The following is a 72,089-nucleotide window of genomic DNA, read 5'->3' as shown; positions in this document are numbered from 1 at the left end:
GGTGAGACGCTCTTAAAGGACCGCTAGTACAACCAATAGGCCTTAATCAAATCCAATCAATCACCCAACCTTACCCAGCCGAGTTCAGATCTTTAAAGGTTATCTTATGTGAAGACTTCTGAAAAAGTCATTCAAAATATCCACATGACGATATATACATAAAAATGTAAAATTGGATGATGCATCTTCATATTTTTCTCCCCCCTCTCTCTCTCTCTCTCTCCTTTATTACACAATGATTTTCGTCTCTCAAAACAAAGAATGTCTTCGAACATTCATTCGGGATTTTATTGTATCTTTGATGACCTTCGTGTAGATAGCCATGAAACCATTACTTTAATTATACTTGAGGACAATAAACTCTTTAAAAGAGAGAATTTGTGCAAATTCCAATTAAGCATCGCTGGAAAAGGTCAAACCCAAGTCCAATAAAATTTCACACGACACGGAAGACGTCCAATACGAACGACTCTCATAATTGTGGGGGTCAGATGCTTTTATCTTCTCTTTATCTTTTATACTATCTAGATATACCCGTCAGATACTCCTCCACCGACCAACGCCCAGGACCACAAACGAGTTTCCTAAGTGAGGTGTGGGTTTAGAAGGGCTCCCGGGAGAGGAGGAGGAGGAGGAGGACCAATACACAGTAACGAAGGCAGTGCCAAGGTATCTTTGAATACCTTCCACCACGAACTGGCTGAGTGCGAGAGACAGCAGGCCGGCGAGAGTTACAACCTTGAACTCCTTTCACAACCTCCATTCCGCTACTCCTCCCCGACTCCCTTCCCCACCCTCGTAGAAATATTGAGGTAGCCAAGGGAAGCTCTTCGCTCGTACCTGTGCTTAATACGATGATCACCGTAGAGAAGGAAAGGGAGGGAGGCAGGGAGAGGGAGACTCTACCATAACTCCTGCCTCGTATCTCACGATTGGTGGCGGTCGGTAACTTCAACCCCCGACCTTCGCGTCTTTGTTTATGTGTGTTGACTTGGTCCTCTCACCCAGAGATGGGTCTCTGGGGCCGAATGAAGAAGTGTCAGCTCTCGCCAGTGGACAGGTTCAAAAACAAAAAAAGGTACGTTTTCTGTGTGACTAAGTTGCCCAGCGCATGGTAGGTCGACTCTGCATCTGAGACAGTTTTGAAACGGGATACGATCAAAGGCAAACCATACGTCTAAGTCCTTTCGAGGCTCCTAGTGGTAGTGGGAGAGAGAGAGATATCAGAAACAGAGATATCAGTGAGGCAGGCGAAGGAGAGAAATGCCAGTAAGCTTTATAATGTAGCTGTGCGGAAGCGCAAACAGGTTCACTAGTGGGACTCGAAGCGAATTGCTTGTCAGGTCGATTCCCACACGTATCTCCAGTGTTGCCTCTTAGCTACTGCTGTTGATACATCAATTCGTATGTTAAAAGACCCATGTTTGCCCGCGCGTATGCATCTATTACTATCCAAGCGGACACCAGAAACTCACGGATCAGTGTGGTAAAAGTTAGCAGGAATCCAGAGAGGTCACAGAGAATAACCTGCAAATTGTCACTGTGACTGAGGCGCAAATACCGTAAGTCGTGGACTTGAAGCGAACTATTATGATTGGCGAAATGGAAACACTGAATCTATTCTGCCTGTATTCAGTAGCAACTCTGGTGCACTATAGATGGACAGACAACGAAGTATAGGAAGATGGAGAGAAGATGAAGAGGACACAGAAGGATTAAATGGTTTTCGAAGGCACATGGTTGGTCTATGGATCATCCTTAACCACGCCTCCTGACCACGCCTTCTCTCTGACCCTACCATCGGATCACACATACAAACACACACACACACACACAACGCCAGCCAACACGCCACAGGCCGCATTCCGACCACCACGCCTTCTGTTTACATTTTCTTACCACGCCTCCCGAACATACTCCATAGCCACATCTGGCCACACCTTGTAGCTATACCCACAGCCTACACCCTCTAAATACACCATGGACCACACCCTCTAACTACAGCCTCCGGTCATATTCCACCAACCACACCATCTATATTTCTTACCACATTTCCAGACGACGTTCCTTGACCGAATGAGCGAACCACACTTTCTAGCCATAACCGTCCGACCATAGCCCATGACTACACACTTTCGAACCACATCTTCCAGCCATACCCTCCTAACCATAGCCCCCTGACCTCTCACGCCATAGCCATACCTTCTAACCATAACCCTTGGCCACACCCTCCGACCATACCTCCTGACCACACCCTCGGATCACGCCCCACAGATACATCATCCTCCCTCCTCTTTCTTCCCTCCTCCTCCCACTCTCACTCCTCATCCTCCTCTACCTTCCTCGCCTCCCCTCGCCCCTGCCCATCTGTAGGCCACCTCACTCCCAGGGGTCTGTTTAATCCTTATCTCATCCTTATATAAATCACCTCAACAGGTTCACTAGTGGTTCATTAAACTCCCTCGGATTTGATTTACCGACCGTCGTCCAGATGAATCCTCCGCCGCACAGCATCTCCCCTGAAGCCTTCATCTCCTGCCTCTGCCCCTCTCTCTCTCCTCCTCCTCCTCCTCCTCGTCCGCCTTTCGTTTTCCGTCGCAAAAATTGAGCCCACCAAAAAAGGCCGATTCTACCTTTTTTCCTTCATTTTCAGTGGAGTATTTTCCCCCCTCGACTCTATTACCTTGGTACCCATATTATCGGGGGGGTTAAACCATTATTTTAGGGCTGTAATTCATATGGTAATACTATAGTTATGGCTTCATTACCCACAAGGGTTGGTTGGGTAATTACATCTGAGGACCACCTGCGTCAGATGATTATATGGAGGGTGGGGGAGAGGACCATAGGTGCAAGCCCCGTCCCGGGAGACTGTAGGGAGGGGGACATATCCCACACTGGGGCCAGGGGACGACGACAGTAGGCAGGTGGGGACCTGTACCCCAAACTAGGATAAGGAACGGTAGGAAAGGCGGGCGAGGGGGAAGATGTCTGTCACAAGTCTAGGCCAGGAAATGGTAAGGAAGAGGAACTTGTATCCCAAGTTGGGCCAGTGGATGGTAGGAACATGACCCAGACTGGAAAAAAAAAAAGAGGGAGACGGTAAGGATAGGGGTCTTCTATCCTAGACTGTGGAAAGGGACGGGAGGGAAAGGCACCAACTACGTCCCAGATAGAGCCATGTGATTAGAGAATGGGATTACTTTCCAGCCCAGTCCAGAGGGGAAGGTAAGTTAAATGGGGACGTGTCGCTTGGCAGACCCAGGAAATGGTTAAAAAAAAAGAAAAAAAAAAAAAAAGGAACGCACGTCCCATCCTGGACTAGATGTTGGGTTAGGGGATCACCAGCGCACATGTTTGTCTTCTCTCTCTCTCTCTCTCTCTCTCTCTCTCTCTCTCTCTCTCTCTCTCTCTCTCTCTGATTAATCATTTAACCACATATTACTCATCCTCTCTTGATTAGCACGAGCATGGTTTTATCTCTGACTGTTGAGGTCAGGGTGCATCAACTATGGTCACATTTAATGGCCTTCTTTCATGCTGGTGCGTTTTCTAAAAGTGCTCAATCAATTAAGGGGTAATTATGATAATAGCACTATATACATAAGGTATTCCCAGGGGTTCTGCATATAGCGTTCCTCCCGTCATTCCACGAATGGGTGTCTTTGTCGTCCTTGTTAACCCGCTTACGGGGCCAATCCCACCCATCCTCATAAGGTGAACCCATCTCATTGTTCCACTTACTGTGCCTTGATGATCAGTTCACTTAAGGCGCCCATCCCATCAGAAAACGTACGGCGATCCTCCAGGTCATCCACTCCAGAGTTCCTTTTTCCCACTGAGGCCAAGTCTGAACTTTCTTTTCCCTTCACCGTAATGTGAACTCCACATCCGCTCAGGGGCAAAGGGGTTCGCCCTCTCGGAATCTGGGATATCAATTACATGATATGAGCTCACTTGACCACCTTCCGGTTGGTGGTTTTGTCTTCCATCGACATTTAATTAAACATGATTACATCCTAGTTTGAGGAATCAGTGTTGCCGGGTAGTAGGGGGTTCTCTTATGATGTGACGAGAACAACCAGTGGCTCTGGTTATATTCATAGGGCGTGGTGAACGCATCCTGGGGACGTGGTGGATATATCCTGGGGACGTGGTGAACACATCCTGGGGACGTGGTGAACACATCTTGGGGACGTGGTGGATACATCCTGGGGACGCGGTGGACACATCCTAGGGACGTGGCGGACACATCCTGGGGACGTGGTGGACACATCCCGGGGACGTGTTGGGCACATGGTTTATGCAACACTGTCCACCAGAGATGATGAAGAGGACATGATTCAGGCAATGCTATGAGGCGATGAAGCGTTCAAAGCCACTCATCCCTTTGGTACAGTTACTACCACTGAATGGATCGGGAGCAGCTACCTCTACTTCAAATGCATCACTATTCCATGCACTTAAAACACCTCCCCTTCTGCCTCGATCACTCTACGTTTAAGTAGACCATCGACCCATCTACCTGAACTACAACAGATCTAATTAAATCTTTCTATGTCGCCCTATATCTGGCTAGACCACCTTTCTGTCTACTCAGACCACCCTACATCTACGTAGATAACGCACTCATCTACTTCTACTGCCCCATGTATACCAAGTCCATCTCGCCCTGCACTTAGATCACCTCCAGCTGCCTGGACCATCTTCGAATCCATTTACAACACCTTTCCACGTGCCTGTAGAACCATTCTATCTTCTTAAGACCATCGTATCAATCTAGACCTCTTCCCCATCTACCTTGATCTCCTTTCTGTTCTTAGACCATCACCCCACACTCGTTGATCACCTCCCCTCTCAACTAGACCACCTAATCATCTGTCTACAGTGCCCTCCTAACTAACTAACCCTAACTATCTAGACCATCTCCCCATGTACTAAGAACCACCACCTGCATCTTAATCAGATCCTCTTTTATCTAGGCCATATTCCCGTCTGGTTGCAGCACCTCCCTATTCATCTAACCCATTCCCCTCCCTCCTTTTCAGCCTACTCTAACTTCCTGTTCACCTGGATCCCCCACCTCCTATCTATGTAGAACATTTCCCCATTAACATGGACCACCTTATCGTTCCACCACGCCTGCTTAGACTATTGCCGAACTAACTGGGTTCTTCCCTACCCGCTCGAACCACCTACATATATACCTAAACCACTTTCCTTATTCACCTAGACCCCTTTTCCCATCTATACCAAGTGCCAGTCCATCTCTGTGACCCCATTCTTTCCGTGAACCCGAACTACCCTCAAAAAAAAGTTTCCACTTGTCTACCCCGCCAAGTGGACCAATCTTGTGCAAGGACCCCAACTTCATTAATGAAGATTACCTCAACATCCATCTCAGTTTGATCCTCGCCTGCCCAGACCACATTCTAAGCCACTTACATCACCTGTCTACCTACGCTGTTTCAGAAGGCTTTTCTCTCATTTCCATGACCCCATCCTCATTTTCTAGGACGCACTGTCCACCTGCAAAGAACCCATCGTGATCTAGGATTCCTTAACTACATTTTAAGAGCGACTTGCCATCATTCTGCGCTCTATCATTGAACTGGATCCCTTCCACATTAACAAAGGACCCCCAAACTCGTCTTCCAGAGCAACTCCCCATCTTTCCTTCTTTCTGGACTTTCTACTGTCTTCCTGGACGTATTTCCAGTCTTCCTAGACCAGGTACTCATTGTCTACGACGTCCTCTCTCTCTCTCCGTGCCAGATGCCATCCTCGTTGTCCATGAACCCTTTTCTCTCCTATGATCCTATCATCTAATCTTCCAGGACGCTCCCTCTGTCATCCAGCCTCCCTTCCCGTCCATCATGACCTCCTCCTTATCTCCTTACCTCCCTTTTTACCATGTTCGTTGGCCCTCCTGTTTCTCTCTCCCCAGCCAGCGCCCCGGCGTCTCCCCCCAAACCCCCTTCTCCAAGGAGCGTCTACAAGGACCCAGTGTTACTGAGTATCCATTACAGCGCACCAGCGGGTTTTATCGAGAGTCCATCTTTTGTCTCCGGAGAAGTAATGGTCGTTCCAGAATGGCTGAAGGAGCATGTTAGGGCGGGCACGCGTCGTTGGTATGTATATTGGTATGCATAATGCCATGTATATTGGCCGGACTCCCAGCGCTCAAACCCGCGGATAACATATTGCCCCCCGACGATATTTCAGCCGCGCCAGAAGAGGGCAATAAAGTCGACTACCCTCTGGAGAGACCGACGCAGCGGGAATAGAAAATCTGATGGCGGGGGGTATTGGCTGTATTACTCCTGCAGCTACGAGCTGGGCACGCACTTTACTCTCTCTCTCTCTCTCTCTCTCTCTCTCTCTCTCTCTCTCTCTCTCTCTCTCTCTCTCTCTCTCTCGTGGTCTATCACAAGGCCACAACTTGGTGGCTGGTTGTCCTCCTCCTCATCCTCCTCCTCCTCCTCCTCCCCTCCTCTTCCTCGAATGACTGTGGAAGAAGGGAGAAGGAGGAGGGAGAGGGAGATGTGGCAGAGAGAGAGAGAGAGAGAGAGAGAGAGAGAGAGAGAGAGAGAGAGAGAGAGAGAGAGAGAGAGAGAGAGAGAGTGATTGAAACCAACTCATTAACGTTTCATTGAGACAAGATGGAGAGGGGTCGACATGACACTGAGAAGCCGTGTGGCATTTTTGTAGAAACCACTGAGCCTAGTGAGTCTCCCTCTGGTGTAAATGGCGGGTTGGGTCTCCGCTGGGAGGACGCTCATTGGCCGACGGTTATCGGCGGTCGTGCGGCGATTGGCTGCGGGCGCACAACTTGTCGACTTGGACCCACTGCGGGTAAAATATCGACATGATTTTGGCGGGTAATTTGGGTGTGGTGTGGCGCCGCCCGCAGTGCGTTGGACACATAATGAAAGAGGGACCCACCAGACTCCCGCTCGCTCGGCAACACACACACACACACACACACACACACACACACACACACACACACAAATACTCACAAACAAAAATGGCTCCTCTTAGCGACACACACACACACACACACACATACAAACACACACACACAAACAAAAATGGCTCCTCTTAGCGACACACACACACACACACACACGCATACAAACACACACACACAAACAAAAATGGCTCCTCTTAGCGACACACACACATACACACACACACACACACACACACACACACACACACACACACACGTCGTTGACCCCCCCTCCCCACAACTCCCATTTATGTCTCTCCAATAAACTGTCGCTTCTTGACGCTCGTCGTGTCTCCTTGTCGTTCTAAATCACGACGATACTTACGAAGCCTAACTTATTCCCGACCATTGTTTACCTATGAATTATTTTCTTTTTTCGTTTTCCATTTCAGCCAGAAAGCGGCAAAAACGGATCTCATTTTCTTCCAGTGCGTTACCTCACCTTCAACTCTCCTCTGATAGGGATCACTTTACTTTCATCCTTGCCCTAAGGTAAATTACCTTACCCTCATCACTACCCTACAGTATGTCACCTTATCCCTCAGCCCTATCCAGCAATCTCATCATACCGTTCCCTGGCTGCAGCTGCATTATGAATATCCCAGTACGAGGGTACATCACATCCATCCCCGTGATCACCATGTATAATTCCCTTTATTTCCCAGGAGGAATAACCTTCCACCTTTGTGTTCAGATGAATCAATAATAACCGAATCTCATATTTCATGGTTTGTCAAAATCAAACTATAATTTCTTTAATGATAAGTTCGTGTATATATATATATATATATATATATATATATATATATATATATATATATATATATATATATATATAGCTTCGTCTCTTCGATGTATATCAACTATTATATTTCTCTCTTGTGTCTCCCCTGATGATGTGATTATTACACGAAAGTGCACTTGGGAACTTTTCGTGTTTCATTTTCCCCGTGGACTCATAGGAATATATATATATATATATATATATATATATATATATATATATATATATATATATATATATATATATATATATATATCAAAGAGTACAGTTTATCTTGGAGTGCAACAGGGGAAAAATCAGATGTTTTTAATTTTCAGATTTTTCATTTTCTATTCTTCTTCGTCGTGGGGATTTTCTAATCAGTTCTCTTCAAATCTACTTACTGCTCTCGCTCCTTATCGGTTACATCCCATAAGTTGTATAATTCTTCAGAATATTTTGTACTCTTGTGATCGTTTTGGATAGCTCCTCCTCCTCTTCTGAAATTTACCAATCACAGAGGCTGGTGCCAAAGTATGGTCTCATTAGCTCCGCCCCTTTCACTGCTGTCGACCAATTAAACAGGCAGGTCTTTTCACTGATCGAGTTTTCAGGAACCGTTCTTTGCTGATCTCGTGCGGGTAAACAAAGGAGGTCGTCGTGGTCCCAGAGGAAAGCAAAAAAGGATAATGAAAAGAAGAGGAAAAGTACAAAAGACACTATCACAAATAGGATGACAAAACCTCCGACCATCTTCTATGAATTTTAATGAATTTCATCTCGAACAGAAAACCTTTTGTCATCTTTCGTTTTCGTTCATGTGATTCATTTCATTTCTGTGTGTGTGACAGCAACAATGATTTGTAAATTCTAAAAATCTCGAGACTTTATGTTTTGTGTTTCTCAACTATCACTTTCGTGGAGGATTCTTGCGGGTCTCCTCTTCCACCGACCCTCTTTCCACTTTTCTGCCGCGTCTTGGGCAAAAATCCCGCCCGTCGGCACTCGCAAGTCGGTATACTCTCTCTCTCTCTCTCTCTCTCTCTCTCTCTCTCTCTCTCTCTCTCTCTCTCTCCCCTTGCCCCCCTTTCTCCCCCTCTATTACCCCGTGGCAGGTCGGTCACAAGGGTCTGCCACCGTGACACCACCCGGGGGGTCAAATTAGGAGCCTATTCAAATCGTCATTTCTGCGTCCCCCTTCCTCCATGTCCACGGCGCCCTTCCACTGGGTACATTCGACGACCGTTCTCCCGCGGGCGAGAGTGTGCGAGAGTGGAAATCCGGTACTGGCCGACCTCTCTGTATGACTAAGGAAGGGCGAAACACCACGAACGAGTGTCTAATTGTCCCCCCCTCTCTCTCTCCCTACCTCGTATGTTCACAGTCAAATTGCATACATGATACAAAATATAATTCTTTTACGGACAGGGGCTCAGTTCGAGGGAAGGGAACTACTAGCGGATTCTGTCGCGTGTGGTGGTCGCAGGAACGAGGCTAGAGGGTTATAGGACAGACAACAGACAGACAGACAGACAGACAGACAGACAGACAGACAGACCTGTACTGCCAGGCGTAATGATGAGAAAGATGTCTTGTCATTCAAACGAACGTGTGAGACTCTGAGTTTTAAGTATGTCTTTTGCTCTCCTCAAGGACGTGCCATCCCAAGCCCTCCTGGTCTCAAGTATCTGTTCAATGTGCGTCGTTCCTCTGTGGCTCTTAATGAACAGAAATAATGATAGATTTACATCAACTCCCATATATATACATATGATTGTAGCTTAAAGACGAATTAACGTAATTCTTAATGTCTCTTTCTGCTAAAACAGAAGCGTTTTTTCTGTGTATTCTACCGCTATTCATCCATGATTTCAAGTCCTTCAGGACATGGAAGGGATTAAGTCCTTGCAGAAGAAACGAAGGAGTTCTAATGACCGTAACCAAGAGTTCATTCATCCTCGTGTGGTAGGTCGACATCCCAAGTAAAAAGAAAGAAATCACGATATCGCCACCGATCTCGTGTAATTAACTTCACGATGACTACGAGAGGCGCCATACAACCATCTCCCTCCGTCCTTCCCTCCCTCCCTCCCACCTCCGTCTCCCTCCCTCCCCTCCTCTTCCGTCTCCCTCCGCCTCTGTTATTAAGCCGGCGGAGCGGAAAGACAACAATAAACAAGGGGACAAACAAGTATAAATCAATAAAAGCGTCTCGTCTTTCCCGGTCACCCGTTGCGCTTCCTACTCCCCTCCGCCCCCACTATCCACCCTTCCTCTTTTTTCCTTTTTCTCTAGCCTTCTAGCATCACCAGACGTCGCGATTTACGAAACCATCGCTTCTGCAGGTAGAACTCCACATATCCTCAATCATCTGCTTCTTCCCACACTCAAAATGAAACGCTGGCTAATACAGCAGCCTTACTATTGCCAACAACGACAAAAAAGATTCTCTTTGGTATATGATTTTCTTTTTTTCTGTATCGTATATGACGAGGGCGACTGCCGCGCCTCTGGCAACGCTTGGCACTCGAGTCAGTGTGGCCAGATCAACTGGTGGTGGTAGTGACCCCCCCCCCCCCCTCCGGCCGGGGGCCCCTCGGTCAGGACGCGCACGATAAACCCGGTACAAGAGGCTGCTAATGTCCAATAATTGGCTGGGATGGGTCGGGATGAGGGTGGCACAATTGGCCCTACCCCCCGCGGGACACGAGGGGAGACAACCGGAATGACGAGATATATATCCGGCCGCCAAGGGGTGCGTTCGACAATGGGTGTTATCAGTGTTGCCAGTTAATAATCTCTTGTAAGTGGAGAGGGGTGAGGGTGAAGACCCCGACCCCCCCCCCCCCTCTACAATCTACACCCCCCCATCCCCATGGGGAGCCGCGAGAGTCAAGAATCACCCCCCCCCCCTCTCCCCTCCTCCTCCCCTTCGTTCCTTATCCTTTTACCCTCTTGTTATGATTAATAACAAGGGGGGGCGCCCGGCCGTTCTGCTAATCCGACTCGTATTCGATTACAAGATTAATGGCAATATAAATATACCAGACGGACGGTCTCCATTTTGCTTCCCTACACGGAACGTATTAGTTCATTAAAACTGTTTAGTCCACACGGTTTGTGGTGATGAGGTGGGTACGGTGACGGAAGGAGAGGAGGTTGGTGGAGGTGGGGAATTTGGTGGAGCTGGGGAGGTTGGTGGTGCTTGGGGAGGTTGGTGGAGCTGGGGAGGTTGGTGGTGCTGGGGAGGTTGGTGGAGCTGGGGAGGTTGGTGGAGCTGGGGAGGTTGGTGGTGCTGGGGAGGTTGGTGGTGCTGGGAGGTTGGTGGAGCTGGGGAGGTGGGTGTAGCTGGGGAAAGTTGGTGTTGCTGGGGAGGTTGGTGGAGCTAGAGAGGTTGGTGGTGCTGGGGAGGTTGGTGGTGCTGGGGAGGTTAGTGGAGCTGGGGAGGTTGGTGGAGCTGGGGGGTTGGTGGTGCTTGGGGAGGTTGGTAGGGCTGGGGAGGTTGGTGGCGCTGGGGAGGTTGGTGGCGCTGGGGAGGTTGGTGGAGCTGGGGAGGTTGGTAGTACTGGGAGGTTGGTGGTGCTTGGGGAGGTTGGTGGAGCTGGGGAGGTGAGTGGTACCGGGGAGGTGGGTGTAGCTGGGGAAGGTTGGTGGTGCTGGGGAGGTTGGTGGTGCTGGGGAGGTTGGTGGAGCTGGGGAGGTGAGTGGTGCTGGGGAGGTGGGTGGAGCTGGGGAAAGTTGGTGGTGCTGGGGAGGTTGTGGAATTGGTAAAAGATGATGTTTTCAAGTATTCAGTCGTTGAGTTTGATGATGGTGAGGGAGAGCTGTTTGCACCAGCTTGCTGGTGGTGGTGAGGGAGATGATGTTGGTGTTAGGGATGCTGATGGTGTAGGCGGTGACTGTGGCTCTGATGTTGCCGGTGTCGAGCGAAATATCTAAGTTCCTCGAATTGTGTGACTTGCCGTAACGCGTCAGATATATTTCGTGGTTACGTGCGAAGTATCTGTCACTGAGAAACAAATGAACACTACCATCTTTTCGTTGCATGTTTAATGAAGATGTTCAACTGTTGTATCACTGGATACTGACGAGAGTGTCATTAGTAGGGTGAAATATACCTATATCTTTATGATCTTTGTCCATTAATTATATTTGTGTTATTCTGTACGTCCTATTTCTGTTGCTTTGTGGATGTAGTTGCAAACACACCTCGCGTTAAATATACGTTCTTGAAAGTTTCAGTCACCTCATAGACACATGGAAACAATAGAGAGACGATGGAGATTAATTTACAATAAATGTAACACATTTATGATAAAGCATAACAGCATGGTATGGCTGGAGTCACCCACACCACAACCTTAATTCTGTGTTGTGGATTTGGTTTTGCATTATTGCCCCCCATCACCCCACTTCTTCCCTCTCTCTACCTTTCTTTATCATCTCTGTCTTCACGTCTCTATTTCCTGTGCTTCTACCTCCTCATCCTTTCCCTTATTCTCTTTCAGCGCTTCCTCCTCATCTTCTTTTCCTCTCCCTCCCCTTGCTACATCCTCCTCCTATCCAATTCTATCCCCCTCACTCTCGCTCCTCCATCTCTCAAACTGACCTCACTGCCACGTATAATCACATATCATTGTATTAGCTTTAAAAACGACGTCACTTTCAACAGAATAGTGGGAGTTCTTCCTCCTGTTTGAGCATTAAAAATCATCAAGTTTCAGGAATCTATGAAACAGGCAGGACCAAAACCTTAAAAAGATCAAGTTACCCTTAAGAAAGCTTTCTCTTGTGATGTTGCCTCTAAAGAAAATGGTATCACCCAATGTTTGGTCTGGCTAACTCAAGCTTTCTGTGCCACGCTCTCTACTCGAATATTCGACATCATACGTGCTGATTTGTTGAGTGGGGGAGTACTATGACAAGTAACTATCACAAGAAAGGAAAATAGACCACAAGAAACTTTTCAGTATGTCGCCATCTTTCAGAGATTACTGACTTGAAAATGAAGACCTGCTTTTGCATAAATACAATAGGATTTCCATGTGAATTCTGCTTGAAATAATAATCGATCATTATTCAAATCTGCAGACATTACGGTGCCTCGTTGTTGTAAATCTCTTAGAGAGAGAGAGAGAGAGAGAGAGAGAGAGAGAGAGAGAGAGAGAGAGAGAGAGAGAGAGAGAGAGAGAGAGAGAGAAACAAATGTCAGCAAAGTCTCTTATCAAATGATGTCTGGCAGAAGAGATGAATGAATTCCTTTTAACAAATCAGCTCAGAAATTCTTCATAAAGAAAATGAAAAGCGTCATAGTCCCACCGTCTTCCCTGTTCCTCTCAGTCTCCCTATTATCACTGCTTTCGTGTAATCGTTGCTGAAGGACGACCATTTCACAGTGATTACATAATGATCCAACTTCAAAAAGAAAATGTTGATGTTATAAACAATAATACACTGTATGCATGCCACATTCATTCTTTATTCATGATTTCGAAGGAGAAAATGTCAACTGATAATGAATATATAACTAAAATCTACAAAATGTAGGACAAGCTAAAGAGACTACAGAATATAGTCGACCTACGCCTTTTACTTCTCACAAATTTAAAATCACACTAATTTACAGCATGGTGTTACTACAGGTGCACATGACAACAACTAACATGATAAAGAAGTCTATGGACTGACAGCGAATCGAACCCACATACTCCAGTTAGAAGGATCATTCATACCCGTCTAGCATTTAGAGTGTGCTAGTTTTACTTCGTTCGTCTGATGACAGTAACATAGCACTGTTAAATGATGTTTTCGTAGATTACATACGTCACCTTATAAGCGTCCGTCACGCAGTTAACAATGAAGATAGACAAAGACCTTTTTTTTTACTGGCCAGAAATGAATTGAAATTTATAATCCTGCCTCAGACATGAAGACGTTAAAACCAAACAGAAGAACGTGTTGAAAAATGCATTCGCTTCGTAAGTGGAATTTACAAGCTGAAGAGCAAGGATGCTTTCCAATGCTGTCTGACATCGTCATTATTATCAAATCATCATCGCAGGCGATTCCCCAAGGGGAATTACAGAGACACTGAAGCACTGCCAAGACTCCCTTGTGTGGAGTATTGCACTCACATCTGGGGTGGTTCTAGCTCTGCATCCTTACTTGACAGAGTCGAGTCGAAAGCGGTCCGACTGGTAAACTCTCCCGAGCTAAGTACAAACTGAAACTTGACCTGCTTGCCCTTTGCCGCAATGCAGGTTCGCTTTCCTTTTTCCTTTTCGCTCCCGAGAACTGGCTGCTCGTGTGTCCCCCACCACTAGCGAGACCACGGAATACTCAACAAGCTGCCACGTTACATGATTGCTATGCGGTTGCTAGCAACTCAAGGGTGAGCCGCTTTGATAACTGTTTCTTTCCTTACAACTCAAAGCTTTGGAACTCTCTACCCTCTCGTGTCTTTCCCAACAACTATTACCTGGCACATTTTAAAAGACCGGTTTTTTTTCACTTCCTCCAAAATTCGTAAATACTTTCCCTTGTCTCTTCTTTTTTCCGTATCATCAACCTCTCTATATTTCAATTAAGGCCCGGCCCTGATGTGGCCTTTTGTCTGTGACTGGAACCTCCAACGTCAAAAAACAAAGTGATCACCACTACTTCTTCCTCAGCAAAGTCTATCGTAATTCAACGAGAGGGCGAGAAACCCAGAGAATACGTGGTATCACTTCGGAGTGTTTCAGTATGCTACATCATTGCGCGGGGCGAGTCAGGAGGAGGTGGCGCGCCTAGGGTGGCGTTGGATCATGTAGATGGAGCTGGGGTCATTGCGACACTGGCCCAGCCACTCCGGTCCGGGAGTCAGTCGCCGAAGCCACGGGAACATTTCCAGGAGCTCCTTCCGGAACTTCTGTATCCTGGCGGTGTAAATGACGGGATTGATGGCCGGCTGGACGTAGGTCCACCACAGTAGCCAGGGATATACCTCATACTGAGCCTCTCCGGCGCAAGTCAGGGACTGGACCAGCTGCGTCAGGTGAAGCGGCGTGCGACACACTACGAACGTGAAGAAGAGGGTCATGATCGTCGTGAGGGTTTGGTTCTTGTAGCGAAGGTTGACGGTGACGAGGGGCCGACTCGGGAGGGTGGTGGAAGGCTTGGGTAGCTCCGTCTCCCGCGCCACCTCGACTAGCTCCGTGTACGACGACCCTCCCTCGCAGGCGCCGCAGTGAACCTTGGCCAAGTTACTCCGGACCTTCCCCAGAATGTTGGTGAAGCAGGAGAACATGATGACCAACGGCAGTAAATACGCCATTAGGAACCTGACGGAGGCGTACACTTTCTCCCCTAGGGGCGTGGGCGTCGTTGGCTGCCACTGGCAGTGCGTGAGGCCCGGGGGCAGCGGCAGGTCGCTATAACCACCCACGCCCAGAAAAGGCAGGGCGGCCACGCACGCACTCACCACCCACGACACCACGATGACCCAGTAGGCGAGGACGACGGTGAGACGATCCTGCCGGCGGACGATGATGATGTATCGGTCCACGCAGATGACGGTGAGGATAGCCACGCCTTCTGTTTGTACCACGTTCATCAAGAAGGCGTGGGCATGACAGAGGGGCGCCGGGAGAAGCCAGCCACGCCCTATGAGGGACACCAGGTCGAGGGGCAGGAGAAGCACCGTAGCCAGGGTATCACAGAGGGCCACCGTTGCCAGCAGGATGTTGATGGCAGAGCGCATGGCTGGCGAACAACACACCAGCGCCACTACCACCCCGTTGCCCACGCCTCCGACCAAGGCCATCACCACGCCCACGCCGCCGAGGATCACTTGCTCACCCACGTCTACAGCGTCCTCCCAGCTCTGCTCGCTCGTGACGTTCACCTCCCGAGTCTCCATGGGCACCCAGGCTGACGAGAATATCCCACACTAAACCACTCTGCACTACACCCCCGAGCTCCTCTCCACATCTGACACAGTGGCACTTCACAGGGTCTTCTGGTGCTCCTCTGACAACGGGGGACCGAACCCATCTTCCGCCGTCCACACTACATTAACTACTGGAAGGCACACATAGTGAGGACTGACCCTCATTCAAACTCCTTTACCACATGCCTCCTTACAGTTATCGGCGCGTCTTAAGCTACATTCTCATGTAGTTCAATAGACGAAGTGATGCTGTACAGATCACTTCTAGCCGATCGGGTTCAATTACCGGTAATTCCTCGACTATAGCCAAGTGTAGGAGGTCCTTTCACAGAGTCTATCTTCTCGTCAGTAGCAATGGTCGTATACTGGGTCTTCAACGGCGCCCCTTGACCCTCGTCTCTGACTTAGTTGGGTCTCCTAATTTATAAGTCCGCCTGGAAGAAGAAATTGATACAGAAAATATCAGTAATGAGGTTAAATCCCTTCCGTGTTATAAAAAGAGGGCATCTTAAACGCTACAAGAGCACTGATTAGGTGTTCTAGATGTACATTATCTGAGGAGTCTACTGTAATTTTCTGTTTGGAATATGTACTTATCTCTGCTCGTAACACAGTTCCCTATCCACATCCAGGCCCTTCCAACCTTTCCATGGTTTACCCCGGACGCATTACATGTCCTGGTTCAGTCCATTTACAGCACGTCGACCCCTTATAGATGACTGTGGTACGAGCAGAGATAAGTACATATTCCAAACAGAAAATTACATTAAACTTTCTATGTACCTAATGAGGCGCAGATAATGTCAGTCGAGGATTTGAAGAGAAATGTATACATCAAGTCTGTTCTTAAACGTATCTATGGTACTACTGCTTTCAACTAATTCAATGGGTAAATAATTTTCCTGTAACTGAAAGTCTTCCCCTATTTTTTCCCCTCGCACTATGTAACCGAGCGAAAGTTATCAGGAAGTTCGAGCTTCAACAAAATCGATGACGTTGCGCTGTCGGGTCAAAACCGAAGAATAAGGAGCACAGTCAAGCGAAATGAGCAAGGCCAATACGGCTCTGAATAGATGAACGACTACATGCGTGAATGAATGAAAGAATGAGAGGAAACTCTCTCTCTCTCTCTCTCTCTCTCTCTCTCTCTCTCTCTCTCTCTCTCTCTCTCTCTCTCTCTCTCTCTCTCTCTATCTCTATCTATCTATCTATCTATCTATCTATCTCTGTACAGGGTGACTAGAGGAGAGGAAGAAGAGGTTCGGACAGGGGAAGGGAACAGCTTCGAATGGAAGGGAAGAGTGAACTGTGCACACACACGTCTGGTGTGTATGTTTTCTCGATGCACGTGGGTGATTATTTGGTAAGAGTGTCCTTGGTGTCTCTAATTATATAATACCTCCCCCCCTCGGCAGACTTGGTGTGTGTGTGTGTGTGTGTGTGTGTGTGTGTGTGTGTGTGTGTGTGTGTGTGTGTGTGTGTGTGTGTGTGTGTGTGCTGTATCTTTGGTTTGATGAGTCATTAAACGAAGAAGACATTCTACAGCAATCATTGGAAGGCCCTAAGAACATTTTTTTTTGGGGGGGATGTCCCCTCCTCCTGACTATATCTCAAAAATGTTCATTACCCTCCCGTGTGCATCTCACATGCAATAAAACAAATTCACCAAGAAAATTAGTAGAACATGAAGTAAATATCTTTTTTTCTCTATCGCCAGATGTCTTATTTCTACGACCTGCGACGCCTTGCCGCTTCTTCCTTCAGACGTTCATGACATGAAAAAAAAATGATTAAATACATGTGAAAATATAGATACTATACCTGATGATGATACTAGTGTTGATAATATCAGCTACTGGTCGGCACGAAGATAGACTAGGGGGACAAGGGGGGACGATTACAGATACTCATCCTAACACCCCCAGACCAACCCCCCCCCCCCCACACACACACACACACCACACACAGACACAACAACAACACACACACACACACACACACACACACACACACACAACACACACACACACACACACACACACACACACACACACACACACAACACACACAGACACACACACACAACACACACAGACACACACACACACACAGACACACACACACACAACAACACACACAGACACACACATAAACAACACACACAGACATACACACACATCACAACACACACAGACACATACACAACATACACACATACACAGCACAACACACACACACACACACACACACACACACACACACACACACACACACACACAACACAACACACACACACACACACACACACACACACACAAAGGGTTACCTTGGTAACCGTGACTCACCCGCTGAGCCGCGAGGTAACAGGTGGTGGTTCCCTTCACGAAGCTCTCGCGCAAAGATATAAATACGCCTCCTTCACTGACTTTCAAAATACGCAACGGACTCCCCCAGATGGAGAGAGAGGGGGGGTTTGTCTGTGATGAGTGTGTGGTGCGGTGAGGGCGAGCGCGGTGAACGGCAGAGTGAGTGAGGAGGGAGTGTTCGTGAGTGCGGTCGTGTCTGTGCGTGTGTCTATCAGTGTGGGGTGAGGATGCGTGTGTGTGGCGTGGACGGTAATGGAGTAGGAGGAGGTGGCGGCTCTGAGGCAGCAGCCACCAGCGTTACCTGGCAGGTGGTTACCACGGTGACACGACGACAACGAAGACCTTGCGCATGCGTCGAGGGCATCCTCTCTCTCTCTCTCTCTCTCTCTCTCTCTCTCTCTCTCTCTCTCTCTCTCTCTCTCTCTCTCTGCCGAAACTGGTCACGACAAACCATACATTCCTCTCAACGCCGATGATGACTAGCAAATTAACTGAACGTACGAACCTTTTTTTTCTTTTTTATTATTCATTTCTCTTTTCTATCAGAATTTCTTACATTTTCATTTTCCAGTTTTTAATTTTCCTCTGTAACTCCAGCGCCTCAACGTATTCAAGGATACAGAGTCCAATCACGGTTGATATTTTCCCACCCAAACCACCTTCACCACGTCATGTGCACTACGGTCTAATCACTATCGTGTTTCCGAAGGCCGGAGAAAAAATGCTGTAAGGATGAAGTTCGACCCCGGGTAAACGTAAGGCAGTAAGGATGGGTCACTGTGAAAGTAGGTGTTAACAATGGGTCAGTGTGAAGGTAGGGATCGATATGATTATCAATCTAGCAGGAAACAAGCTGTGTGTGTGTGTGTGTGTGTGTGTGTGTGTGTGTGTGTGTGTGTGTGTGTGTGTGAAGGAACTGGAAATCGACCTTGCCCTCAGCCTACTGCCGGAGTCCCACAGGATGAGAATGATAAATGAGACCATCTGTTGGCCAGCAAACATTGTTCAGGATGCTGTTCACATCACATTTAAAAGGCCAAAATCAAAACAGGCTTCTCAAGTTTGATCATCGCCCCTAAGGAAGTACAAAGAACTGCTAGAGAAGGTCTACAGGAGAGCAACAAAGATGGTACAAGAATTAAGATTACTGAGTTACAGGGTAAGGGTTAGAAATTTTAGATCTGCCGACCTTGGAAGAGACAAGCGTGAAGGGTGACCACCAGTGAACAGTTCTTCGACTGATGGGCGGATGGTACAACAGGTAAACGTAAACATGAAGGAAGGAACTTGTTAAACAGAATAAGTAAGGAAGTATTTCCGTTGCATAAGAGTGGTGGATGAATGGAACAGAATGACTGAAGACATCATTAACGCACACACGAGTGTAGAACTTCCTCTCCCGTATAGTACAAATAGGTAATTACACACGTACCTACTCACTTGCTACGCCAGTTGGATACATAACTGTACTATGAAGCAAAACCTCAGGTGGAAAGTGTCGAAGCTACTGAGTCTATATCTTCTGAAGTGCCAGTAAATGCAGTCTCTTCCGTTCATATCAACCACTAAGATCCATTAGTCCTCAAAACATGGAAAAAAGAAAATTGATAAGGGTTGATTAAATCCACTAGAATCTTCTCTTATCTTTTTTTTATTTTAAGAAAATGGTCGCATTAACAACTTATATAAAACATCTACACCATACTGTCCTATCCTACCGTGGAAGCATGTTCACCTAGGTACAGGGTTTGTTCTTATGCAGTACGTCAAATAAGTGTTTTAGAGCTGTGGACGGTCATTTGATAGAGAATGACTTAATATGTTGCCTCCTTCATTCGCAGGCCCTTGAAAATCAATTACTTAAATAAACTACCAATTTGATGGTTTCCCTTACCATGCAAGAGAACAGAACTCGAGAATAACAAACAGCGAACGATGGAAACCAATAAAAGTCCTCCAAAGTATAATTCCTCGACATACGTGTCTCCAAAAATCATGTATCCTCAAAATACTTTTAAATGGTGATACGAAACTCTGCACACAAGGGAAGGCAGTTAGGCCACCTTAGCAGTCATTAACTTTATCAAGTGGTAGAAAAATGGGGGGGGGGGGAAAGATACATATTACGATGATTTTGAGAGAGGTTATCAGGGGGAAGGGGAGGGGAAAGTACAATACATTCTTCTCGATCACTTGAAGATGGATCACAAAAGAGAAAACTTATGAGACTTGAAAACTGCAACAGGATCACGGCACCTCTACGATAGCCGTGTGGTGCTGGCTAGTGAGGAGGACCGGGACTTCTAAGTTGGAAGACGCCCTCAGAGCAGGTCAGTGACTATGTCTAGTGTGGCTTTACACCCACACGACGTTCTCTCCTGAGGACAATCCTTATCTGGAAGGCATCCAGTCGTCTTTAAAAACCTCTCAGGTGATTCTACAAAGGGATAATCGTCGGGCAATCTCCTGGTGCTGGGAATATCACGTCTCACCAGACGCTGAGGTAGGAAAACAGAAAGTCATGTGAATGCAAAGTGGTGTGTGGGAGGCACAAACGACTAGCCAAACTCACATTGTATGAGATCTTTTTGTTTTCTTTAACGTTACAGGTTCGGGTCACGGACTTAAGTCCCACATCAAGGCCGGGCCTTAACTGAAATATAGAGATGTTTAGGAAGGGGAAAAAGAAGAGACGAGGGAAAGTACCTTACAAATTCTGCAGGAGGTGAAAAACCTCCTGTCTATTAAAATGCGTCAGGTCATAGTTACTGGGAAAGACTTGAGAGAAGGGGTGGAGAGTTCCAAGGCTTCGAGGCGTAGGGAAAGAAACAGTTATCAAAACGGTGTTTGGTGCACACCATCCTAGCTGGTGTCGAATGAGCAAAGAGAAATACGGACTCACGAATAATGAAGAATACAGACGAGCTAAGTTTTCTGAATATTATGAGACTCATGAGCAATCACCCCAAAACCTGCCCGAGACCACCTCAGTGTGAGAACACCTCAGCTGCAGAACACTGATGTGCCGTCTTTAAAAGCTGAGTGAGAGTGAGTGAGTGAGACAGAGTTAAGCTTTCTAAACAATCGCGCACGAATCTAGATTATCTCAGATGTGTACATAATACGCCTCAGGTCTTGGCTAAGCCGCGGGCATCAAAGGAAATTAAAGTTGGCCATCGTAACAAGTCAGAATGATGGCCGCATGTGGAGAGAGACGTGGTTGAGTCATGAAGGCTGGCGTACTGTGTCCGCCATGAGAGATGTGTGTCACCAACATAAGACCACGATCCCCTCCACCTCGAACCCCCGGAAGGATGTGCTCGCGTTATTGGTCGTTGGGTTATGAAGATGATTCCATTTTCACGTGTTGACGATAGTTCTACTTGTGGCATTCCGGTACCAAAGTTGGTCTTCACACTCTTTTCCAACCCTTTTGTGGTTTCCTGGGAAAGAAAAAAAAAGATAAACTAGAACAATGCAAATGACCAGCAATTCTTAACAATGTATTCTAAATATTATCATCATATACAGAGAAGTTCTTGAACATGTATTCCATATATTCTCATTACATATACAGACACACGTATATATTGCATTAGAAGACACTTAACATTCACATCTTTCTTAATACACTAGACAGGTTCAGATACTTTTCCCCAGAATGTGTCATCTGTGTATCTTGAGGTTGACAGAGCCAAGGGCCCTTCTATATGGTGTACATAAATGTTTATAAAGCAAGGGTCTTCTGCTCTCGAACGGAGAAGGTAAAAGTGACTTTCTAAGCTCAAAGGTGTTCTGCTCTCCTGTTCTATCATAGAAACGATAGGCAGACTACAGCTGCAATCGTAGCAGTGGCAACAGGAGCAGCATCGGGAGCAGTAACAGCAGCAGCAGCTCTGGCAGCAGCAGCAGCGATATCGGGACAGTATCGATCGGAGATAAGCTAATGAGTTGCCCCCTTCCTACTACCCTTTGCAGCCGGCTGATCCGAGGTCCTCTGTGGCACACATGCAGTAGATCATCACGCCCTCACCTGCCTGCCCTTAGTTTAGCATACCAGCAGCAAATTGTGTGTGTGTGTGTGTGTGTGTGTGTGTGTGTGTGTGTGTGTGTTGTGTGTGTGTGTGTGTGTGTGTGTGTCTAGACGCATGTATACGTGTACGAATGAATGACACTGTTTTACGCGAGCTTGAATAATATCAAGTGGTTTACATCTCTATCATCGGACACTTTCATTAGAAAACGTATGGAATACAAAAACCACTTCACAAACGTCGCTTGCATTGAAAACTCAAGGTGATACGAATATGTTGATGTTGAACGAGAGATTACCAGGCGAGTGATGCAAGGCGAGAACACATGCGCAGGGAAAATGATTATAAGCGTCTCGTATACTAAAGAGAACTGATGCAAGGTGCTCATCCACGCCAGCAATACATACGTACTTGTTTAGTGCAAGAGGATGAGCTCAGCTCGGGTTATTCCTGGATAATCATCTTATTTTTCATCAGGCTTTGTGACCTCAGGATCACACAGTAATGGGTTCTAGATAATGACAAGGAGTGGGAACGGACTCACTTGGGATTGGACTCATTGTTGAAACAAGAAAGGGAAGTGATTCTCTCTCTCATTAGACAAGGAAGAAAACAATGGCCTCTGCAGTAGGACAAGTTGGAGTAATCTTTCCGAGAGACAGACATATACGTGAGATTGACTGAGGAATGTCGTCAGGAACTCATTACGCCGCTTACGCTGGTCAGTCTCACTCATCTTCATCTGTTTCTGAGACACGATTGTGCGCGTTTAACGAGCCAGCACTAAAGATAATCTGATGAAATTGCGTCAAGATAAAGGTCCATGATAAGCTTGGCATTCTGTGCACGACAAATTTTGCTAGACATCGTACGGAAAAATAGATATAGAAAAAAAAAAGAGATAAAGATATGAGTACCCGCCCACCTCAGCTGTCGAGGGAGAAAAAATTAACATAATCATGAAAACGCTCTAGTTAATGATGACTGCAGAGCCTGTGATGAATAGTTGCCTGGAGGGGAAGGAAGAGGGTGGAGGAGGAGGAGGAGGAGGAGGAGGAGGAGGAGGAGGAGGAGGAGGAGGAGGAGGAGGAGGAGGAGGCCACTCACACCGCGCGAGGGGTAACTGTAACCTTCTATCATCAGGAGGTAACGATACCTGCAAGAGAGCTTCTCTTGGGACTTGCTATACTGCTGGGAGGAGAGGGCCATAGTGCCGGAGAAGAGGAGCTTGGCAGCACCTCGACACGTCTGCTGTACCCCTCGCTCCATCGTCCGGTCGTCGCAGACGGAGAAGAGGCACGTCCGCAGCTTGTTGTCGCAGTCCCGCTTATTGGAGCCGCAGGAGGCGCTGTAGCAGGTGTCGTGGGTCCCGCAGCAGTCCGTCAGCCGCGAGACGGGCAAGGATTCATCGCGGATGTGGAGGCCCAGGGCGCCACAGCCATTGAAGCTGGGGGCTGTGGTGTCCAATAGCGAGTCCACCTATGAAGGAGAGGAAAGGTAGTCGCTATAGGCAAAGTGTCAGCCAGAAGGTCATATATTCAAGTACCCACACGTAAATCTAACCCTGTAAGATCAGGTATAATCACTGAAAAGATCGTGTATTAACCTACCACTATAACTAAAGCTAAGGTAATAAAAGCATTAGATGGGTTAGGTATCAAGATTACTAAATATTACACAGACGAATAATTGGAGAGAATCAGATCATATTCAAAGACGTCGACACTCGCGAGCGAGTGAAGTGTGTCTACCTCCACGTTATCAACCACCAACATGTTCACTACGGAAAAAGAAATCATCAGACTCACCTTCCCTATACACTCGATAAAGCTACTGTCACCCGATCCTTACGGGTCAGGTTAAAAAAAGAAAAAAACTACTAATATCTTCATATTTATCACGACCTATTTACAACTGGCCCTTGCTTCTTCCCATTTCACCCAAGTCTGTATATCACTGGAGGTAGAAAACTATCGTCCAAGAGACAGGCACATCCATCGTCCTGAGTGACGTATTCGTCGCCGTCCAAAAGCCAACTCCAGGACAGCTTACGTGATCCAAGGTGTATTGATCGCCTCGTCCGTCCAGGGAAACCCACCCTTGTAACCTCTTAGATCGAGCGTAAACTTTCACTCCACACTGGCTCTCCCAGGCGCCTTCCTGAATGTTGCATTCAATTCATAACTTTGAATGACAAACTAATGGCAAAAATCGTCAAAGTAAATGGCATTATATTTTCCACAGACTTGGGGGAAGAGAGCGAGATTTAATCATGGATATTTACTCTAGCTCCAGGTATATAACATTACCCCGAGGGCCCCTGTGTGTGTTTTACTAGACGACTGATTTGTTTCCATGGTTACGAAAGGTCAGGGGGCAACCCGTGTCACTGAATCAAAGAGCTCAAAAAAAAGGCCAGAGACTGCAAGCTGTGTGAGCTAAGACGTGGCAGTGTGGAAAGATCATAACATACCAGTGTGAGGGATGGACTGGTATTTGTGAGGGCAGAGGGAGCGTCGACAGCAAGGGAAGGGATCCCCCACATCTCATCTTACCCGTTCCACCGTGAGGACTACCATCACCATCACTCCCTAAGTCACCACCATAGCCACCAGCACCATCTTCTTCCTTCCTCATCACCACAACCATAGCCATCACATTCTTACCACCTCATCACACCCACCACCCTACTTCCAACCATGATGATCACCACTGTACCTCTCCATCCAACCTCCCACCCACCATCCCCGCTACGCCACTTTCCCTCCACCATCACACCGCTACCTAGTCATAATCTCCACAATGCTACTGCCCTCCTAGCATAAACACCACCATCCTACTTCCACAACGTCACTATCAGTGAATACGTTAGTCCAGAGAGTCACCATCACCTTATATCTTTGTCTTTATAGTGAATAACTTAGTCCAAAACCTCACTATCATCCAGTGTTTTCCCGTTAGAGTAGACACATTAGACCAATTGTCTGTCGAGGAGGTGGTGTTGCCACTGCTTGTGAAATCACAAGTGAGAAATTCTAAGAAAAAAAAGAAGAATAATACCTTCCTTCCCTGAAGAGAAGATACGATCTTATCAAATCGTTTCTAAAGAGTCTCAAGTAAAGTTGATAATCTTATTACTATGACACCATACAGTGGACTTGACAACCTTATTACTACGGTGCACTTCAGTGGACTGTATGACTCTATACTAACAATACAGGTGTTCGGAAGCCAGTAGCACATGTTAGTCATCCTACACTTGCTTATACTAATGCGGACAAAGGGCGCAGATGCGCGAGGCGACGGAAATTCATCTTACCTCCTGGGGTGCTGTGGGGTCCTTCCCTGCTTCCTCCGCCGTTTCCCCCTTTGCCAATGCCTCCGTCACCTGTGAGGATGGACGTAGGGCGTTAGAAAATGCGTCACTATCAACACTTGGTGGCAGGCGATAAAGCAACTACAATCAAAATATGTCCATGGTTAAGGCAGTCATCAAAATTCATATGAAACGATAAAGTATTAGTGATCTAATTTTACTGACAGTCTAACATATGCGGAACCGTACACACACACACACACACACACACACACACACACACACACACACATTAGTAGTAGCAGCAGTCGTAGAAGTGACGGTAAAACTAGCAACAATAATGTAGTAGCAGTAGTATTGTAGTAGTATAGTAGTAGTAGTAGTAGTAGTAGTAGTAGTAGTAGTAGTAGTAGTAGTGGTGGTGGTGGTGGTGGTGGTGGTGGTGGTGGTGGTGGTGGTAGTAGTAGTAGTAGTAGTAGTAGTAGTAGTAGTAGTAGTAGTAGTAGTAGTAGTAGTAGTAGTAGTAATAGTAGTAGTAGTAGTAGTAGTAGTAGTAGTATAACAGTAGGAGAAGTAGACCAACATAAACCAAAGCAGAAGCGGTGTTGGCAGTCACAAAAGTTAGAAAGAGAAGAGGACCCTCGATCCGTCCATCATGATCTCTACAACACGAGAGGAGAGTTGCAGCACAACCCTCCTCAAAGATCAGTGGCAGCAGTACTACCATTAGTACCACTACTCCTGCTATCACTACAACTACTTCTACTACTACACTGCTACTGCTCCAGCTACTACTAAATGCCACTACGCTACAAGTACGTCTACCGATACTACTACTACTACTACTACTTCAACCACTACAACAACCCAGTCGTTGATATAATCCCCTACACACACACACACACACACACACACACACACACACACACACACACACACACACACACACTCACACACAAATTTACAGTACCTGAGCCTCGGCGGAGGAGTCCAAAAAGCTGTCGATAGCCCTGATGGCCTTGGAGACCGTGCCAACCCCTTCGACCACGTCGTGCAGGATCCGCCCTCCGGAGATGACAGCGTCGTACAGGGTCCAGAACAGGACGACGGTGTCGGCCGCCGTCGTCGTCGCCGTCAGGAACAGGCACAGGAACGCCCACGGCCGCATCTCCGTCGACGGGACAGGGTCTCCCGAGAAGCTTGGGGGGATCGAGGAGGGCGTCAACCGCGGCGAACCGGAGAGAGACACGAGAGGGACGAATTCCTGCCGAGCACAACGTCGTCTGCTTCTGTCCCTTTGTTACGCAGACATCCCGGTCTCCACTTTACCGTCGAACGTAGGTAAGTCGTGTATCTTCCCGTCAAAAGGACGCGCGTCGTCGCCTCAAAGGAACACCACTGTCAAGACCGTCTCCTCTCTCTCTCTTTTTTTTTCTCTCTAAGGTCAACAACACACCTCGTGAACCAGAGGATCACACACAAGGGAGAACGGAGACTGAATAGTACCCGGAGCGCCAGCAGTGGCGGCGACAGCGAGGAGTGGTGGTAATACCTTCGCCTCCTGGTGAGTAACGTTTGTGTGCCGACGACAGGGGGGTGTAAATGCGGGCACCCCACGTCAGTGCCACGCCACGCCACGCAGGGTGCCACCTACCCATTTATAATCGTCCATGGGCATGCCGCCACCACCTCCGACTTGTCCTCGATTGTCTGTCGAATCCACCGTCTTTTTGGACGGGCACCGCGCATCTTACAGGTACTAACACTGTACTGTTCTCCCTGTATAAATCCCTCCGTTACGTGACACGAGTCTCCTTCCACCAGTGCCACAGGGCCACGTAAGACCATCGCTGCCAAGATCGAGTGCCAAAAGCCGAGAGAAAAAAAATCCAAAAGTCATTCTCCTGTCTTTTTTTTTCCTACATCAAAAAAAAAATAGCTTTTATGAAGTAGAATAATGTTTTGTCACGAGCGGAGATATAAACGCATTCATGCGTCAAAGTTTGTCTAGGCAGAGAGTATTGCGTAAAGCGGAGGAAAATGTCACAGAGGGTGGGCACTGGGCCAAGGTGCGACCCGGCCCTCTCTCTCCCGGCGGCTCAAGCAAGTTCTCACTCACCTCCCCCGAACACGTCATCCCCTCCGTCGCCAGATTACGTAAGAGAAGCGGTAATGCTCACAGCGCTGCCCCCTCCCTCCTCTTCCTCGCACCGATATACCTAGGCGAAATATCCCACAGATACAATCCTCACTTTTCCACCGAGACTTGCTAAAGTTCTTCTGTTCTCTAACTGGTCGCACAATCACCTTTGACAGCAACAGCAATAACTCTGTAGAATATTTCATATGTCTTTTGATGAGAAATATGAAGGTCGAAAAGTTAGAGAAAAAAAAGGTAATAAATTTTTGAACATAACAATGACGATCAAAGAATTCCATCAATAGACAATGGCAGACACAAAACATCTGGGTCATATCATATCCCCTCCCCCCATACATATGAGGATGGCTGCCATTCTAACGATACACACGCGTTACAAGATTGCTGAACCTATGTTAAGGACGTTCCTAAGTGTCTGTAGGGTCAATGGAGCATCTGCCAGGCACTATAAATTCTGCATGTGTAAGACTAACATTGAATGTGTGTTGGAGAAAAGCTCGTTAGATGTGTTAAAGGGATTCTGAAACAGAATGATGGAATATGATGTCTCCTTTGTGTACACACTGAGTAAATCATACGAACACCTGTAGACCATATGTCAACAGAGCATTACTGGTACAGGGAGTGAATCAGCCTCACCAAAAGATGAGGCTCGGTGGTTTGCATATAGTGTGTCTGTGGTCCACACGACGCACAAGTGAGCGATTCAGGGCCTGTGTCACACATTAAACTCAAAGACCAACGTTTGAGGTCACAAATGAGTTTCCTATAACAACGTCTGACGTCACAATTACAATCTCGCGACAATGTACATGTCACACTCTGGGTAAATGAGAATCCAATCCAAAACAAACGTTACTCTTATGAATGAAATCGTGTGCATATATATATACAAAACAACCAAAAAGAAAAATTGTGATACTCTTTATGCTTATCACCAATTTCCTCACCACGAAAATGTTATTAGCGACCCACCATATGCGTATGGCGTACACCAGCCTCGTCATACTGTCCTTTTCAGACGAACCGAAAACACAGGAGCGAGGTTTCGTTATGCATCATCGTACAGTCCTGACGGTGTGTTGGAGGTGACTGAATGATACCGGTCGAGTTGCTTCACAACCCTGATGCCTAACGAGTTCACCATGATTTGTATATACACTCGTGAGTGTCTCTTGGTTTTCCCGTTGGCTCGTGAACTGTGAGGTGTGGTGGCGGTGGTGGCGGTGGTGAGGGAGAGAAATCAAAAGGGCTGTTGTAGGAGCTACTGCAGTGCTGGGTAGACTGAGGAGAGTTGTAGCAGGTCACTGAATGATGGTGAGGTTATTAGTCAAAGGGATTAGAAGTGTTCCTAGGAGATCCTGGTGAAGTGACGGACCAGCGGTGGTGTAATCACGGAGACCAATAGAGATGAAGAGGAGTGCCTGAGAGACTTTCGGTCGTTGTGAGAGATAATGAAACGTTACAGAACATCAGGGAAAGTCTGAAACACTTGCGGATTGCAGGAGATACCAAGTACGAATAGAGGGCTGGAGCTGTGAGAGGCAATGGAAAGTATGTAGAAGATAATGGTAGGGGCAAATCTAGGGGAAATAGCATCAATGGCAAGCACTGAAACTGCACCCCTGGTTTGATTAAAAATGTACATACAGTGGATCTATGTAAACATAAATACACTGTAATTATAAACTGTTGAAGAGTTAGGCCAAACTTAAATTTACATAAACTATTAAAGACTTAAGATTACAGACTTATCTGATCAAAACTGCAACGTAGAAGCGGTAATGCAGCTGGTAGTAGCAAAATATTACTATAGTTGAAAAGTAGGCGAGTTCCTTTTTCATCTCACAAAGCCAAACCAAAAAAATGTCAATCGGGCAGCATGTGTCAACAAAACAATCCTGTTGAGTGGCGTCCCCCTTCAAGTGGCGCCCAGGGCACCTTATTTCAAGCATAGAACTGTTCCAATACTGTATCTTACAATTTCAAAACAAAACGTTTTTCAAGCGAAAAAATACGATGTTCCACTGCATCGTATATAATGAGTATGTATCGCTAAATGAGAGTATTATGTTTTCCATGATTATTTCAAGTAGAGAAGTGTTTGAGTATCTTATCTTTCAGTTTTGAAACAAAATTATTTTGAGCTAAACAATACCTTTAACTATCCAAGGGCGTATCTAGGGGAAATAGCGCCTATGGCAAGCAGTGGAATTGCGCCCCTGGCTTGATTAAAGATATACATACAGTGGACGTATATATAGATATATACAGTGTAATTATAAACTGTTGAAGAGTTCGGTCAAACTTTAATTTGTATAAACTATTAAAGACTTAAAGACTTAATTGATCAAAATTGTAACGTAGAAGCGGTAATGCAACGGATAGTAGCAAAATATTATTACCATAGTTGAAAAGTAGGCGAGCTTCTTTTTCATCTCACAAAACCAAACCGTTAAAAAAAATGTCAGTCGGGCAGCATGTGTCAAAAAACAAACCTGTTGAGTGGCGCTCCCCCTTCAAGTGGTGCTCAGGGCACCTTCCCTACCCCCACATACCCTAGATACGCCACTGGATAAATGGAGGTGATGGGGCGGCGTTAAAGTCGTGCGGATAGTCAAGGAATGATGGTGAGAGTTAGTGAGAGCCTAGGAGAGTCAGGGAGAGCTTGGGAGAGTCAATGACAGCCAGGGCGCGTGAGAGGAAGCATGATGGAGTGAGTGAGAGCCTGAGAGTGTCAAAGGAAGTATGGGAGAGTTACCGAGAGCCTGGGAGTGTTGATGAGCGCGAGGGTGAGAGTGCCGTCGGTGGAGACCACACCACAACAGCTGATCCACTGACACAATTGGCCCATCACTTCCGAGTAGAGGGCTCCATGTCCCCAGCAGCTGGTCATGTGTGTGTGTGTGTGTGTGTGTGTGTGTGTGTGTGTGTGTGTGTGTGTGTGTGTGTTGCATCAGTCTCGCGACCTTCAGTCTCCCTAATAGGCAAATGAGGTGGGGGAATGGTTCTTACATGACGGTACTCGATCATCTTCTCAAACACACACACACACACACACACACACACAGACACACACACACACACACACCAACAGCGAGGTATCCAACTCCACTCTCGTAAATAAAGAAATCCTCTAATCACACTTATGTTTTGGGTCATTTTTCCGCCACATTTTCAACACATTGCCCCTGGTCTCTTATCTAAAAGTCTATCCACCATCCTTGTTTTATAAAGATAATCTATCACAATTGTCACATTCGAATATCATCTATCTATAATAATTCTCGATATATATATATATATATATATATATATATATATATATATATATATATATATATATATATATATATATATATATATATATATCAAGCATCATTCAAAAAGGAAAGAGATTGTTAATAAGACTGATGAAGATTCGATACGCCATTTAGCTACTGAAATTAGATCTTATGGTTAATAAAATGATACGAAAAAAGAGGTCTTGTAATCGAATGAAGCAGAAAGGACGAAGATTATATAACACATATGTGTCGTATAATGTAGGTCAGTATGCGGGTCATACTTGCCATTGTGACAGACGCCACAGTCAACCACACACATACTTGAACACCGCACCTGTGGCAGGAGCCGCCTCAAACACCTGTGGTCCACTCACCTTGGGGGGACACACACACACACACACACACACCTGTGGCCTTCGGCGACCAATGGGACGATATACCGCAAGGCGACAGATAACGTAGAGACGACCGCGCAACGAATTCTCGAGGACTGTCGAAATCTGATGACGTGTACTGGGGTCGAAATCTGATGACGTGTACTGGGGTAGGAGAGATGTGTTTCTCAGGAAAGATGTATTTCCTATACAGTGGTATTTAATTTATGATTTATCCTGGGATCAATGCCAACCACCTCCTTCTGCAGATTGCTGCAGCCCAAAGCAGCGCTATTTGCAGCAGAATGGAAATATGAACTTGTTTCGAGTGAGAGTTCTTTGACGGAAGTATATATATATATATATATATATATATATATATATATATATATATATATATATATATATATATATATATATATATATAAGTCTGAACATTGATAAAGATAATAAAGGTATATGTAATTACATTTCATGCGCCATCGTCGGTGAAATCAAATTGTCTATTTTATCAAATAAACCCAAGGAGTCATTCAATCAACTTATGCAGCCTTAATCTCATTATTCTCTTTAAATATATCAAAATGACTTATTCATAAGTCTCAGTTCAACTTCAGAACCACTAGAATGAACATTTTATAGCTATCATCAAATATGAAAGACAAGTTAAAATCTATTTTGTTTGAAATATGTCAGGAAAAATATGAAGTATTTGAAAAACAGATGGTTTCACTTCCTGCAAGAGATGAGCTTATTGTGAAAGTCCACAATGTCATATGACAGAATTACTAACTTTCGGTTTAAAGTCATTTCTCTTACCTTATCGGCTACTTCCTCTTCATATGTCTGTATCGACAGCATGTAAAGCTGTAAAAAGCTATTTGAATTAGTCTACGCTTCAAGTCTAAGAAAATGTACTTATTACGTATATAATAATTCCGTTTTCTTTTATGGTAGTATGGGTACCTAAGATAAGTTCTTTAACAGTAAGAATTTACAGTGTCTGCTATATCATGTCCCACAGTATATTACTTGAAACCTGTCTATCTCTTTATAGAGGATATGGGACTTATATTTCATATAGGGGATATAAATTACTTATCGTTAATAAGGTATTCCAAAATGGAAATGACGTTTTATCTCATATTTTGAAAAAAAAAAAGCGAACGCAAAAGTGTGATCAATTCGAATTCTTTCTATGACAACATCTCTTATGAAATTCCGTTCATAATATACAAGGCTAAGATACCTCATCCCCCCTTTATCTTCTGGTGAGCCAGTCCACCTGCTTCTCCAACGTAAACTAATCCTTACTCAGTCCATCAACACCTGAGTCAGCCCACCTACTCCTCCACTGCAATTCTGATCTCGTCTTCAGTCGTGTAGCAAACTGTATCGCGCCACAGCCCCCAACCCCGTCGTACATATAGCCATTTGTTTATCCCACTACATCATGTTGTCCTAGTCTTACCTGCTTCTGCTGTGAGCCACATAACCCCCTGGCATAACATACTCCTACCATATAACCAATATACCGTCCAATATAACCAACGTACCACTGAGTATAACCAATATACCCCCTAGTATAACGAGCATATCCCATGTATAATCAACGCACCACCTAGTAAAACCAGCCTATCCCTACGTATAGCGTACATATACCTCTAGTATAACCAACATACTTCATGATATAACCAAGAAACCCTCGATACAACCCAGATATCCCTGCCGTAACCCATTTTTATCTTACCAATGCCTCTGAGGACTTCTGTCCACAACGTGACTCACGTTATCAGCAATCAACCCATCTCGTGACCCACCTACATCGGTGCGGCAGTCCACATCAATTTCCCCACCTGCATCCCACCTACCATCCCACCCAGTGGACCGCTTTCCACGAACTTTGGCCCAGTCTCCAGCCACAAACCATAGCCCACCATCATCCACATCGCAGCTCCATCATGCTGTAACCCACTCTCTGTAACCCACCCTCTGTAACCCACTCTCTGTAACCCACCCTCTGTAACCCACCCTCTGTAACCCCACTCTCTGTAACCCACCCTCTGTAACCCACCTGTATTATACTGTATGGGGAGGGCAGTTCGACATTCATACGGTCCCCTTCTCATGAACATTCTCCACTATCATTATTTCTTATATCCATGTATGCTCTCTGCGTGTATGTGCATGTATGTGGATACGTGTGGGATAGGACGGATAGTGGAGGCTGTTTCCACCCCGTTCCATAACTGCAGCTGATCCCCCTCAAGCCACTCTCCACCACCACAATCGGTGAGGGGGGACCCCCCGCCCCCCCTTACCAGACCGTATCTTCCAGCCGCCTTTGGGTGTCCATCGGGAATTCCCCTGGACTCCTCTCCGAGGTCCACTTCCAGTCTCAAATCACATTTCCGGCGCAACACAATCGTTCCTCCACCCACATACCACCCCTGTCATACCCGAGTATATTCGTTCCTTTATTTTTTTTTTCCTTTTTCTCTCCCGTTTTTCCTCTCTCTCTCTCTCTCTCTCTCTCTCTCTCTCTCTCTCTCTCTCTCTCTCTCTCTCTCTCTCTCTCTCGTCTCACGTAGTGGTTCATATCCTTTTCAAGGTCGAGAGAGAGAGAGAGAGAGAGAGAGAGAGAGAGAGAGAGAGAGAGAGAGAGAGAGAGAGAGAGAGAGAGAGAGAGAGAGAGGTGATAAGCGGGTGCGCCTGGCTATCCCGGAGAAGACAAGAAGAAGAAGCAGCAGACCTCGTGAGAGATAAGGCGAGAGATAAGGCATCCCCCGTCACATCGAACACATCCGAGACGTGTAGAAAACGGGAGAAATGGTCTGACTTTGTTGTACCCATACTCATCGTTTTATGGTTTCTCTTGACAGCCTCGGTGGAGGGGCTCTGTTAAACCCATAATGGAAGAAACCGCAAGTCATTTCCAGACTCTGATGTACAAAGAGGCACACACCGGTGGGGCCTCTGTATAAGGAAGGGATTACTGCATATTTACAGCTGACGTGTGGCTGGAAATCGTCCTGGAAGATCGTCTGTATGTGTTTTCTGGATATCTACACCAAACGTGTAGCTGGAATCCGGCCTGGCTGATCGCCTGTGCGCGTTTTATAAGTGATCTGTAATCCAGTGAAGAGCCAGGCGGATAAGATATTACTCTTTCAATCTCGACGCATCTTTGTTGAGCTGGAACGTAATCTGGAAAATGTTCCACAAGAAGGCATTCCATACGACGTTGCACAGCGGCCCTCATGTTTCAAACGAGTCAGTTCATAGGTCCTCAAAACCAGTTTTTGTTTTAATATAGAAAAAAACTGCCGACAAACCTGATTCTACTATAGACAGCCTCTACACACACACACACACACACACACACACACACACACACACACACACACACACACACACACACTCGCAGTATACGAATGTTTACAAAGCTTCATGTCAGTAGAGTTCAAGGGATGGGTTTTCATAGGTTTCAAACCCCTCACACCGTACAGTGCAGGCCACGTTCAGATCACACACACACACACACACACACACACACACACACACACACACACACACACACACAATCATATCTCGTCTCACTTCTCACAAATCCTCGGTGTTTGGGCAAACCCGAAGTCTGGTTAAATAATAATTCATCGCTCGAATCCAGAAGGTCATACCCGCCACCAGCACATGAGGAATACAGTAGCGTTCGACATGTATTGATCACACCACGTATGACACTGAAACTGAGCCTCCCAAACACCCACCCCAAACAACTGAGGTTCTGGTTCCCTCCGTGGTCGAGAAAGACAGTCTGTTTGGTACCTGTTGTACTCCAGAGGGACATACGTCTATCTGTTTACATTGTGTTTTACGTTTTGACGTAGGCATCTCTGTGAGTGACTTTTACGGGACACAGACTTGCGGGATATAAACAGCTCCACACGCCAGCTCACCGGTCCACGATTAGCTTAGAAGTATAAGTGTGAGTATCACACACACACACACACACACACACACACACACATTCGGCGAGTCCATTCCTACCTCGTGAAGCGCCCCCCCCCCCCCCATGTATTCAAGCAGCAGCCCCCCCAACCCCCCAACTCTTCAGTCATTCAAGACGCCCATTGCAATGTTCATTTTCCTCACACCTCTTCATCACGGGCGCCCCTTTGACATCCCCTCCTCAGAGCCGACGTGTAAAGTCCTATATCCAGGATGGTGGTCTTTGGGAGCACGGCGTTTTCAGGGACGGGTGTGGGATAATCCCTCACAAGGGCGTCGCAAAATTGGTGATGGTACGTAACTCTTCGTGGGATCTCAGAATCCCATGATAAAACCCGATGCCAGATGCAGGGCCAGGTAGCGGTTGTCCCTAGTGATGATATTTCTCTCTTGTGTCTCCCCTGATGATGTGATTATCACACGAAAGTGCACTTGGGAACTTATCGAGTTTCATTTTCCCCGTGGACTCATAGGATTCGACTGAACAGTGATACACCGACGACGTACACACACCCAGACTATCACTAGTCATGAGATCAGAATCAATCAAAGCTCTTTCACGCGGGACAAAAATAATCAAAAAAATGGGATCAGATCGTCTGACGTGTCTAGGTGTGAACACTAACGAGACGCTTTGCCCACATCCTGTTCTGGTCTCGATGCCCTCAACATGGGCAGGGATCACGTGGGCGAGGTCACACGGGGGGGCACACACGTGGGTGAGAGAGGGACACACACACACACACACACACACACACACACACACACACACACACAACGGCCAGTATACCGGGGTTCTTGTTTAACACAGAGGGGGAAGGGAAGGAAGAAGAAGAGGAGGAGGAGGAGGAGGAGGAGGAGGAGGAGGAGGAGGAGGAGGAGGAGGAGAGGGTGGTGGTGTGGTGTGAATGGGTGTTTGGGCGGGTGTGGGAGTTAATTTCCTGAGTTCAAAAATTTTCTACTTCGTTCTCCGTGGTAGCTGTGTGTGTGTGTGGGGAGGGGGTGGGGGGTTAGTTTAAAGTTTCTCGGGGCTTCAGTGTGTGTGTGTGTGTGTGTGTGTGTGTGTGTGTGCGTGTGTGTGTGTGCCCGACTCCCACACAGGCCCAGCCGGGACCAGCTGCTCGTTATCCCGTCAAAGGCTCCATCAAGCTCCGGAAACTCTAACTGGTCCGTGAGTCTTCGGGCATAATGACCACCGAGTCTGGAGGGGCGCGTTCGTGCGTGTATGTATGTATGTATGTGCGTGTATGTATGAATGTATGTATGTGCGTGTGTGTGTGTGTGTGTGTGTGTGTGTGTGTGTGTGTGTGTGTGCAGGAAGGCTTCCTATGAGGCTATACTGCGTCTTGTTTACTGACAGCGATACAGCATCTACAAAAGTGACCTTTCCACTCGAGGTGCTGCCGTATGCAGGAGGAGTCCTATAACACACACACACACACACACACACATATATATATATATATATATATATATATATATATATATATATATATATATATATATATATATATATATATATATATATCAAGCATTTGCTGATAACCCAGAGAAGCAATGAAACACGGTAAGTCACGAGTGCACTTTCGTGTATATCACATCTTCAGGGGAAGACTTAGATCGTCGTGGTTATCAATATATATATATATATATATATATATATATATATATATATATATATATATATATATATATATATATATAAATACATATATTCGCCATGGCTGGACTCTGAAGTAAACGTAATCCGAGAACTGAAGTCTCGTCTGTCCATCTGTCTGTCTGTTTATCTCTTCCCAGAATCAGCTGTGACGGAACCACGTTAATCAATGAGCGTTTCCAAGACCTTAGCGCTCTGATGTTAACAAATCCCCTTTTGAGGACTTTGTAAGTTAATGTGAAATTAAACTGGATGGATATTACTGAATGACTCAACGAGAAATCCTGCGGCAGCAAAAGAGAATTGAGAGTATAAAATGCAATGACTGAGAATGTTAAACATAACGCCTTTTACTTGATAATGACATGAGTGTTCTGTGTGTGTGTGTGTGTGTGTGTGTGTGTGTGTGTGTGTGTGTGTGTGTGTGTGTGTGTCGGGCTGTGCAAGAACAGAGTGATAAGCATGTTGCATGTAATATTAGATCATTGCACAACGCTGTGGAAATTACGTCAAACAGAATTGCCTTCACAACTGTATTCACTGTTATACTGTAATCTATGAGATATCTTTAGAGGTACATAGAGATATCAGGGCAAAGATAAATGTGAGGTAAACTATTATCTCTACGATAGTTAACGTCTGTCTACCTGACCACCACACACCTCCATAGTCCATGTCTGACTTCCACACACTTCCGTATACCATGCATGACCACCACACACACACACACACACACACACACACACCCTCATGCCATTACACCGCTACCATACATTACCACTGAACGTGTCTGATCCCCGTACACCATCACAATCGTGCAATATTCGCCATTTCCCGCGTTAGCGAGGTAGCGTTAACAACAGAGGATTGAGCCTTTGAGGGAAATCCTCATTGGTCCCCCTTCTCTGTTCTTTCTTCTGGAAAACTGAAAACATATCCTCGTCCCATCACCACCATAAACATGAATACAACACCACACCTTGCACCCAGATGGTAACGGACCATCATACGCGTATAATACGCTTCTACCAGACATCAGGTGACCCTAATGTTCGCCACGGATGACCCCTCCAACAGCTCTGATGACCCATCCATACTTCCTCTCCCCAAGACGACAATAAAAGACCGTTCATTCATCATCCCTCAACCCCAGAGTATCATCAGCAGGGACCCCATGACGACGATGAACCTCTGGGTTCGACGGGGGTTCGACGCCTCGATGCGAACTTCGGGTCAGTGGGGTATCGACTGGCCGGATGAAGAGGGTGATAACGAGACTCAGGCGAGACGTCCATTACGGTCCATTGCTTCCGCCATAGAGGGTGGCCCACTAACCCCCTCCGTGACGTAGCGCCAAGAGGCTAAGTGTCACTACCAAAGATCGTACGTCACTGTAGCTTAATCACCTCTGTTACCACTACTTATAATGTGTGTTACTGCCATTATGTATAACGTGTTACGACCTATTAACCATAGACATACCGCGTTACTAACATGACTTCATTCACTAAAATGCTAAATCTAATTTTCCAAAGTTAGAATTTTTATTTCCTGAAAAGCAAGTTTTGAATAGTTAGGCATCAACTTTGTGAAATCAAAACTTTAATAAAGTAGTAAAGTATACAGGAATCAACAGTATCAAATGAGTTTATTTCACATCTTTCTCGATCCTGATTATGGCTTGAAATAAGGTAGCTAATCCTATTTAATCTATGCTCGACATACGGGATGGATGATGGGTCAATAACCTCTAGTCCTCTGAAAGACATTCAATCAACACGATCAGAGCCTACAGCGTAACTCCCTTTCTTGAAGAACAAAACAGACCAATTCCTGTGTAAAGAGACGTAATCTTATAGATTCAATGAACGTGAAGGATGATGCTCTTTTGTTTACTACGAACGAGTGAGGTGAAGAGACCATGAATGGACTGTGGATACGATGTTTACATTGCAACAGCTGACGCGTCTTGGCTCTGTTATGAAGGACGTCTACACGTGACCCGTCCTCTTTATCCTCAAGACGCTACCCTGAGCCAGTGCTCGGGATAGTGAAGGGAACCGTGGATGATATCAGTTGGTTCACTTAAGCACGTGAGGTTGCATGTTCTCCTATCTACACACTTGTGTGAATTCATGACTTGTATACGGATCTCTCTCTCTCTCCTCTCTCTCTCTCTCTCTCTCTCTCTCTCTCTCTCTCTCTCTCTCTCTCTCTCCTGTCCACTTACAGTACCTGTCGACACTAGCAGAAGGTCGCTACTTTAACTCGCTCACACCACTCACTGCTTATGTCTTCTCGCCTCAGGTCGAGTGAACATGAAACTAGAGATATGTTTCTGAAGAGTCAAACTATTCTTTCCTTCCTCACCGGTCAGATATATTTGACGAATAAACTGCACAAGGCACAGTGCACATTACCTTGATGTACTGTGTCTTATAACTATTCAAAAGATTCTGTATGACAGACGTTTCGGTACAGAAAAAGAAATCAGGATCTCTCAAGCTAGACCTGTGCCTTTCGCAGCCCACTTCAAGAGCGTATGACAGACTCAGCCAAAATTTTTGCTTCCATTCCAAACAGTTTATCTTTCGTCCTACAAACAGATCGTGAAGAAACTTGATCTTTGGAATCAGACTCGAAAGCTTGTGGAAGACAACAGCCTGCAAAACAAAACGTACAGACAATACTCGTCAGAACTTTCCGATTGCGCGACGAAGTTTTTAAGAAGAAGAAAAAAAAGAAAAGCTTTTAGAGGCAACGGTGTCACCCTCAGCATCTGGAGCAAGGGGTCACGGCCTATCACCACCAAGATCAAGGACGCTAAGGAACCGGAAGACGCAAGAGGATCACGTAGCCTCAATGGCTTTTTGATGATCGGCCGAAGACTGAGAGGAGGAGGAGGAGGAGGAGGAGGAGGAGAAGTAGGACGAAGAAGGTGGACGCGAGATAATTACGACGGGAGGGATTACATCTATATATAAGGGTTGCTGCGGGGTTACTGACGGGGTCGTTGTGCGATGACGGACTAGGAGCAGCAAAGGGTGCTGACACAAGACTTGGGAAGTCATTGCTATATTCCTCACGTCTTAAGATTTCGTCGCCGTAGAACGATCCAAAACGTGTGGGAAAGCTTGAGAGATTAACAAGACTTTATCCTCGATTGTTTCCGTTTCTTATCTGACTTGGTGGTACTCGACCTTACCACAGCCGCCGAGGGCGCAGATCGAGCTCGCCAGTGGTCATGCGTGTCTCAGTCTATCTCCTCCGTCTTCGGCGACCTACTGCGTCTCTCCTGACGCTGGTCGGAGCGACGGTGATGCTCCCGCTCGCCTGCTCCCTCGTCACCTACACCTTCGTCTCCCTGCCAGACAACTCCATCTCCCTGAACCAGAGCGGCTCCCTCGTCGCTCTTCTGGTCCTCCTGAAGATCTTCATCCTGGGTGCCACAGGGAGGCTCCCTATCGACTTGAACGAGTTCTTCTCCAAGCGACGCGGAAAGCGAGGGGCGCGCTATCTCGTGGAGGAGGTGGGTACTGGTGTGTACCGTTTGTGTGTGTGTGTGGTGGGGGGGGGGGGGGGGGGAGAGGGGGGTTAATGACGTGGTGTGAGTGCTAAACGGCACCCATAGTACGTGACTTGCACTGAGCTACGACTGTGTCATTTCCTTTGTGGGAAGGTTTGTTTGTGCCCTGATGATTGGCGTTTATTACGTTATGTTTGTGGTGAGGTGGTGTTGTTAGCGTGTTGTTTGTGGGGAGAAAGGCCCTTGCAACGCGTGGTCAGTGTGAAAGTAGTTAGCGTCATGTTTGTGAGCAGAAGTCAGAGATAAACCTCACGTTCAACATCAATACTTGCTTCGTTTGTAGTAAGGGTTGTCTGCCACGTGATCACGATGGACGGTGTTTGTGGCATTGTTTTGAAGGAGTTATGTTTGTGAAGTTGTTTGTCGAGGAGTGCGTTGTCTGCAGCAGGCATTGGGCAATGTTTGTGGTTTATCATTCATGGTATATGTGATTTGAAGCTGTTTGTGTAAACTTGTTTGTGATGAATGTTGAGTGGTTGGCTAGTTGTTTGTACCGGGTGGTGTTTGTGCTGCGTGTTTGCTTGTTGTTTGAGGTGACCTTTGTTTGTGGAATGTTCACTCTAACAGCTGGTGAGGAGCGTTAGCGCTGTCTCTGTCTTTCCGTGGCGAGAGGCGTTACAAGAGGGAGTAACCCTGCAAGACCAGTTTGTTGCGTGTTCTTTACAGTGTTTATGTGCGAGGTGAACACCGGTGAACGTCTTCTTTCACAATCTTTTACGAGGTCCTCGATCATCATCTTGTGCGTGGCTGGTATGGTTTAGGGCGGGTGTTCAGCGTTCCCTGCGGTAGATTGGTGAGGTGACAGAGCACAAAGAGGACTACTTGGTGAGCATGGAGTACCAGCCCTGAGTCTGAGTGATACTCATGGTACTCACTCAGGAAAGAATGACAGTGTGGTCAAGAGCCAACAAGACTTGGCTCTTGGCGTTGCGTCCTGACAAAACATTTTGTACTCAGGAATGAGTCAGAACGAGACGACTGGGGGTCACTAAAGGATGTATTGAAGTCCAACTGAGTACACAGAGTACTGACAAATAAGAGTGGGAGGTGGGTGTGGAGTACTGAGTGTGTGTGGTGAATGTGGAGTTCTAACATGAGTGTGTGTGTGGTGAACGTGGAGTTCTAACACGAGTGTGTGTGTGTGTGTGTGTGTGTGTGGTGAACGTGGAGTTCTAACATGAGTGTGTGTGTGGTGAACGTGGAGTTTTAACATGAGTGTGTGTGTGTGTGTGTGTGTGTGTGTGTGGTGAACGTGGAGTTCTAACATGAGTGTGTGTGTGGTGAACGTGGAGTTCTAACATGTGTGTGTGTGTGTGTGTGTGGTGAACGTGGAGTTCTAACATGAGTGTGTGTGTGTGTGTGGTGAACGTGGAGTTCTAACCAGAGTGGTTCTACCGCAGGCCCTGGAGGACGACTTACCCTGCACCATCAGGATCCTCTGCGAACTCGAGACAGCCGCCAGGGGCGCCATGGATGACCTGATGCCAGACCCGGGCGCCCTCCACGAAGGTCAGTGTCGCCCCCCCCCCCCCCCACAGATGAGGTCAGGTGCCGTTAAAGGGGACGATAAAGGGAGGGAGGGAGGGGGGTAAGGGGTTCCAGCGGGGTGATTCAAGACAGTGTATACAGCTCCTGAAGAGGAGAGTGTTGGAGGACGAAGTCAGGGTGGGTTAACGGGAGGAGGAGGAGAAGGCTCTCTCTCTCTCTCTCTCTCTCTCTCTCTCTCTCTCTCTCTCTCTCTCTCTCTCTCTCTCTCCTCCCAGCTGCTAACATTACACTCCCCCTCCACCACCCTTACCATAACATGACACTAGCCTGGCCTGCTTAAGAGTCAGTGACCTCATGGGGAGGGGTTGGTGGTGGTGAGGGGGGTTGGGTTGGGGTGGTGGGGGGAGAACGCGTCCTGCCGCCTCATCTGTAGTCTCCAGCAGGTGCTAAAACTAGCCTCTCCCACCCGACCCCACCCCACTCCTCCTTCCTTCCGTGTCCCCAGCTATGCATACGCCCTACCTGCTTGTCGTGGCGGCCTCGCTCCGCCGGGGGTGTGGGGTCAGTTAGTGGTGGTCATTGTGGGCCGCTCTAGATAGGAGAGAGAGAGAGAGAGAGAGAGAGAGAGAGAGAGAGAGAGAGAGAGAGAGAGAGAGAGAGAGAGAGAGAGATGGTGAAAGGGGAGGTTGGACGGTGTGTGTGTGTGTGTGTGTGTGTGTGTGTGTGTGTGTGTGTGTGTGTGTGTGTGTGTGTGTGTGTGTGTGTCTGTGTATGTGTACCGTCCACTACCACAATGAACATTCAAAACCTCTTCAATTTCAGTACATCCTTTTCTCACAGGATATTCAGCTCGCCAGACCATGCGATCTGCCGCGCTGAACAGGTGTACCAGTCACGTTAATGCGGGGCCGTCGCTCGTCTAGCCTCCCCCTCCTTCATTATTCAGTGCTCTCCCGTCAGCCCGTCAGCTTGAATATTGGTGATGAATAATGAATAATGATCACTCACGCCATGCTGAATTCATCCCCTGCCCCCCTGGCCTGCACCTTGGCCTTCTAAGCATCTCTGGGCGCCCATCCCCTCGGTGGACCTATCAACTGATAATAGATCATAAATTCGGGAAATTAGAACGAATCAGCATACAGCTGGTCGTCCAGGGTATAACGTATATACGTAAGGTGAGCCCACGGCACTATGGCTTGCGAATACCTTACGTATTTCACCTCAGAATGTGGCGTCATTTCCCAGCAGTTTTTCCCGACGAATTCTTCACGCCTCATCCCTCCGTATTTCGTGTAACGCCCTCACTTATCATCATCCCTCAGTAATTTCTTCACAGCTTTTATCTTCCCTACAGGTGAGGCAAATCGTGAGCAACTCGCTTCATTTCCGGTGCTTTCCCATCGCCCTCTAAGAAGCCGTGGTGACGACACCCATTCGAACACCCTAGCGCATGACGGCACAACAGCGCTGTCCTAATCTCTCCGCTTATCTCCAGGTCAAGCGCTGTACGCTCGCCCGTATTTCTGGAGCGTCTTTGGAGATAGTCGAATGGTCTTGCATTATTAAGACAAACTCTCTCTCTCTCTCTCTCTCTCTCTCTCTCTCTCTCTCTCTCTCTCTCTCTCTCTCTCTCTCTCTCTCTCTCGTCACCTTAACACTATGCCGTTAAGTCTTTTAAGAGGATCTACCCATGTTTAAAAGCTCTGGACAAATCCTATTTATATATTTTTTACCTCCTGCCCACCCCCCCCCCCCCCCACCCCTCACCTTCTAGCCTCGCTCAAAGTAGCGCTCGGGGGAGACAAGGGAAGCCCTGGATCCCTCGTCCCTTAAACCAATGGTTTCCAACCTGTCTCTGAGTCGCGCACCCACCAACTGAGGCACTAAGCTGTCTTACCTCCACTTTGTGCACTACCTTACGTCTTCTACAGTCGTAGCAATATGCTGTAGAAAAAAAAAAATCATTTGAATCTGGACGAATCTTAAATTCATGGCATTAACCAATACGGGGAAATGCTTAAAAATAGCTTTACCCAGGATTCTTTTTCAGGATTTCTAAGCCTTAGGATATGAGTTTCTTAGACTAAGACTCCGTGCCATCTGGAAGGCTTGCTAGCGCGCTTCCAGTTTGTCACCATTACTTTCCAAAAGAAAAAAAAAAAGCCTCATGCATGTCACCTTCGCTCCTGGAAGGCCTTGTACGGTTCCCTTCGCTAGCTCGGCCGCTCCTTGAGGGGATATTTCCCGTCCTTCTGCAGGTGAGGTGGACGAGCGTGGGCAGACGGTGGGCGACGGTGACCGGGTCGGGGGAACGTTGCTCGACGTCGACCACATCGGGAGTTATCATGACGAGGCAGTGAGGGCGCTCTTCTCGTGAGTACCGACATGATCTCGAGCCTCTGTTGAGTTCCAGGAAGTCGGGGTTTTTCCCTCAGTATGTGTTCCAACACACGTCTGTGTGCCTACTTGCCACATCAACACCAAGCACAGGTGGTAGGTAATAGGCAGCCACTGACAAGGGGAGGGACTACCACCCACGTATCGGGTGGGTTAGTGAGGGCGATGCAGCGAGCCAGCTGCACCACATAGGCTGTCAAGTTCCCCTTCGTAGCCCTAGCTGTTGTCTATTTTGTTTCGCATACACTTGGGTTGGTGGCATTCAGTTCCCAAACAAACACGCGCTCCGCATCTTACATATAACAACTTGACGACATGGAATTCACATGACCCCAGTCTTAACTCTGAATATTCCTGTGGTGATCTCTACGTGCTAACCTTACCTAACGGCAAGACTATCAGAAGACTATCAGCATATGTAAGAAAATTTTGAAGAGGGTGGGCCTCCACGCATGTAAAGACCTCTCTCCCCATACGGCACAAACATGTAGTTAAACATAAGTTAATTACACCTCTCATCACCTACCACACGTATGACATGCCATACATTACAGCCTCGTTCTCTCCCCCCAAACCTATCTCTCTCACCCCACCTTAAATATACAGAGCACACCATTCGAGCCCCACGCTCACTGCATGACCAAGATCATGTGACAAGGGTTTGGCTTAACGGTACCTCCACAGCCTTCAACGAACGCTTCTCGACCTCAGACTCGCCACTTCGTTATCATTAATCCACGTCAGTGAGAGATGAGAAGACACCAGATCCTCACTCCATAACGAACGTTGGTGAGGAGGGTGTTATGAGGAGATGAAAAACGTCTGCGAATAATACACACACACACACACACACACACACACACACAGTGCTCTTGTCTGTACCGCTGTACCCAAGAGGTCTCTGACGGCCTTGTGGCACCACACACGCGTTCGAATATGTTTATAGTTCCTGTTCATTGAGGTCCCTCTCTGTCTACCGTCACTTCTACGAACAGATATCCGAACACAGTATGTTAAGACTAATCAAATCTCCCTTTGTATTTCAGTTTATATATATGTATAAATAATTCGCTTTGTTCATGATGAATAATTCATTTCATTAGTCACATATATATATATATATGTATACATATTTTTTTTTAACGCACAGACTAAAAAAAGGTTGGTCTGTGATTGTCTGACTACGCGTGAGAGATATCATTTCATTGCGAGGTAATGAACGAGGTAATTAAATCGACCCAGAACTGGCAAGTCCCTCTTCATTAAACCCCAGACGGGAAGTGATGACCCCCAACGTCCCACTTCCCGAAGTGGGAACAGTGACTCACACTCCCAGCTCCCTACAGTGGGGATCCGGATACAATATCCCACAGACAGTGAAAAGCCCAAGTTTCTCCTCCACTTGACGTGTCCAGAAGAAGATTTTATTACACACGCACCACTAATTACATCTTTTTTTTTTTCCAGGAATAAAGTAACAGAGGAAGCAGTATTTGACTATCACAAGAAACAAAGACAGAAACTCGCACTGGAGTATCACATAAACAAACACAAAAAAACAAAGACAGGAACTGAATGCTCTTTCTTCACTACACAGACGAAACTGTCCTGACCCACTGTCTTATCTCTGCAGTGGCGACTCCCTCCTTATCCTTTGCAGCTATTATCAATTCGGCTTTCGCTGTCGATACTGCGAGCATCAGGCATAGCTTTGGTTACATTAAATGCAGCACCCGACCCGCCAACTCCCGAAGACATGTGAAAATTCTGATGACAGGAAAAGCCCATATTTTTATAAGTTGATTTCATCCTTCCACAACTAAACCATAGAATTCCTCACCCCTTTTTTTGTGCCTACTCCTATAGTTCCGTCTTCCTGAAAATCCATGTCTCTTTCCAATTCAAAAACGGGTGGATTGTCCAAATGCCTTCAGACTGATGTATCGCCGTTTCATGCGTTAGTGAGGTACAGCCGGGAACAGACGAAAGAGGCCGCATCCGCTTACAGCCTTTCTCTAGCTGTCATGTGTAATGCACTGAAACCACAGCTCTCTATCCACAACCAAGCCCTACTAACCTTTCCATAGTTTACTCCGAACGCTTCACTTGCTTTAATTCAATCCAGTGACAGCGCGTCGACCCCAGTATACCATATCGTTCCAATTCACTCTATCCCGTGCATGCCATTCACCCTCCCACATATTCAGGCCCCGATCGCTCAAAATCTTTCTCACTCCATCCTTCCATCACCAATTTGGTCTCCCCGTTCTCCTTCTTTCCTCCACTTCTGGCACATATAATCTCTTTGCCAAGCTTTCTTCACTCATTCTCTCTATATGTCCAAACCATTTTAGCACAGCCTCTTCTGCTCTCTCAACCACACTCTTGTTTTTACCACACATTTCTCTTACCCTTTCATTACTCACTCGATCAAACCACCTCACACCACATACTGTCCTTAAAACATTTCATTTCCAACACATCCACCCTTCTCCGCATAGCCTTATCTATAGCCCATGCCTCGTATACACATGTCAGAACGAATATACCTTCAAACATACCCATTTTTGACCTCCCAGATGATGCTATATGTATGCATCATGTATATCATAATACTGTATAACAACCCACAGCTTTTCTGTTTTCCTTGACGTGTGGCAAAAGCACAGAGCTGACAGCTAATATCACAGTTGCTGGAACTAATCAAAATTTGTTGACCTTTTATGCAGCCTCTCTCTCTCTCTCTCTCTCTCTCTCTCTCTCTCTCTCTCTCTCTCTCTCTCTCTCTCTCAATCTAATTTTCTCTCTTTTTGTTTCGTTAGTGTTAAAACACTTCTGAAACACATCCACTGGTGGTAGGGGTTGGCATTCAGTCCTTCAGACTTTTTAAAGTTTGTCCCCATAATTTCTCTACATAAATACAGTCTATGATGGGTTGTGATATCTTACACAAATACCATTAAAAGATTTAACTTTAAAGTTACATCTTCAACGCAGAGGGTGCTCAGAACACAGGAGCAGAACACAGTAAGTCAAACAACTGAAAGCAAAGGGACACTTAAGTTTCATGAAAAGTGATAAGCAAATACGAGAGAAATGTATCATAAAATCTATGCAAATAAGAAAAACTATGTCATAAAGTCGAGATAGAATCACAAACAATAAAAGAACAGTCCTGGTTGAGGGACAGGCACTTTAAAACTTATGATTTTTGCAAAGTACGAATCTGAAAAATTGGTGTATGTAAATGATGACTCAGGATACTGCTCTACAAATTATGCAAATGATTAATTAGGAGATTACGTCAGTCAGAAAATTAATAATTTCCTGACCATGCATAATAATTTAGCGTTGAAGTATGTAATATGATCATATCATTCAGGGTAAAAAGAAAACTCAATATTCCCGTTAAGTGCCATAGGTTCCGCAATCATTAACTGTCATTAATCAAACGAGTTAATCTTTAGATTTTGTAGGATCAATCAGTGACGCTGGAGCTTTGGTAACGGGTGGCGTGTACAGTTTGAAGACAACCAGACATGCATATGTAACGAGTGTCATAATTTGGCTACCTTTCAAAAAAGGACCTTGGCTATGAATTATATTCATCGGTACAGCAACAACAGATTAGACTATACCGGCCGGACGGTTGGTGTTGAAACTATATAAAGGGGTTGATGTGCATCTTAGATTCGGATACAAGTGTATTCTGATGCGCTTTTTACCGAGCCGAAAGGATTACACGACAGGAAGGGAATCAAGCAGCGACAGATCACAGGGTCTATCCTCGGATGTTTGGGGTTAGTGGAGGAGATCAGGGGACTTTCAGATGACTGTATCGTAAAAGGAGAGAGAGAGAGAGAGAGAGAGAGAGAGAGAGAGAGAGAGAGAGAGAGAGAGAGAGAGAGAGAGAGAGAGAGAGAGAGAGAGAGACGGGGGTTAGTTTCAAAGGGGGAAATTAAGAACCAGTAAACTTTACCAACATCCCCGCCCTGGCTTCGGGATCAAGGGCTGTGTTGTGAGGGTACTCGCTAGCGTGACTCCCTATGAAGCCACGGGCGGCGACAACACTTCAGCCATCCCAAGCGTGCGGGATAGCAAGCGTTCTCGTCATGTCTCCAGCCAGCACAACTAGAGCTGGACGACAAGCGGCTTAATGGGATGTGTCCAACACAAGCGGTTCTGGGATAACCACAGAAATTCGCAGAGGATTCGGTTCCGAGGAATTTTCTCTATCGGGCGGAGGGAGGTTTCAGAGGATAATACCTGGATAAACAGAGGCGGCTGGAGAACGTTTAAGTAAAATGGAGGGACTTTAGTGTGTGAAGACCATATTATTCCCATGTAGCCAGTTATATAAAGATATCCTATTAATACACATATATCAATATATGAAATGGACATATTGCTCACAGGGCGATCAAGAGCATGAATAATGGAGTCGTGCAATCCTGTTCTGAAACACCCGTTGTCAGAGCGCATGAACCTTTACAGGAAAAAATAATAATAATAATACAACTGTGACAGTTTCGTTTGCATCATTCTTCGTTGCCCCTCGTAAGCATGACGAACCGTCGCGTCACACAGCTACATCTAAGATGAATCTCGTTTAGTTAAGAGAAAGCAGACGTTATCCAACTTACTAACTACATCTGCTGTGTTGCCATACTATGTAACCTGAGGTGAGTACATTCTACGCGCCCTGGGGTGAAATTTCTGACCAGTATTTGTAGAGTCGACTGTTCGAGACCCAGAGCAACCTCGAGAGGACTGGTTGCTTTGAAAGCGGCTCATCCATCTTCTTAAGCTCGAGGTCTGGCTAAGTATAATACTTCGGTCTTGACGGTCGGGTATGTATGTTATGACTTCGGGCAGAGGTACACTCCAGACTTAACCAGTATGAAGAGGAGCAAGCGAAGGGGACGATAACCTGTAAGGTTGAGTTAGATAACTGAGGAACAGGTCTTGCTAATCATGGGTACGGTTAAGTTTTGTCGGTCGCTCGGCAACTCGTCTCAGCTGGGAAGCAGCAAATTGTTTTGATTAATAAAACAAAAAAAATACTTTCTTGAACAGTAAAGTTTTAAAATGATCAAGAAACATTAGTTTCATTCTTACTGATGTCTTTTTTGAACGTGTTACCAGTGGTGGTGGGGGCGGCGTTGCGTATAAGCAACCATGTGAATAAGAACTTGTAACTGATGACCGCCTGCTTTGGCATCTCTCTCCTTCAGTGACCAGAGCGATGACCTGACCTCCGGCAGCCGCCACGCCCTCTCGCTCCTGGCGGGACTGACGGGCGAAGGCCGGTGCGAAGCCGCTTACACCCAGTGTCGTGCTGGACGGCTCTCGCCGAAGATGGCCCTCGGGGTCCTCTTCCAGGAGCTGTCCGTCCAGCCAAGCGGCCTCTCCAGCGCTCTATGGAGCCTCGAATCACCGGGCAGGAACCGGACTGTCATCCAGCAATCATAAAGTAAACATCGGACAACAGCAGGACCGACATCGGACAAATCTAAAGAGGAAAAACGAGCAGGTATACACATGACGCCGGACGCTTACGCATGCGACAGACGCAGATGAGAGGTACGACATCACGCAAAACTGGATACGTCGGACGGTTCCCGACGTAAGGTGATGACCCTCGTATCACTGCGGTGTAATCTAAAAAGTGTCTTTTCTAGATTTTTCTAATATTTATAATGATATGATTACTACAAATACTTTTTATACACCATATACATATAAATGTGTATACATATATCTAATGGGCTTTATTTCCCCCAAACCTTATTTGCTACATTTACCGTTACTTATTTCCAGTCATTTCTTCTTCCTGATTTAAACTGCTGAATAAAGGAAAGATTAAAGAGTGGCGTATTTCTTTTTATACTGGGAGACAGAAATTCTATTGGCCTTATCATTCCCCGTGTTACGTCTAGTTATCTCTGTATAACAACCTCGTCTGATTTTCGTTCTCATCATCACGTTTTCTGTGGGACTGACTGGATGTTAAGAATTCATCTTACTCGTTTCTTTCATCACTTTCGTTCAGTCATTCTCATGTGGCCATGATGTCATATTCGTAGTCATGTTTGGATGGTCGTGCTTAGGTGGTCGTTCATGAGGTTTCGGCTCATGTGGTCATCCTCATAAAGGTGGTCACGTGATCATGTGCTTCCGAGTAGGTTGGGTGAGTAATGAGTGCACCACACGACCCATGGAACCAATGCCCATTCTCCATTCTACTTCGTATCGCAGGATTACGAAAGGACACGGAGAGGTAAGGGGTGAATGGATTAAGGGTCAGGGGTGATGGGTCGAGGACCAGGGACGGTGATGGGTCGAGGACCAGGGACGGTGATGGGTCGAGGATCAGGGACGATGATGGGTCGAGGATCAGGAGCGACAATGGATCGAGGATCAGGGGCGATGATGGGTCGAGGATCAGGGACGATGATGGGTCGAGGATCAGGGACGATGATGGGTCGAGGATCAGGGACGATGATGGGTCGAGGATCAGGGGCGATGATGGGTTGAAGATCAAATAGTGATGGGAAAGGGTTATGGCTGATGGTCAACTGATGATGGAGGTAGGGATGGAGAATGAGGTGAAGGAGAATCAGAAAAGACTGACAGGGAGTTAAGGGTGATGGGAGGGGAGTCAGGGATCTCACGATGATGGAAGTCCGAGAAATGATGGAGATGTGAGAGTAATTTGCGAGGGTGTTGATCCTGAGGGAGAAAGAGCTATAGAACCAACAAAAGGGAAGTTCAGTGGTGATGGGGAGAGGGGTGAGTGATGATGGGGAGGATGGGAGAAGGGAAGTGGCACGCCAGGGGTCTTGGGCTGCGAGTGCAGTGGCTCCCCCTGCACATGACAGAAACCTGACCACATCAAAGCTACCAGACGCTGCTGGAGTAATTAGCTGGATGTGTGTGTGTGTGTGTGTGTGTGTGTGTGTGTGTGTGTGTGTGTTACAACCAACATAACGAAGGTAAACATTGACGGAACAGAACCCAGGAGCCCAGCAGAAAGCCCACCAAAGAGTAGCAACGATGCACTGAGGGAACAAGGTAGGCGGGGGAACACTTTGAAAGCACGAACACTGTTTGTCTGGGAAAGTTAGAGTGGCGGTTGGAGGAATGAGGGAGACGTGAGGGAACAAGGTTCAACACAGAGTCCGCCCCCCAGGACACATGGGCCGATGACACACACACACACACACACACACACACACACACTGCTGACGTCATTTGTTGACGCTTTTGCAAATTACTCGTTGCGTTCGTCCATAGCAGGGAGCAGGGTGGTCATTAATATGCAATGAGAGAGAGAGAGAGAGAGAGAGAGAGAGAGAGAGAGAGAGAGAGAGAGAGAGAGAGAGAGAGAGAGAGAGAGAGAACAATGCCATTTTCTTGAAACGGACGTGAAAAATGCAATTTGGCTCAGACACCTCCATTCAGCTAACTCACATACGAAAGAAACACCAGAGCAGCTTCGTACACGGAGAGATCAACGGCAGAAACCCGCTGTTTTCAGTGGAGAATCGTCTCCTCTCAGTAAAAGAGATTAACAATGTCTCTCTCTCTCTCTCTCTCTCTCTCTCTCTCTCTCTCTCTCTCTCTCTCTCTCTCTCTCTCTCTCCCTCTCTCTCTCTCTCTCTCAGAAACCGGAAAGTCTTGACGACAGATCTTCCACATATCACGAGAGGAGGGAAGACAAAATCAACTTTAAACGACTGAGTTTAAAGATACAGTCTTAAAAGCGTTCAAAGATACAGTTGTTTTTCTTATTCCACTTTCCATCACTTTCATGTTAACTTGCCACAGATGAAGTCGCCAGCTTTCTTTAGTTCCCCTCGCGACAGAGATGGTAGAATAGTCTTTTAAGGTGGAAGAATCGTTTCTTTTTCTTATGAGAAAAAGAAGTTATCAAAGTGAAAAACAAAACTAATGAGCCCATGTCCATGTAACTTCAGTCGCTTTTCGACGCCAACGCTATGACACAAGCGTCATTCTCCCCACTTTAAATCCGAATTCAAATACCTGGACAAAAAAAAAAAAGAAGTTGGGTAAAAAAAAAAAAAGAAAGGCAGTTAATCAACAAGGACAAAGCCAGCTTCTGCTTTGAAGGGTCGGGTGGAAATATTCTGTATCCGCTGACGCTTCTGTTCAGTGGATCGTATATACGCATCAACTACGCTTTGAACGGGGCGCCGTAACACACACACACACACCCCTACTGCGTATACGGAGAAAGAGAGAGAGAGAGAGAGAGAGAGAGAGAGAGAGAGAGAGAGAGAGAGAGAGAGAGAGAGAGGCCAGAGTGATACTAAGCAGGGAATTTCTTTGATGTACAACGTACCTCTGGTGTATTATACGTTGTAATCTAGTTTTGTCTGACTCTTATTACCTTCACTTCAACGGCAAATAACGAAGGCCAATCGTTATGTAGGATCAAGTTCAATCTAGCAATGGGCCAGTTCCTAATATAGTCTTTCTAGATTTCATATATTTCTACCATCGGCTATATGTTTTCTAGCCGATGGTATGTGATTCAACCGCATACCATCTCTCTGTTGTCGGTACACATTCATTATATCCTCCTTTCCTTCGTTATTCACTGGAGTATCTCACTCGAGTCTACACGTGGTAACGGTGATGAGGGAACACGATTAAAAGGTTCCACCGCAGACACTGACCAACTGGTGACCCCGTTTCATTCCTAAGTCATCATCACCCTCGAAACTCCCGTGGCGAAGGGTACCTTAAGGCCATCATACTTACAACGCTGATTCATACGAGGAGGAAAACGTTCACTCATCGTAGGTAATGAGTTCACTGATCATATTCAAAGAACAAGAGCGGATAAATCGTCGTATTTAGGATGTGAATCTATTTCACCCTCCGGGAGAAGCGCAAACAGCAGGAGGGGGGATTGGATTCTAATTAACGGAGGGGAAGATATAAGGGATGAGTGTAAACGAAGCAGGAAAGGGTCAGTAATTAGTAAGTGTGGTGGAAAAGATGCAGAGAGTAAAAGGCACATACAACGGGAAAGCAATAGAGTGAATGTAATGGGAGGCAAGGAACTGATAAAAAGTTAAAGGTGATGGGAAAGAAGAGATCACTGAGTAAAGGTTATAAGAAGCAAATAAGATAATAAAAACAGATGATCGACAATCAATAGCATCAAGTGAAGAAATAAGGAAGTACAGAAGCAGAGGGAAAAGAACACACTGTAATCATAAAGCAGTAATAAAGGAGTACCATGAAAGAAAACGGATCCTGCCGAGTCTCGATTACTTCCCAATGACTTTGGCAAATAAAGGTGAAATGATGATCGCACATACCAACACAGTGACCACTGAGGCGATCCTCGGATATAATTCTCCCGAATCGAAGCAACTGACCTGACGTAATTACCTGCACGGATGCCTTTGTTAATATTGAGGACCGGGAGTTCGCCAACGATCCAGCATTACACTACAGAGACTCAGCCCGTCAGAGGGTGACACGGGTGCTCATGATGAGCTCCACTACACACACACACACACACACACACACACACACTGCAAGACAAGTCGACAACAAAGCCACTGCATACGCAACTCGGTGACATAGGGAAGAGACGCCGGCTGCCGGAATGGACCACATGCCGCCATCGTAAATGAATACAGGCGATGGAACGGGAGTGTTAGCGGGATAAGGCGATGAAAAGGAAAAAAAATAATCAGAACGAGAGTCACAGATGGAAGTGGGAGGGGAGGGGGAAAAACAGGAAGGCTGGAGAAAAGCTCAGGGTGAGGTGGGTCAGGGTGAGAGAAGAGGATGAACATGAATAACACACACACTCTGGATAAGAGTGAGGTGGGGGATTTCGTCCCTCCAGCCACTTGCCTCGGGAGGAACGGAGGGGATAGGTGGAGGGGTTGGGGGAGATGGAGGCTTGGTAACCCACCTTCTCACAGTCCCCCCTCTCCCCTCACGCTCCCCCCCCCCCCGCCCCCACCCACATGAAGGAAGTTGTCAGGAAGTTTAACTCGTTAGGTCAGGTTAGGTTAGGTTAGGTTAGGTTAGGTTAGGTTAGGTCGGCTGACTTTTGCGGGGAACGACACACCAGTCGTGTTATACACCGACGAACAAAGAGCTGCTCTTCTTGGACTGCAAGGAAGGATTGGCTGGTTGGTTACCTGGGTGAGTTCTGGGTATTGGTTGGTGACCTAGCTGGGTTTTAGGTATTGGTTGGTGACCTAGCTGGGTTCTAGGTATTGGTTGGTGACCTAGCTGGGTTCTAGGTATTGGTTGGTGACCTAGCTGGGTTCTAGGTATTGGTTGGATACCTAGCTGGGTTCTAGGTATTGGTTGGTGACCTAGCTGGGTTCTAGGTATTGGTTGGTTACCTAGCTGGGATCTCGGTATTGGTTGGTTACCTAGCTGGGTTCTAGGTATTGGCTGGTGACCTAGCTAGGTTCTAGGGTGTTCAAGATAATCCCTGACTCTAAAGCTCTCTTGGCGGGTACGACAACGTCGGGTGATGGGAAAATCCTGAAAACGAGTACTGCAAAACCAGTCAACCTTGACTGGTAGCAAATTTAAGACCAGTCAAGTTCACGGAAACAGTTAGTAGATCGCATTACCAAATGATATATGATCTACACAATTGGGTAGTAAGTAGGACAAAGTGAAGAAGAAATGTTAATGGCTTGGAGCTTTACCAGTTACAAAGAACAGGTAACAAAAAAGAGCAGAATATCAAATTACAATAGAAACCCATGAAACTGAAGGATTCATTGAAAGGAATTATCGACAGAATGGAATAACAACACAACCATAGAATGTAACATGAAGTTGAACGAGAAAACCTTTCAGTAAAGTTTGTAACAAATTACTTCTACAGTATAAGAATGGAATGAAATGAATGATATAAATTCTTTGTATGATCGTAATGATGGCTCAGGGGATGGGGCACCACGACTGTAAAACTCCCTTTACGTACAGCACAAATAAGTAATAACCAAAAACAGGTGACTCCTAACACATAAACAAACAAACAAAGGGAGGGAAAGAGAGAGAGAGAGAGAGAGAGAGAGAGAGAGAGAGAGAGAGAGAGAGAGAGAGAGAGAGAGAGAGAGAGAGAGAGAGAGAGATTATATAAACATACATCTCTAGTGAGATACTTGCGTGTCATAACCACTACAGCCTGGACCCACGGCACACTTGCAGCTGCTGCTTCCCATGGTTTACGCGTGCGGAACAACCACACGAGGATGAACTTCCATGATCACCTCTTTACCTCAAACAGCAAAGCTGTGAAATTCCTCTCCTGCTTTTGTCTCTCACTCTTCCTCATTTAATGCCAAGTCCACAAGCAGCTACGGAGATCATATCATTTTCTTGTGTATTCTCATGATTTTCCCACACCTTTCATTTATCCTTTCATCTTTGATGACCGTAAACTGTTGGTTACTATCAAGAATAATATGTGTCGCTACTTCACTATATATATATATATATATATATATATATATATATATATATATATATATATATATATATATACATATATATATATATATATATATATATATATATATATATATGTATTTTTTTTTTTTTTTTTTTTTTTTATACTTTGTCGCTGTCTCCCGCGTTTGCGAGGTAGCGCAAGGAAACAGACGAAAGAAATGGCCCAACCCCCCCCATACACATGTACATACACACGTCCACACACGCAAATATACATACCTACACAGCTTTCCATGGTTTACCCCAGACGCTTCACACGCCCTGATTCAATCCACTGACAGCACGTCAACCCCTGTATACCACATCGCTCCAATTCACTCTATTCCTTGCCCTCCTTTCACCCTCCTGCATGTTCAGGCCCCGATCACACAAAATCCTTTTCACTCCATCTCTCCACCTCCAATTTGGTCTCCCTCTTCTCCTCGTTCCCTCCACCTCCGACACATATATCCTCTTGGTCAATCTTTCCTCACTCATTCTCTCCATGTGCCCAAACCATTTCAAAACACCCTCTTCTGCTCTCTCAACCACGCTCTTTTTATTTCCACACATCTCTCTTACCCTTACGTTACTTACTCGATCAAACCACCTCACACCACACATTGTCCTCAAACATCTCATTTCCAGCACATCCATCCTCCTGCGCACAACTCTATCCACAGCCCACGCCTCGCAACCATACAACATTGTTGGAACTACTATTCCTTCAAACATACCCATTTTTGCTTTCCGGGATAATGTTCTCGACTTCCACACATTTTTCAAGGCTCCCAAAATTTTCGCCCCCTCCCCCACCCTATGATCCACTTCCGCTTCCATGGTTCCATCCGCTGACAGATCCACTCCCAGATATCTAAAACACTTCACTTCCTCCAGCCTCTCACCATTCAAACTCACCTCCCAATTGACTTGACCCTCAACCCTACTGTACCTAATAACCTTGCTCTTATTGACATTTACTCTTAACTTTCTTCTTCCACACACTTTACCAAACTCCGTCACCAGCTTCTGCAGTTTCTCACATGAATCCGCCACCAGCGCTGTATCATCAGCGAACAACAACTGACTCACTTCCCAAGCTCTCTCATCCCCAACAGACTTCATACTTGCCCCTATTTCCAAAACTCTTGCATTTACCTCCCTAACAACCCCATCCATAAACAAATTAAACAACCATGGAGACATCACACACCCCTGCCGCAAACCTACATTCACTGAGAACCAATCACTTTCCTCTCTTCCTACACGTACACATGCCTTACATCCTCGATAAAAACTTTTCACTGCTTCTAACAACTTGCCTCCCACACCATATATTCTTAATACCTTCCACAGAGCATCTCTATCAACTCTATCATATGCCTTCTCCAGATCCATAAATGCTACATACAAATCCATTTGCTTTTCTAAGTATTTCTCACATACATTCTTCAAAGCAAACACCTGATCCACACATCCTCTACCACTTCTGAAACCACACTGCTCTTCCCCAATCTGATGCTCTGTACATGCCTTCACCCTCTCAATCAATACCCTCCCATATAATTTACCAGGAATACTCAACAAACTTATACCTCTGTAATTTGAGCACTCACTCTTATCCCCTTTGCCTTTGTACAATGGCACTATGCAAGCATTCCGCCAATCCTCAGGCACCTCACCATGAGTCCTACATACATTAAATAACCTTACCAACCAGTCAACAATACAGTCACCCCCTTTTTTAATAAATTCCACTGCAATACCATCCAAACCTGCTGCCTTGCCGGCTTTCATCTTCCGCAAAGCTTTTACTACCTCTTCTCTGTTTACCAAATAATTTTCCCTAACCCTCTCACTTTGCACACCACCTCGACCCAAACACCCTATATCTGCCACTCTGTCATCAGACACATTCAACAAACCTTCAAAATACTCATTCCATCTCCTTCTCACATCACCACTACTTGTTATCACCTCCCCATTTACGCCCTTTACTGAAGTTCCCATTTGCTCCCTTGTCTTACGCACCCTATTTACCTCCTTCCAGAACATCTTTTTATTCTCCCTAAAATTTACTGATAGTCTCTCACCCCAACTCTCATTTGCCCTTTTTTTCACCTCTTGCACCTTTCTCTTGACCTCCTGTCTCTTTCTTTTATACTTCTCCCACTCAATTGCATTTTTTCCCTGCAAAAATCGTCCAAATGCCTCTCTCTTCTCTTTCACTAATACTCTTACTTCTTCATCCCACCACTCACTACCCTTTCTAAACAGCCCACCTCCCACTCTTCTCATGCCACAAGCATCTTTTGCGCAATCCATCACTGATTCCCTAAATACATCCCATTCCTCCCCCACTCCCCTTACTTCCATTGTTCTCACCTTTTTCCATTCTGTACACAGTCTCTCCTGATACTTCTTCACACAGGTCTCCTTCCCAAGCTCACTTACTCTCACCACCTTCTTCACCCCAACATTCACTCTTCTTTTCTGAAAACCCATACTAATCTTCACCTTAGCCTCCACAAGATAATGATCAGACATCCCTCCAGTTGCACCTCTCAGCACATTGACATCCAAAAGTCTCTCTTTCGCACGCCTGTCAATTAACACGTAATCCAATAACGCTCTCTGGCCATCTCTCCTACTTACATAAGTAAGTATATATATATATATATAAGTAAGTATATATATATATATATGATACAGCGCTGGTGGCGGATTCATGCGAGAAACTGCAGAAGCTGGTGACGGAGTTTGGTAAAGTGTGTGGAAGAAGAAAGTTAAGAGTAAATGTGAAATAGAGCAAGGTTATTAGGTACAGTAGGGTTGAGGGTCAAGTCAATTGGGAGGTGAGTTTGAATGGAGAAAAACTGGAGGAAGTGAAGTGTTTTAGATATCTGGGAGTGGATCTGTCAGCGGATGGAACCATGGAAGCGGAAGTGGATCATAGGGTGGGGGAGGGGGCGAAAATTTTGGGAGCCTTGAAAAATGTGTGGAAGTCGAGAACATTATCCCGGAAAGCAAAAATGGGTATGTTTGAAGGAATAGTAGTTCCAACAATGTTGTATGGTTGCGAGGCGTGGGCTATGGATAGAGTTGTGCGCAGGAGGATGGATGTGCTGGAAATGAGATGTTTGAGGACAATGTGTGGTGTGAGGTGGTTTGATCGAGTAAGTAACGTAAGGGTAAGAGAGATGTGTGGAAATAAAAAGAGCGTGGTTGAGAGAGCAGAAGAGGGTGTTTTGAAATGGTTTGGGCACATGGAGAGAATGAGTGAGGAAAGATTGACCAAGAGGATATATGTGTCGGAGGTGGAGGGAACGAGGAGAAGAGGGAGACCAAATTGGAGGTGGAAAGATGGAGTGAAAAGGATTTTGTGTGATCGGGGCCTGAACATGCAGGAGGGTGAAAGGAGGGCAAGGAATAGAGTGAATTGGAGCGATGTGGTATACAGGGGTTGACGTGCTGTCAGTGGATTGAATCAAGGCATGTGAAGCGTCCGGGGTAAACCAAGGAAAGCTGTGTAGGTATGTATATTTGCGTGTGTGGACGTGTGTATGTACATGTGTATGGGGGGGGTTGGGCCATTTCTTTCGTCTGTTTCCTTGCGCTACCTCGCAAACGCGGGAGACAGCGACAAAGTATAAAAAAAAAAAAAAAAAAAATATATATATATATATATATATATATATATATATATATATATATATATATATATATATATATATATATATATGGTCGTGGAGAGGTGGCATGAGGGAGTGGTCGTAGCGTTAATGAAGTTGAGGTGGTGGAGGAGGAGGAGGAGGAGCCGGGGTGTGTTGTATGGTCGTGGAGGGGCGATGACCTCCATGTTTCTACCTAGAGGGATTACCGTTTTCTACATCATCGCCCCAGACACACACACACACACACACACACACACACACACACACACACACACTGGCCTCCACCTCGCACCCCTTTTTTTGTTTACCTTCCGTTTGTCCGTTCATCATCACTCGTAGTAAGGTGTTGCGGGCGACGCGTCCGACGCGTCTCCGACTGATGAATTCGGACGCGTTTATTTTAGGTCACAGACGAGTGTGTGTGTGAGTGTGTGTGAAAATTCGTACCAGTACAGTCTAGATGAAAACTGGACAGAGAGATTCTCTCTCTCTCTCTCTCTCTCTCTCTCTCTCTCTCTCTCTCTCTCTCTCTCTCTCTCTCTCTCTCTCTTTCTCTCTCTCTCTGTATATATCTATCTATCTATCTACTTTCACACTGTTAATTGCCCCGCCCCTCGTCCTAAACCCGGCCCTTTGATTGGCTGGCGTCGGGGGCACACCCCTCCCTACTATTCCTCCTCCTCAGCATGGGTCTGGGTGGGAGGGAGGGAGGGAGAGGTGGCGAACGTGCCTGGCGTGTGACCTCTTAACCTCCTTTCCAGGAGCACTGGAGTGACTCGCCTCTCCTGTGTCCTTAAAGGAATGTCTTACTTACCCGTCTCTCTCTCTCTCTCTCTCTCTCTCTCTCTCTCTCTCTCTCTCTCTCTCTCTCTCTCTCTCTCTCTCTGACGCGGGCCTGAGGTCAGGTTAATGTAACATGAAAGTTACGTAACACCTTCGTCAGGCGCTGGAGATATAATTCTGAGACCAAAGGCGCCCTCGCTGCGCGTTCTGGCACTCGGGAGAATGTGACACCTTTACGATATGCTGTGCAGGAGGTGATACTCAGATCACCAACAGGTGAGTCTCCCATCCAATATTACTTTTGACACAACGAGAAAAACTTGTGTGTGTGTGTGTGTGTGTGTGTGTGTGTGTGTGTGTGTGTGTGTGTGTGTGACGTACTTCTCTGGCGCTGTTCCTTCGTGTTCTTCTCTTAATTCTTCGTTCTTTCGTCGGGTATATGTTCACTAGTGTGTCTATTTATCTAACGTTCTCCTGCTGTCTGTTCCACCGTGTATACATATGCCTATGTCATCCTCCGTGTCTGTTGTACGGTGGGGTCCTGTATATTACTTCTCCTTGAGTCCATTTATCTCACTTTCGCTTGTGTTTGCATCTAGTCTTTCCTTGTTTTCCCTCTATCAGTTTCCTTGTATTCATTCTCTCCTTTCCAACTCTTCTTTATGTTTTGCTCTAAGATATATTTGGATATCATTCCATTTTCCCTCGTGTTCATCCGTGTCTATTCTTTTCTGTTTCCTTTAGTTACTAATAGTTAAGTCTGGGTCGTTGTTCCTCCTCACGTCGAATCTCTCTCTCTCTCTCTCTCTCTCTCTCTCTCTCTCTCTCTCTCTCTCTCTCTCTCTCTCTTCCTCTGACACACGTCAGCGTACATTTTCTCCAACGTATGGAGGCAACAGGAAATTACTATAGAGAAATAAACTCTGATAAGCGAGAATTTTAATGGCTTGCAGCGTTTACCCTGCGTCGATTCCCCTCGTTAGGTTTCAAAACAGTCAGGTTTTACCACAGGGACACTGGGAAGCCAAAGCAACGACTTCCAAACTTTTAAAAGTTGCTGCGATACTGATTGGATTCGAGAGCCTTGTTAGAAGGGAGGAGAGTGCTCTCACATACAAGGGTGCTACAGAGATCTGACGAAGGCGGTGCTCGGGAGATTTACTGATTTTATTAATATATATATGTATATATATATATATACATATATATATATATATATATATATATATATATATATATATATATATATATATATATATACATATACAGAGAGAGAGAGAGAGAGTGTGGCCACATCCTCGGCTTCCCCGGCTGACCACCCCCACTCTCTTGCTCGCCAGGCCGCAGCCTTACGTTGCCCGGCTGACCAACCATCCAGACACGCCAGACCGCAGGTAAAGAGAACTTCGAACTCCGTCCACGACCGCCGGGTTGTGACGGAGAGATAGCCAAAGTCTCTCGGGGATAAGCTCCTTATCTGTGCAGGCAACTTCAAGAGTGCGGCGATGTTGAAATATTAAGAAGGAGAAGGTGGAGGAGGAGGTGAAGGAGGAGGAGGAAGAGAAGGGAATGGAAGAAGAAGAAGAAGAGAGGACAGATTGGTCAGTAACTGGTTTGAGGTTTGAACGTTTTCTAGCGTGTATTTGGCGTTTGCTGGGTCGAGAAGCAACTTATCAACGAACGTTAAGTTCTTGTTGCACATTTGTATTACGTATATACAGGGCACCACAATAAAAAAGGCATAAAGAACTAAAAAAGAATGTCCAGAGGAGAGCAACAGAAACACTGCCTGATACAATGGACCTGGGTTACAGGGAGAGGCTGTAGAAGCCACACGTTTGTCCACCGTGAAAAGGAAAAGAGTATAGGGGAAACCTGACCAAAATTTTCAAGTTTCCTAACCAGGCTAATATTGTCAACACTGAACAGCTGTGGGAGCACTTTAAATCCAAACCAACCAGAGGTCATAAGAAATTAAGGTTGACATAAAAGATGTACGGTGTTAGGTCAGGGGATGAAACCATCAATGCTGACAGTGTTCAATAATGTAAAATGTTCAATCATAAAGTTTTGGCACCATGAGTAGAAAAAAAAATCCCTCTTCGCTCTGTACAAATACGTAACCGGATGTAGACAATGACACACACACACACACACACACACACACACACACACACACACATAATGGACAGGTTGAGACGTTTAGCACACCACATCAAAACCCGTACCATCTATATGGCCTTTCCTAAAGATCCGTCTAATGGATAGTGTAGTTGAATGGCTGCTGAGAAGATCTCTACTGTTTCAGTGAATATTTCCTTTTAAAAGCTCTCACCGGCAGAAGGAAGATTCTCTCGAGCTGAATGGTGAAGGAGAGTTGGGGAGGTCGTGGTGGAGGGAACGTCTGGGAGATGAATGGGTGGAGAAGATGCTGGAGGCTAAATCGTCTATTTTGGGGAGGATTGTGGTGGTGCAGGGGGGATGGTGGGGTGTCTGGCGGTGCAAGACTGTTGGTGGGGTGGTCATTGTTGGAGACGGTAATTGGTGGAGGGCCTCTAGTGGTGCAGATGACGCGGATGTATCGACCAGTGATGGAGAGTACAGTGGTGGTGCTATTGTGGGGGACTGATTAGTGTTGGAGAGGAACGTGGTGGTGTAGGGGATACAGTGGTGGAGATACAGTGGGTTACTGTACTTCTATGCCCAAGGAGACGATGGACGTCAGCAACATTAAAAGTAGTATTGATAAAAGTAGAAATGAGATACAGTTTAAAAGGAATGAAAGGCAAGTAGCAAGTTGAGACCAGACACGATTAATGTACATCCAGTGGAAAAAAATTACATTCTAATTACGTGTCTTTGATTAATCCGCAGCTGTACGATTAGTTGATGAATTAGATTAAAAAAATTATCGTAGCAGATTAATGATATATTAATCTACCAATGAAGCGTGCACGAGGTTCATATTTTAATGGCAATTTCAGTATAATGCTGAAACCTGTCATGATGAACTCAAAAGCCTTGTTTCGTTCCAGACAAGATCGTGGCCACACGTCTTACTCCCAGGAAAAATAGAGAGGGGGAAATGAAAAGGACGACTGGAACTATGTACCTGTAATCGAGAAATCGAGCAATGATGAAAATGATAGTTAATGATGACGGTATTAATGATGAAGATTCATGCAGTAGCAAAGACAACAACTAAGATGAAAATTAGTGCAATAGTGATCATTCTGGTGAAGATGACGATAACACTGATAATGCTAACGAATAAAGTCATAATGAAATGATGATCATCATCAACACCATCATCATCATCATCATCATCATCATCATCATAATATCAACAATAAAGAGGAGGATGATACTAATAGTATCAAGGATGATTATGAGATGAACAAGAGATCACGTGGGCCTCACAGAGCGCGGTTTACCAAAAATTATGAAATGGAAAATCTTCATAATCAAGGCTTGTGCTCACTTCCTCACGTGTGCCAACTGCAGATCAGCGACTCTGGGGCGATCTCGACTCTTGCTTCAGAGACTGTGGTCGAGGAGCTGCTGCTTTCCTCAATGGAAAGACAAGGTTCGTAGACTTGCTTGGTCGTTGGTAAGACCCGGCTCGAAAGATTGGTTTGCTCGTTCATACGACCTGGTTCGAAGATGTGCTCATTAGCAAGACCTGGTTCGAAGACGTGCTTCCTCGTTGACGAGACCTGGTTCGAAGATTGGTTTGCTCGTTGGTTCGATGTCTCGCTTATTCCTAAGACCTAGATATGTTTTCCCAGGATGCCAACACGATGGTAAATACTGGCAGGTACCGCCCCAGTCTTCTAGTTTCCCCCATCATCGTCCCGGCTCCATCTCGACAAACGATTCACCTCCCGTCTCCATCCACACCACACGTTGGGTCTCCCGTCTCCTTCCTTCCTGGAGGCTTCCCTTTCATCCCTGCCTCAGTCGCTTACTTCAGCAGCCCAATTACGTTGTGGAATACATCCCCCCCCCCCCCATCTGATTTCTCATCCCCACAACTAGTAGAAGTCTCTCTCTCTCTCTCTCTCTCTCTCTCTCTCTCTCTCTCTCTCTCTCTCTCTCTCTCTCTCTCTCTCAACTAGAAAGTCAGGAGACGTAGATGTACAGTAGAGTGAAGCAGACGAAGTGATTGACGAAGACGGCTTCAGCCACCCACTGATAACAACATCTGGCTGAGCCCCTTATATCTCCCTGTCAGGAACTAATTAACTGTCCCTGAAATCTGATCATACACAGTGAGTGAAAGCTCATTATATATATATATATATATATATATATATATATATATATATATATATATATATATATATATATATATATATATATATATATTCCTATGAGTCCACGGTGAAAATGAAACACGATAAGTTACCAAGTGCACTTTCGTGAAATAATCACATCATCAGGGGAGACACAAGAGAGAAATATAAGTCAGTTGATATGCATCGAAGAGACGAAGCTAGGACGCCATTTGGTATGTCTTGGACAATCGCATATATATATATATATATATATATTCTCATCCGACCATCAACCAATATTCTTCTCGTATCGCGTTCATGCATTAAAACAGTCCTTTCCAATTCAATTCATGGACATTGCATGGAGATCAAAAAGATATTTTCGGTGTATATGACAATGAGTATTTTTTGTATTTTTCCGACAAGAATTTTGCGACCATATCGCTCCACAATGTGGCTTAAAGCCGAGTGGTTTGTCCACCCAAGAGTCCAAGACTCTCTCTCTCTCTCTCTCTCTCTCTCTCTCTCTCTCTCTCTCTCTCTCTCTCTCTCTCTCTCTCCCCTCAAGGCGGGAGGTGCACTCTTGTGTCTTTCATCTTCACAAAAGTTTCCGGTAATCTTTGACGACGTTTCCAACCACTTCATAATTTTTCATTTTCCTACATCACCATGTATACAAATCTGGCTCTGTGGAGCAGAGGAAATTAGAATATATATATATATATATATATATATATATATATATATATATATATATATATATATATATATATATATACACTGCAGGCTAACTGGTAAAGCAGGACAGTTTGCTGCCAAGGAAATATCACCTGAAGGTACAGACGTATTTTTCATATACGACAAAGGTTCAGTCTCCCCCCCTCCCACCCCCCTTCCCTTCCCTCATCTCTGAACTCTTCTCCCTCAGGATGAATCTGAAACGTTCCGTCATCCCGAAATATACTGCGGCGACTGAGGAAGAAGGCAAAAAAAAATCACTCCTTCCCATGAACTCAGTGAGCGAAGGAGAGAGAAGGTTCGAAAAGAGAGAGAGAGAGAGAGAGAGAGAGAGAGAGAGAGAGAGAGAGAGAGAGAGAGAGAGAGAGAGAGAGAGAGCGTAGGAGGAGGAGGTCTTGGATATTATTTCGTATCAGTATAGAAAATGGATTCATTGCGACAGTCAGCCTATTAGACTTATAGTTGATTTGATTAACCTTTGAAATGTGTACTTGAAAATGTATCAAAGGTTTAAGAAAGCTATTAAGACTATCCATACCAACCATAAGCAGGTGCAGGACGATACTTTACAGTCTTTGTTGATACAGAATACTGTATTTCATTAACTTGAAGTGAAGACGAGAGATAAGGTACAGAGATGGGGGATCCGCAAGATCGAAGAGCAGTGTTGGAGAAGGTACACATGAGTTCCAAGTGCTCGGGTTTGACTGGTGTGCACAGCCAACCTCGGGTCACTCGACGGACTGGAAGATCTGTGTGTACTAACGAGGAAATTGTCAGTGGAGGAAATTAGAACGAGGAGACAGGCTTCTCTCTGTGTGGGAGGAACCTCCAGAGAGCGTCGAGACTCTGTCTTTGCCGTGGGGGAACAGCCAGTAACAATCGGAAAGGTTATATCATTTGTGGAGTACAAGCATCATCCGGAGAACCTCCCTCACTCCTTGGGAGTCCATCCTTTCCCTGGTGCTGATTGCGGTGCATCAGTTGTCGCTGCAGGTACACACTCACTCCCCACCCACCCCTGTAGAAGGTTGGATGCTAGGGTTATACGTAGTGATGATGACCATGATGGTGATGATGGTGATGGTGAGAACTGCGTGACGTGTCCCTGCTTTTTATGTTCTGTTTATGTTTGAGGATGATGATGATGATGATGATGTGGGGGGGGGGAAAGTATCCTTGTACACACTTTACGAGAAGAAATGAATAAAGAATAATTCTCAGATAAATGAACCACATATGTGTTTACCATTTCGTTTATCTTCTCTCTCTCTCTCTCTCTCTCTCTCTCTCTCTCTCTCTCTCTCTCTCTCTCTCTCTCTCTCTCTCTCTTTCTTTCTCTCTCTCTCTCTCTCTCTCTCTCTCTCTCTCTCTCTCTCTCTCTCTCTCTCTCTCACGCACCTCGAGGCAGATCCTGGGATGTAGCCGACTCGTCCAGGGTGGACAGCAGAGAAATACTCGCGACCGTTCTCAACACCCACAGTCATGGGGGAGGCAGTCGGCAAGGCCGCCGCAGGCCTTCAAGACACCACCAACCACTTCCAGCTGTGTGTGACCGCGGGTAAGCGAGGGAGGCAACTCCCTCCCTCCGCCGCCCGGAAGACCTTCAGTAGTTAGCGTCTCATTTTAGCCTCTCACGACACGCTTATGATCGCTTTTGATCGCATGTGATCACCTGGCTCATCAAGGAGGGGGAGGAGAGGACACCTCCGAATAAACCACACTGCTTATCATTAATTCTGCTAATTACTGCAAGAGCCATGATTCAGTCAAGCAGCCCTGCCTCGTAATCAGTTAATGGAGGAACGCCTCCCACCGCATTATGATGATTAACCCAGTGATTAGGAGCCCCGGTCTCCCAATCAGCTGGCTCGAGGATCAAACAAACGTACCAGGATGGTGAGAGAGAGAGAGAGAGAGAGAGAGAGAGAGAGAGAGAGAGAGAGAGAGAGAGAGAGAGAGAGAGAGAGAGAGAATGCCTTGTTCTTCAACTCTGAGAAACTTCAGGAAGGCTGATCACTTCGTCTGCCACACTTGACAATGAAGCGTTCTCTGCACCTGAACCTCACAGACCAGACTCTGATATAATTCGCTTAGACCTCGCTCTTGCTAATATCGTTTAGTGTTGACATTCTTTCCTAGCGCTGGACGCTCTTGTTTGCTCGCACTCAGATCAAGCTTTACAGAGGCATAAATGGATCAATTTTAGTTAGACCATCGTTGACTACAAGACATAGTATACCCTGTCAATACGGCTCTTCTTAGTAGAAAAGGGAAGATACAGTTTTCTGCTCCAAAATCAATCCATAAATCACTGTGAAATCATTAATGACGTATCCTAAAGGCGGGTGATATCCAACACAGGTAATTATGATTCAACTTATAACCGATTTTCCGGTTAGCACCAACATTCTAGAACTCCTTTTGTCCCGGGGATTCCCTGAATCCATCAACCTACAGTCCCGACATACCTTTCAGTCCAAGCTTACGTTCCATTCCCAGCTTACCTTACAAGCCCAGCTTATGTTCTAAACCCAGCTTACTTTCCGCTTCCACAAGTGACTTGTTCACCATATGTACATATATATATATATATATATATATATAAATATATATATATATATATATATATATATATATATATATATATATATATATATATATATATATATATATATATACATATATATCCTCCCCTTGAATTTAGAATAAAAATGTGAAATATCGGCTTCCCGTCTTCATTATCTCATAACAATGGAGCAATTGCGTCAAGCCCCGAGGACCTCCTCCTCCTCTTCCTCCTTCTTTCCATCTCTTTTCACCTGAATACAACTGAATTCCAACGGCAACAGACCCCTGGACCCTCAAGAGGCTGTTGGTGACAGTGGAGAGGAAGAGAGACTTCTGGAGCATTGTGGTAAGAGAAGAATGACATTCCTACAGTTTTTCCTCTTCCTCACCGACACTCCCAAAGAGCCCTTCAAGAATCCCTCCCATTTTCTTCGGCTCCCGAGACCTTTCCCTCCGATCAACAATCAAGAGATGATTTATTCAAGCTTTCTTCCTCCTGAAACAATCCAAGACGGATTATATTCTACCTGGTGACCAGCTGGTGTAGTCTTCATGGGGTCTGTCCACCTTTCACGGGGTCTATTACCTCTACAGCCCGGGCTGAGCCCAGACTCTTGGGCTGGATCGATGGTCGGCCAAGCTGTTGGAAGCCGCAGCCTCCAAAGCCTGGCTGGTCTGGTTCATTTTGCAAGTACTCATCCGGGGAACTCTTACACTCCCATTCCTTTTTCATCCAGACGTATAGGACACACAACCATACTCGGGTAGAGCTGCACCCTGAAGCATTCGACGAACACTTCGAAGCCATTGGATGGCAGTGGGAGATGTGCACAGTTGAGGATGATACGGGCGCGCCGTGAGCCGTTCTTTATGCACTCCCTTAGATTTCTGAGAACAGCAGAAGAAGGCGCTGGCGAGGCTTTGTTCCCTCAACTCACCCTTCCCGTGCTTAGCCTTCCCTCATCAATAACAGAGGGACGAGATGCCGGAGAATTCACTGGAGCGTATGGGAAATACCTTGATAAGCCAGACACAACGCCTCGTTCTTGCGCCCTCTTTATTAACAATTAGTAGTGGTCACACACACACACACACACACACACACACACACGTCTACAACCCCCCAGATGAAGGTGCTTGATAAGATCGAAGCACACATCCTCTGGTAAGAAAAAGAAATCGTCCAAAATATTGTGGTAGCAAGGTGCTACCCCTGTTCTTTTGATGCCTCTCTCTCTCTCTCTCTCTCTCTCTCTCTCTCTCTCTCTCTCTCTCTCTCTCTCTCTCTCTCTCTCTGTAACACTGTATCATCAAAGCTGTTTCTGAGCTGAGTAGTTAGTAATCAATCTATAACTGCTTTGGCCGGGGCATCTGTTCCCCTCTAACTTGATTCCTCGGTTGTCCATTGTATTAGTGCCAATGCCACTATACACAAGGCTAACTGGAGATTGCATTCATTAACGGGGACTGGCCTGGCCCTATATTGTGTTACTCGCGACGTTGTCCTGCAGCAAGTCAGACGATGGTGATGCACTGGGACCAAATGGTTCCTGACAACACCCACCTGGCTGGACCTCCGTCGCTGGGTCACCATTGTAGGGGTCATTACCTCCCCACTAATTTGTACTGTCCCTCCTACCACCACCTGCCTCCTAACCATCTACCACCACTCCACCATAAGGACTGTCGAGGGGAAACGCGTCCTTACCAACCCTTGCGTTCCATGGAATCGGAAATGAGCAATGTTTACCCAGCTGTTACACTATATACAATCCCTTCCTCCAAAGCGATCTTCTTTGACTTTTATCTTTAGAATGATTAAGAAATAATCTTTGGAAAGGGAAAAGCAAGTATAATTCACTTATAAGTGACACTCAATTTCGAGAAAGTATTTATGTACTTAAAAAGCATATACTTATAGTAGGGAAGAGAACTATGGAAAGCTAAAGGAAAGAGTTGCTATACTCCGAACTACCTTAGGACATGGGAGAAAACAAAGAGAATGTGAAAAGGCTCACAAAAAAAATAGAAAATTTAATTATTCTGCTTAGGCAAACATCTGAACAAGTATGCAATTACTGTAATTAGCAAATCATCATCATTTTGCTTGTGACGCAATTATCAAACTAATGCATGCAAACTTTCCTTTAATTACGCGGTTTTGGAATACAAGTGACTATAAATGTTCAAAAGATACGTATATATATATATATATATATATATATATATATATATATATATATATATATATATATAGTGCACATGAACGCGCTTTTTTCACTTGGGGACGATCATAGCCGAGTGGTGGGCGTACCCAGCAATCACGCAAATGGTACCGGGTTCGAATCCTGGCCGTTGGAGGGCATTATATGTTATATATATACATACATATGAATATGCATTTTTTTTAAGGTATATGTTACTAACACCAAAAAGTCTTCAAATATAACAGATAGCAGGGAAATATGTACAAGTATCTGGTAATTCCATTAAAGTATGTTCCATTACCCATCCCTTTTAACGTGACTGCTTTCCCATCTTATGTAATTCCAGTGCTAAACAAAGATATCAGATATACCGATATATGACGAGATCCAACAAATATATATATAAAAAAAAAAACTCTCGTCCTGTGTTACATAACTGCAATGTATGGCATTACATTTCCTCGCTGATTGTAAACTGACGTAGTACATATTCCATGTTGCAAATACATTCATTTATCCACCCAGCCAATCACTACTGTCCCCTACCCAACCAAAGCTTCCACCCAACGTCTCACACTAAATAAATCCGGGCAATAATGCAAAACTCACGAGAGGCCATTATAGTAATGAGTCTAATCATTCTCCCTGATGCACGAAATTGCTGTAAACGATTCACTGAGGAGAGATTTCAGGAGCGAAGCACCATAGCGACTCAAGTCGAAATTACGAAGCAAACTTTGGGTAAAGAATTCAAGAAATTCTTCTAATTGGAAATGCCGGGAAGAATCTTGTAGCGTGGCTGACTGATGAAAGAAAAATAAACATGGTCAGAATTTTTTACGCGGTCTGGTCTAATCAGTTTCTTATTCTAAGACGCCGCGAATGAAAAGAATTAATTCGAAAATGCGTAAAAGATTTCGAATTATGGAGGCCCCGAACTGTGCACAGTCATTAGCAAATTGGCTTTAAGACTAAACTTTTCTTTAACGACAGAAACCTAAAAGGCGAACGAAGAGGCGGTGCCTTTATTCCAAAATGATTTGCCTTTCCTCCTTAAATCATTTTTGTCACCTCCCTTTGGAGTCATTACGGCAAATTGTCCAGTCGTAGTCAACCAGCTGCATAATTATTTCTCATTAGCGAGACAGCTGACTCTTAACGTGCACCGACCCGGGTCCTCTGTGTGTGTTGGTCGTTCCTCGCTGTAGGTCGTCCGGGGAGGACCTTAACACAAGACGCCGAGGACAGACTGGGCCATAGCCCTCAGGGAGGGTTCACTCTTGTGGGAGGAAGAATAGGCGCGTCCAGGACCCGGAGGGAATGAGGTACTTGAATAATGGGAGGTAGTTACTGGGAGGGAAGTAGGTGGTGGTGGTGGTGGGGAAGGAGGAGGAGGAGGAGAGGAGGAGGGACGTGGTTGGCAGGGAGGGTAGGAGAGGTTTGTGGGAGGGGCAGGCACCCCTTCCTACGCACAGGCCCCGTCCTGACCTTGACGGGCGGTGTTAGTAGCCAGTGCGTCCCCGTTAACGCTGGTGTTCTCTCCGGAGATCAATGTTCTTACGTTCACCAGGACAGACATCAACTCAGGTATGTGGTCCTTCTACAGCAAGCAAGCAGGACAAAGACTCCTCGATCTACTTATCTATTTCGTTCTACGTTAGCTCCAACGGCCGTCTTACTTGTCATAAAAACGATCATTCACTTCCCGTCGTAGAGTGACTTTTGTCAAGTGGCGTATTAGTCTTTTTTTCATGTGGAAAAAGCCTGTTGTCATCATCTATTTGTAAAGCGCCGGGAGGGAGTTCTATGTGCGGTGAACGCCATCCCTAGTGATCAGAGATCATCATTCATGTGTTACGGGAGGAGAGTTTTACACTCGCCTTTTACCGCCTCTCAACGGTATATATATATATATATATATATATATATATATATATATA

At 45.9% G+C, this 72,089-nt stretch overlaps 4 protein-coding genes across 5 annotated transcripts in view; 2 read left to right on the top strand and 2 right to left on the bottom strand.

Moving 5' to 3' along the window:
• Window positions 1–13,247: 13,247 nt before the first annotated feature.
• LOC139753795 (probable G-protein coupled receptor 63) lies at window positions 13,248–19,635 on the bottom strand. Of its 2 annotated transcripts, none has more exons than XM_071670665.1 (2): window positions 19,507–19,635; window positions 13,248–16,142 (listed from the first exon to the last, which is right to left on the bottom strand). In XM_071670665.1, exon 2 carries the CDS (start codon window positions 15,676–15,678, stop codon window positions 14,548–14,550), a length of 1,131 nt encoding a protein of 376 aa, XP_071526766.1. In that variant the 5' UTR covers window positions 15,679–16,142; window positions 19,507–19,635; the 3' UTR covers window positions 13,248–14,547. The 2 variants fall into 2 exon arrangements, with proteins under 2 accessions (XP_071526766.1, XP_071526767.1); XM_071670666.1 differs by lacking the exon at window positions 19,507–19,635 and adding an exon at window positions 18,054–19,499.
• Window positions 19,636–19,709: 74 nt separating this feature from the next.
• Window positions 19,710–27,253, bottom strand: LOC139753796 (uncharacterized). The gene is made up of 4 exons (XM_071670667.1): window positions 26,395–27,253; window positions 25,428–25,496; window positions 23,265–23,587; window positions 19,710–21,517 (listed from the first exon to the last, which is right to left on the bottom strand). The coding sequence occupies exons 1-4, from the start codon at window positions 26,590–26,592 to the stop codon at window positions 21,487–21,489; spliced, it is 621 nt and encodes a 206-aa protein (XP_071526768.1). The 5' UTR covers window positions 26,593–27,253; the 3' UTR covers window positions 19,710–21,486.
• A 12,676-nt stretch (window positions 27,254–39,929) lies between these two features.
• On the top strand, window positions 39,930–50,203 carry LOC139753603 (uncharacterized). The gene is made up of 4 exons (XM_071670225.1): window positions 39,930–40,446; window positions 41,904–42,012; window positions 44,253–44,367; window positions 49,626–50,203. Exons 1-4 carry the CDS (start codon window positions 40,162–40,164, stop codon window positions 49,861–49,863), a joined length of 747 nt encoding a protein of 248 aa, XP_071526326.1. The 5' UTR covers window positions 39,930–40,161; the 3' UTR covers window positions 49,864–50,203.
• Window positions 50,204–71,631: 21,428 nt separating this feature from the next.
• Window positions 71,632–72,089, top strand: part of LOC139753794 (uncharacterized) — a 26,706-nt gene continuing 26,248 nt past the window's right edge. The window contains exon 1 of the mRNA XM_071670663.1: window positions 71,632–71,736. The gene's annotated coding sequence lies outside the window, so the exon portion shown is untranslated. The remainder of the gene's footprint in view (window positions 71,737–72,089) is intronic.

This window comes from Panulirus ornatus, chromosome 15 (assembly GCF_036320965.1).
Source record: "Panulirus ornatus isolate Po-2019 chromosome 15, ASM3632096v1, whole genome shotgun sequence".
Taxonomy (NCBI): Eukaryota; Metazoa; Arthropoda; class Malacostraca; order Decapoda; family Palinuridae; genus Panulirus; species Panulirus ornatus.
The sequence above is the reverse complement of the archived record's forward strand: the minus strand, read 5'-3'. Positions and strand labels throughout refer to the sequence as shown.

Excerpts from the sequence above, each read along its gene's own strand:
- LOC139753603 (XM_071670225.1), top strand. The coding sequence starts at position 40,162 with ATGCGTGTCTCAGTCTATCTCCTCCGTCTTCGGCGACCTACTGCGTCT. Across the intron at positions 40,447-41,903 it reads CGCGCTATCTCGTGGAGGAG|GCCCTGGAGGACGACTTACC; the intron begins GTGGGTACTGGT and ends GTTCTACCGCAG. Across the intron at positions 42,013-44,252 it reads CCCGGGCGCCCTCCACGAAG|GTGAGGTGGACGAGCGTGGG; the intron begins GTCAGTGTCGCC and ends GTCCTTCTGCAG.
- LOC139753796 (XM_071670667.1), bottom strand. The coding sequence starts at position 26,592 with ATGCGGCCGTGGGCGTTCCTGTGCCTGTTCCTGACGGCGACGACGACG. Across the intron at positions 25,497-26,394 it reads ACTCCTCCGCCGAGGCTCAG|GTGACGGAGGCATTGGCAAA; the intron begins GTACTGTAAATT and ends CCATCCTCACAG. Across the intron at positions 23,588-25,427 it reads ACCCCACAGCACCCCAGGAG|GTGGACTCGCTATTGGACAC; the intron begins GTAAGATGAATT and ends TCTCCTTCATAG.
- LOC139753795 (XM_071670665.1), bottom strand. The coding sequence starts at position 15,678 with ATGGAGACTCGGGAGGTGAACGTCACGAGCGAGCAGAGCTGGGAGGAC.